Here is a 71,554-nt window from a genome sequence, read left to right as displayed (position 1 = left end):
TATAATGTGAACATTGTTACATTTCATGTTGTCCCACAGCTCCTTTAGGCTGTCATCCTGTTTTTTAATTGTTTTTCCTTTTTGGATCTCTTATTGAGTGATTTTTTTTTTCTACCCTGTCTTCTAATTCGCTGATCCAATCCTCAGCTTCCTCTAATCTGCTGTTTATTCCTTCCAATGTATTTTTTTTTTAATATATCTTTATTGATTTCAGAGAGAGGACAGGAGAGGGAGAGAGAGAGAGAAACATCAATGATGAGAGAGTCATTGATCGTGCCCACAACCCGGGCATGTGCCCTGACCAGGAATCGAACCCCGATCGCCTGGATCCTAGGTTGACACTCAACTGCTGAGTCATGCCCGGCAGGGCCCAATGTATTCTTTATTTCTGCTATGTCATTCCTAATTTCCTTCATAGTTTCCATATCTTTCTTCATGCTGTTGGACATCCTTAAAATAAGTGCTCTGAACTCCATATCTGATAGACTGCTCATCTGTTTCATTTAGCTTTTTCTGGAAACTTCTCTTGTTCTTTCATTTGGGGCTTGTTTTTTGTCTCCCCATTTTGGCTGCCTATTTGGGTTTGTTTCTATGTATTAGGTAGACCTACTACGACTCTGAATTTTTGAACGAGTTCTGGTGCAGGCCAATGTCAGACACTTGTTTGTGGCTGGCCTGCAGTACTCTGCTTGGAGCTACCAACAACCTACGGCTTGAGGTCCCCTCTGTTGAGGCTGAGTGCATTTGGACAGGACCAAGATGCACACCAAAGTCTGCTTCTCCAAAGCCCAGGTCCAGTAGCAGATCAGGCAAAGATCCAAAGAACTCCTGCAGGCTGATTAATCTGATTCTCTTAATGAGCCTCAGGTTATAGAAACTCCAAAGGGTGAGATGGCTGACTGTTATCAGTCTCTTAATGAGCGTGAGGCTGTAGAAACTCCTGGGTAAGGTGAGAGGTTTTCCAGCAGGTGGGGCAATTGCTTCCCCCTCAGGCAAAAGCTGCTAGGAAGGTAAGTGTCTGCTGGTGAAAGATATCCTCTGCAGTATGAGGGAATGACTTGGCAAAGGAATCCAGACGGGTGCCCTCTGAGCTCTATCTCCAGAGCCCACAACCCTAGATTCTCCTCACACAGCTCCAGTCCACACTGTCCTCCCTCTGCTAGAGCCCAAGGTGAGTGACTGCACACGAAATTTAGTGCGTTGGTTCTTTAAAAGGGTGCCTGCATTTCCAGCCATCTTTCTCTGGCAAACAGAAACCTGGCTGCTATTCACAGCCAGATGTTATGTGGGTACCTTTCTCAGTTCTGGTGCTCTTGGCCAGGAAGCCCAGCCTGGGGTTTAGGCCCCAGAGTCCTCAGTGGGAACCCCCACAGCTGAGCTATCCCTCAGGACCTTCAGCTGCTGCCTATGGGAGCCTAGCCAGCCCTCTCGTCCCTCCACACTTCCTACCAGTCTCTATGCGGTCTCTACTTTTCCTCCTTGGTTATGAGGGTGCTCTCCAGCTCTTCTTCAGTTACAGTTGATTATTCAGGATGGGTTTTCTATATTTTAGTTGTAATTCCAGTTTGGTCCCAGAAGAGCGTCAGTGTAGCTTCCACTCAGTCCGCCATCTTTAATCTCTCTACCATTTTTTGTGTTACAGAGAATCCCATTCCTCACAGTCACCCTCAACCCCTAAAAGACAGCTATTATATTAATGACTCTGCTGAAAGCAGAGGAGCAGGGATAAGGTGAGGACTGGTGGGGGAGAGGGGTACTTCTGAAGTGAATAGTAATATAAAGGAATGTGAAAAGATCATAAAGAAATGATCCAGGTTCAAGCTCAAAGTGTAACCCAGTCATTTAAACACTGTGTGCCTCACAACTACACTTTATAGTGCATCTACCTTAAAGGTTTAAGGTTATTGTGAGACTCAACAGAGGTAACGAATGTGAATCCCCAGATTATATGCTCCTGGAGCATCACGCTCTGATGGTTATAAATTTAGCACAGCTGCAATTTCCTTTGTGTGGGATTATTTGGCTGATGTCTGTCCCTACTTTTTTATTTTTGTTCACCCCTGAATTCCTAAAAGTGCATATCTAAAAGTGCCTGGCAAGTAGCAGGTTCTCAGAAATGTCTGTAAAACGAATGAATCAAAATACTTTGTAAACAGTAAAACTATGTACAAGTATTAACAGCAGACATTTGAGAAATCCATTAATTCAACAAATATTTACTGAATGTCATAACTATGGACCAGCCATTACACACTGAGCTTACATTCTAATCTGGGGAAACAGGCAATGAAAATAAACACAATAATTAAGTATATTCGAAGGTGTAAAGGAGATGGAAAAAAGAGCAAGGTACAAGAGAATGGTAACAACTAAACAGTCCTAAAGTGAGTACATGGGAGAAACAGTGCTGTCTACCATGCTTGGAGCCAAATAAGCAAGGTGCAGAGCAGCAAGAGTGGAGGTGCAAGAGGGGCACTTCCCACTCATAGACTGATCCAATCCTGAGGCCATTGTCTTCAATCAGCAATGGTCACAAATACTATAGAAATCTTTAAAATGCAAGGCCCCTGATGTAATCCCAGAAGCAAACCAAGATCTCAAGGTTTATAAGCCAGGAGTGTCCTTGACCAGACCTGGCTTCCTGGGACTCAGAATCGGACCAGTCTCCAGATGGTATTTTGAGGGAAAGCTATCAACTGGACAGCCCCAAACATTTTAACAGTATGAATTCTCATAAGCTACATAAATAACCCTCAAAGTGGTTTGTAAGAAACCAGAGCATCATTAGAAACCTATGGTTCAAGTAGTTTATGACTGTTTTCGTGTGCCTCCTTTATAAAAGCTCATCTACTACACACAGTCATAATACTTCTGATGTCCTTGGACACCTGTGATCAGAGACAAACCTTAATGTAAAAGTTCTTGTTACTTGAGCCTAAGGTACAAAGACACTTTATTAATAATACTAGTTAGCCTAGGGCAAAATTTTACAAATTCCCTTCAACACTGTATTTCCTAGTTTCCTCCTTCTAAAGGTGGGAGAACAAATTCATTAAAAAAGGAGAAATATAAATTATGACTCTAAATACAAAAAGGGACTGGTTACAGGAATGACCTGCTCTGAGAAGTTCTAAGCAACTGGAAAAAATCTGCAGATGTTAAATACCCAGTAACATTTAATATCAGAGATTATAAAAAGGAAAAGAATACCTAGAATCCTGCATAATTCTCCAATCTGAAATCTCTAATTTCAAAGAGTCTGGGACTGAAAGCAAAATCACCTCTTACGCCCTTTACCCAATTATCTGCAAAGGGAAACAATTATGTTTTAATATTACAATCAAGAACACGCAAAGGCATACCTTGTTGAGCTCTTCTATCCTCCTGATTAGGTATGGGTTGCTGGAGGAATTCTCAAAGTAGACATAATCTGTAATTAAAGAAAATAAAGAGCTTAATCTTTTCAACAGAAAGTTCCCATTTGTGGACTGCGACTTCGTCTATTAGGCAATTCACATTGAAAATGAAGCACGTAACTCATTCCCGGGCAAAAGCAAACTCGGTAATGCAACCGTAACACACTGTCTCATGCGCCTCCTATTTATTCGCAGACACTTATTTTCCTGGCATTTTCATTTCAATTCGTGTGTTACCGAGTTCTCCGAGAGTCCTGTTCCACACGTCATTTCTTCAATAACAAAGACATCCCCTGTGGTCACCGAGCAGCCGGCCGACCGCTTCCACGTCGCTTCCCTGCGACCCAGTTTGCCCGGCGCTCCCCGCGTAAACCGGTGACCTGGGGCCACGCGGAGCACCGGCCGCTGCCGGCGGGGCCGTCACCAGCTCACACCCTCCGCAGCGGGTGAGCGGCGCCCACGCTTCCCCCGCGCCACCTGCTCCACCTGCGGGAGGGGCGGGGCGGGACAGGGGTCCCCCTCTGAGGGGTGCACCCCACGCTTCCCCCGCGCCACCTGCTCCACCTGCGGGAGGGGCGGGGCGGGGGTCCCCCTCTGAGGGGTGCACCCCACGCTTCTCCCCGCGCCACCTGCAGGAGGGGAGGGGCGGGGCGGGGGTCCCCCTCTGAGAGGTGCACCCCACGCTTCCCCACACACACTCCACCTGCAGGGGCGGGGGGGTCCCCCTCTGAGAGTTGCACCCCACGCTTCCCCCCCACTCCACCTGCGGGAGGTGCGGGGCGGGGGTCCCCCTCTGAGAGGCGCCCCACGCTTCTCCCCGCGCCACCTGCGGGAGGGGCGGGGGTCCCCCTCCGAGAGCAGCCGCCCGCGGCGGTGGGGTCCCCTCATCTCTCGCGTGGGCAGCCGGCTCCGTTTAGGACCTTGCTTCATAAACTGCCGCAGGCTCTCCCCGAAAGGGCGCACCCCGCGCGGCCGCGCCTCCCACCCGCCGCCCGGAGCCCGCGTGTCGGGCGCTGCCGTCCGCCTCCGCCTCCTCCGCGGCCCCCCGCAGGCCCCCCGCAGGCCCCCGCTCGGGCCCCCCACGCCGCTGCCCGAGCGACTCCCCGGGACGGAGGGGGCGGGCGCGCGAGCCGGAGAAAGTTTGTTTGACCTTATTTCTCGCCCCGCGGGGCCGGGGAGGGGCGCGGGCGGCCGTCCGGGGCCCGGGTCCCCGCGCGGGCGGCGCCGCGTCCCGGGCAGGTCGGGGGCCGAGGGCGCGAGGCCGGGGAGGCGCTGGGCCGGGCCGGGCGGGCCTGCGGGGCCGGCGCTCGCCCCCTGCGGGAGGGAGGTGGGGTGAGGCCCGCGCCCGGGCCCCCCGCCCAGCGGCGACGCGAGGGCGCCCGCCCCCCAGGGGCTCCACGGCCCCGCCCCGGGGGTCCCGCGGGGCGTCTGGCCCCTCGCCCCCGGTGCAGGCCGCGGGGCCCGGGCGGGTGGGGCGGGCGCGGGAGGGGAGGCGGCGGAGGGCGCCCCGGCCCCGCGGCCCCCCCGCGCCCTCGGCCCCGCCGGGCCCCGCGGCCACGGCGAGCGCGCCCGACCCCTCCCGGGCCCGCTCCGCAGCCGGCCGGCCGAGCCCTCCTACCTCCGACCCGGTACATGTTGGCCGCCATGTCCGCCCGCCGCCCGGAGCCCGAGCCGAGCCCCGCCCGCCGCCGCCTCAGCTCGGCCCGGCCGCCGCCTGCGCCGCCGCCTCGCCGCGGGGGGAGGGGACGGAGGGAGGGGGAGGGGACGCCGGGGGGGCAGGTGCCCGCCCCCCGCCGGCCCGCGAGGCCCAGCGGCCCGGCCGCAGGTCGGAGCGCGGCCGCCAAGACCCGGGGAGGCGCCCGCGGGCCCGCGGAGGGGGCGAGGGGCGAGGGGGGCGCGAGGGGAGAGGGGCGAGGGGCGAGGGGGGCGAGGGGAGGGGGGCGGGGGGCGAGAGGGGCGAGGGCGCGGGGAGAGGGGCGAGAGGAGCGAGGGGGGCGAGAGGCGAGGGGAGAGGGTCGAGGGGCGAGGGGGGCGAGAGGAGGGGGGCGAGGGGGGCGGGGGGCGAGAGGAGGGGGGCGAGGGGGGCGGGGGGCGAGAGGGGCGAGGGGCGAGAGGGGCGAGGGGCGAGAGGCGGGGGCGAGAGGCGAGGGGGGCGGGGGCCGAGGGGGGCGAGGGCCGAGGGGGGCGAGGGCCGAGGGGGGCGAGGGCCGAGGGGGGCGAGGGCCGAGGGGGAGGGTCCCGGCGGGCGGCCTGCACTCGCCAGCGGGGACCGGGCGCCGCCCGGGGGCCGGGGCGGGGCCGGGGCAGCCCCCGCGGTGCGCCATCGCCCCCAGGGCCTGTCACCTGCGCCCCGAGAGGGGCCCGCCCGGGAGCCCGGCCGTGTGCCCTCTGGCACGGAGGCGCCGGTCCGGCGAACACGGGCCGCGCACGAGCGCTGCAGGGGCGCCTCCGGGGCCCCGAACTTGAAGCTCCCCCGACGGGCGCCCGGTGAGGACCCGGGCGGGAAACGCGCCTCCCCAGCCGCCCCGACTGCGCCCCCCAGGCCCGGCGCTGATGCAGGGCTCCGCTGGGAGGACGGGGGGGGGGGGGGGTTCTTTGTTGGCAGGGGACCCGGCCCCCCGCGTCGCCCCCCAGGAGGGGATGCTGCGATCAGCCCCGTTGGTTTCGGGACTGCGGACCTGGTCGTGCGCCTGAAGCTTTCAGATGCTTATTATTCCCCCGCTAATTCCCCTTGTTGCTCGGCCTCGCGCCCTCGCAGAAGTGAAACACCGAGCAGAGCTGAACCTCAGCTGCTCTCCCTCGAGCACAGGCCACCCAGGAAAGCAGTCCATGCCCAACGACCAGCACAAACCACCCAGGAAAGCCCGTCCATGCCCAGCGACCGAGCGCAAACCACCAGGAAAGCCCGTCCATGCCCAACGACCAGCACAAACCACCCAGGAAAGCCCGTCCATGCCCAACGACCGAGCACAAACCACCAGGAAAGCCCGTCCATGCCCAGCGACCGAGCACAAACCACCAGGAAAGCCCGTCCATGCCCAGCGACCAGCACAAACCACCCAGGAAAGCCCGTCCATGCCCAACGACCGAGCACAAACCACCAGGAAAGCCCGTCCATGCCCAGCGACCGAGCACAAACCACCAGGAAAGCCCGTCCATGCCCAGCGACCAGCACAAACCACCCAGGAAAGCCCGTCCATGCCCAGCGACCGAGCACAAACCACCAGGAAAGCCCGTCCATGCCCAACGACCAGCACAAACCACCAGAAAAGCCCTTCCATGCCCAACGACCGAGCACAAACCACCAGGAAAGCCCGTCCATGCCCAACGACCGAGCACAAACCACGAGGAAAGCCCGTCCATGCCCAACGACCAGCACAGACCACCAGGAAAGCCCGTCCATGCCCAACGACCAGCACAAACCGCCCAGGAAAGCCCGTCCATGCCCAACGACCGAGCACAAACCACCCAGGAAAGCAGTCCATGCCCAACGACCAGCACAAACCACCAGGAAAGCCCGTCCATGCCCGACGACTCCGGGCGCCGGGGATACACACGGAGCCGAGCCCCGCTGCTCTGGGCTGTCTGGAGGTGCCGGTGATTTACAGCCGCGCGCTGTTGACTCTGGCCTTGCGTTTTGTTTGCCTGTTGATGGCACTTGTGTTGGTGCACCGTGACAAATTATTGAGGTAAAAAAATTAATTCTCGCCCGGCCGGCGTGGCTCAGCGGTTGAGCGTCCACCTAGGATCCAGGCGATTGAGGTTCGATTCCTGGTCAGGGCACATGCCTAGGTTGTGGGCCTCATCAGTGACTGACTCATCATTGATGTTTCTCGCTCTCTCCCTCTCCTTTCCTCTCTCTGAAATCAATAAAGATACACTTAAAAAAAAAAAAATTTAATTCTCTAGATAGCTGAGGCAAAGTAAAAAAATAAAGTAAGCACCTTTGCCTGAAATAACCTTGTGTGACCCAAGATTTCTCATCTATTGAAATGAGCCACTAATTCCAGTTCACAGGTGGGGTGAGGAAGATCCCTGAAAATGCTCTATAGAGTACTATGCAAGTAACAGGTGTCTGTTGTTTTTGTTGTTTTTTTTTTTTAAGTATCTTTATTGATTTCAGAGAAAGGAAGGAAGAAGAAAAGAGAGAAGCATCAATGATGAGACTTCATTGGTCGGCTGCCTCCTGCACGTCCGGACTGGGCATCGATCCCGCAACCCGGGCCTGTGCCCTGACCAGGAATCAAACCGGGACCTCCTGGATCCTAGGTCCATGCTCAACTGCTGAACCACGCCCGGCCAGGCTTGTTGTTTTCTTAACTTCAGAAAGTTTCAGATTCCCAAGGGTTTTATACCATGTGTCAAATTGTGAGCCTGCACCAGCTCTTTGGCCCAGAGAAAAAAGCAAATGTTCTGTTAGGCACACTGCATAGCTGATGTTTATCATAATCCTTTTATGGGAGATCCCACCAAACACATACTGTGACTTACCAGACATCACTTCATTTCTGAGCTGACACATAAGTAGGCTGAATAATCCACCTGGAGTCATCCAGTAAACTGGCAGCAGGCAAGGATTTTGTCTATGAAACTAATGTATCTACTAATACCAAAGAGGTATGCACATAAGGCAGTTCAGCAAATGATTTTAGACTGAAAGAATCCCTCCAACCAGACAAAGAAGGGTGGAAAAGCTTGTACCTGCAAAGAAAACAAAGGCACCTCCACCTATGCTGCATGGTTCGGATCACAAACTTAACAACCAGTTAGGAAAATCTTCACTCTTAGTTTAGCTGTTTGGCTTTAAAATCTTGAACAAGTTACTTAACCCCTCTGAGCCTCAAGTTCTACAAAATATAATTAGTGATTGACACCTACAGTGAAGGCTTGTGCTAAAAATTAAATATCTAAAGTGTTCAGCACATGTTCAGAGCTTCATAATTATTAGGTCTCTTCTCTCTATTCCAGTCATCCTCATTACAAATAAGTGTTTCTCAGACCATGCCAGGAATCCCAGGATAAATCCAGCTCTCCCATGGGTAAAATTTCCCAACATAGCTGTTTTGATTAAAGGTCTAGATAAAGGATTGCCTAAAAGCCCAGGACATTCTCTGTGTCAATCTCCAGCATCCCACCATTTAGCTGAAGAGAGGTGGACACTGCAAGAGACAGCGAGTTGGTTTTTGTTTCAACTTTACGGTGAAGTTTTTATAAACGCAAAAAAAATAAGAAAAGGCTGGCCAGCAAGTCTAGGAGCTTTGTGATATACTAAACTCACTACAGGAGCATGGGGGTTTAGAATGTAATTACAGTGATCTTAAACTCGATGCCGGGCTTTAGATAAAGGGACTATATCTTGCTTGTGTGTTCTATGATTTCTCTTTTTTTTTCTTTCACTAACTTATTTTGTCATTTAGTAAAATTCCTTTGGAAAAAAGCCTGTTGCAGCTATTCTAAGGAGGACCTGATTTTTAAAGGAGGAGGATTTTGTCCCAGGAGGAAGGTATGTGACAGCAAGAATCAAAGCAAGGGAGCCCCTAATGGAAAGGAAACTGGAGTCTGGAGAAGCTTCTCCAATCATGGAGCTGCTTCTTCCATTGATCTCTGTGCTAAAAACAGGAAACCCAGGACCAATCCCAGAATTTCCTGCTTTTTAGAAATGTGTGTTTTAGGGTTCCATGGTTCCTTCATGCCCTCAAAGGGGAGCAAGCTCAGCTCTTTGGTTACATCCACAAGGATGTTCCTTCTTCAGTGACAACATTGTCTCTAGATAGTGGAGAAGGAACTGAAAGTCACAATGGTGACATGGATGAGCGCCTAGAAGGTTATCCTAACTGACCTTAGCTCTTCCCTTTTTTAGCTTATGGAGAGCTGTGGATTTAAGTGAGAGATGGCTGGGCAGTATAGGGTGTGGGACAGGAAAAATAATCCTAATGGGCAATGGGAAGCATTGAAGGGGTATATCAGGGAGCGTTTATAGAAATAACTCAGGCTGCAGCAAAGAGAGTGAGTGGAGATGAGGCAGGATAGGAAGAAGTAGGAAAATTCCTTGGCAAGTGGAAGGGGAAACAGACAGAGAGCTGGTTCAAACTGACCTCATCCAGCACTCTTGACTCATGGCCTCCTTCGCCCTTGCACGACCACTCCCTTAATCATTAAGCCCTCAGGACAATGAGGTTCTGATGAGCATCAAATAACCTTAGGAACAAAGCCTCGGGTCTGTTGACCACGGAGGCAGAGGGTTTTTTTGTTTCTTTTTTAAATATGTCTTTATTGATTTCAGAGAGAGGAAGGGAGAGGGAGAGAGATAGAAACATCAATGATGAGAGAGTCATTGATTGGCTTCCTCCTCCACACCCCCTAATGGGGATTGAGCCCACAACCCAGGCATGTGCCCTGACTGGGAATTGAACCTCAATCTCCTGGATCCTAGGTCAATGCTCAACGGCTGAGCCACGCTGACTGGCCAAGGCAGAGTTTTGATCAAATTAGAGATAATATGTGGGCCTCAGTTGTGTTTCAGCTCCACGCCCAGAAAAGCAGCAAAAGCAGACAAAGCAATGTTACTGCTAGCATTAGGGCCAGATGCAATAACCAATGACTGCCGACCAACCAGTATAGATGACCCTGACCCCGTACGCTCATTTTGATGAATCAGCATATTTAAGAATACACCTGGGAAAATGATGAGTATTCTATTGAGATCCTCCCCTGAGAACTCCCCTAAAATTTCTGACTTTAGAAAAGTTAAAAACCTTTAAAACAAAGGACCCAGTGGAGGCGCACTCTCTCTCTAGAGCGCACCCCACACCTTCTTTCTTCGGGCATGTATCTTTGCTTTCTTTCTCCTAAGCTATAAGGGTCCCCACAAACCTTGCAACCAGGGGAGCAGCAGGCAGCAACAGCTCATTCTGGGCTAACCCCCTGAACCTGTTTCCAAGGGCCCTTCTTCTGCTTCTGTAACTTGTTTCCTGAGTCTATGCAGCCCAGCTGGCTCACTTCTCCTGCCTCTGTGACTTTTCTTTCTAAAAGGCCAAGGCAGCTTTCTGAGCAGCACCTCTTGAATCTTCTCTTCCAGTGTATTTTCACTTTATTGCTAAATAAACTTCTTCCTGTGCTAGAGTTCTTGGCTCTGAATTCTTTCTTTGCTGAACTCAAGAACTGAGAACCGACATCCCTGATAACAGAGAGCAGAGAGTCCAGGCCAGATCAGTTGGGAGGTTGATGAGAAGGGATGATGGCTTGACCTAGGATAGAGTCAGTGGGATGTGAGAGAAGTAAATGAGTTTGAGAGAGATTTAAGAGGTAGGAGCTACAGGATCAGGTGACTTCTGGGAGGCATGGAATGAAAGGTTAATACCAAGTTATAAGCAACTGGGTGGCAAGAGGTGCAATTCAGTGAGTAGAGAATACAGGAAGGGAGGCAAGTTGGGGGAGAAGAAATAGTTGACAGGTTCAATGTTAAATTAGTTGTGTTCAAGATGTCTTTGAAAACATCCAGGTATATGTTTCCTCTTTAGGAAAGAGATGGGTGAACAGTCCTGAAGTTTAAGAGAGAGATCTGGGCTGGAAATATCCTCTTCTGTGTTACCATCAGCAAAGAGACCAGCCTATCTTGTCGAAGGAGTAAGCCAAACCCTGGCCCCAGGGAAAGAAGCAGGTTCCCTGAGTCCTTCAGCTTGGGTGAAAACAGGTTTAGCAGGTCCAGGTTCAAAAGATCAGAGTCCAGGCCCAAATGTGCAAACACGCAGGGCATGGACAGAGAGTCACACAAGTCACTGACCAAGACAGATGGTGAAGACAAGGGAGAATGCCCCAGGCTGACCATCCCACAAGGGCCAGCAGATTTCTCAGATAAAGAAGAGAATTCTGCTCCCAGCTCTAGAAAAGCAGTGAGGGTAGGGTGGAGGAGGGAAGACAAAAAGAACAGGAGGAGCCCAGCTGGCATGGCTCAGGGATTGAACATTGACCTATGATCCAGGAGATCGGGGTTCGATTCCTGGTGAAGGCACATGCCCGAGATGTAAGCTCAATCCCCGGCAGGGGGCATGCAAGAGGAGGCCGATAAATGACTCTCTCATCATTGATGTTTCTCTCTCTCAACTTTCCTTCCTCTCTCTGAAAAAAAATCAATAAAGACATAAAAAAACCCAAAAAACAACAGGAAGACAACAGAAGGGACACAGCCTAAAAAAGAAAAAAATATATATTTTCTACCTCTTTCTTTTGCCTCTAAGATTGTTAGTGGGTTGAATTGTGCCCCCCCCCCCAAAAGACATCCCACCTGGAGCCTGTGAATGTGACCTTATTTAGAAAAAAGGTATTTGCAGACAAAATTAAGGATCTAGATATAATCTCATCCTGGATTAGGGTAAGTCCTGAATCCAATGAGAAGTGTCCTTATAAGAGACAGAAGAAAAGATGCAGAGTGAAGAGGAGAAGGCCATGTGAAGGTGGAGGCAGAGATTGAAGTTATGAAGCAATAAGTCAAGGGCAGACAAAGGTCACAGCAAGCACCAGATATGGCAGAGAGGCATAGCATCCTCAGGGCTCCTCAGAAGGAACAACCCTGATTTCTGACACATTGATTTTTTACTTCTAGCCTTCAAAACTGTGACAGGCCCTAGCCAGTTTCGCTCAGTGATTGGAGTGTCAGCCCATGGACTAAAGGGTCCCAGGTTTTATTCCAGCCAAGGGCACCAACCTTGGTTGTAGGCTCAATCCTTGGCCCCTGGGGGGGGGGGGCATGGGAGGCAACCAATCAATGTGCCTCTCTCACACTGATGTTTCTCTCTCTCTCTCCTTTCCACTCTCTCTGAAAAAGCAATGGGAAAAATATTCTCAGGTGATGATTAAAACAACAACGACGAAAAAGTGTGACAGAATAAATTTCTGTTGTTTGAAGTGACCTAATTTGTGATAATTTGTTACAGCAGCCCTAAGAACCTAATACAGATGGTATCTTCCACTCAATTTTAAGTAGACAGATTCAGCCAGAAAACTGAGCACTCTAGTAGAGACTAAGGGACACTGAAACAGAATAAGAGAATAAGAGAGAGGCCCTGGCTGGGTAGCTCTCAGTTGATTAGAGCATCTGCCTAATACATAAGGTTGTAAGTTTTGATCCCCAGTCAGGGTACATACAGGAATCAACTGATGAATGCATAAATAAGTGGAACAACAAAAATTGATGTTTTTCCCCCTCTCTCTCTTTCTCCCTTTCTCTCAAATCAATAAATTTAGAAAAAGTTTTTTTAACAAGGAAAAAAAAGAGATACACACAGATAAAGATGGGGGCTCAGCACCACTCCATTCTCCATTTAAGTCTCACTCAAGCCCTGAGACAGATCTCATCTTAATTTGTCTCTCCTTCTGACATGGTTCACTTAGTGCTAACAGAAAAGAACACCCAGATATTATGCCTCTCAGCTGAGGGATGCTATGTCCCTCAGCCAAGGGCCAAAAGCAGCATGCTGAAGGATATCACACATCCCCATGAACAATAGATTATCAAATGTTGATGCACCAATTAACCCCTTAGTTTTTTTCCCCTCTGGAAGCACTATGGCTCCTCAGATCCCAATCCATGTTTCTATGGTGGGGGGGTGGAGAGGGAGCTACCAAGAATATAAGGCTTGTCTTCAAAAATGCCCTTTTCATTCAACAAATATATATTGAGCACTGTCGAGGGCATTGCGGATACACCAGTGAACAAGATAGCCAAAGTACCTGTCCTGGTGGAACTTGTATTCTGGTGGGGAAGATAGACTATGAGCAAGTAGATAAATTGATAGATAATCTAGGATAGAATGATAAATGTTCTAGAGAAAGTAAATCAGAATAAGGGAACAAAAAGTGACGATGATGGTCAGGGAAGACCTCTTGGTAAAACTAAGAACTTAAAAGAGACCTAAATGATGGGATGGAGTGAGTCACTGGAACATCTGGGGAGCAACATCACAGGAAAAGAAATAAGCTAGTGTAAATTCCACAAACCAAGACTCAGCTTGACCTGATGATGACCTAGGATGGCCAGTGTGGGTAGGAAATGAGGTCAGGGAGGTGAGGCGGATCCGGATCATGTAGGGTCTGCTATGCCATGGAAGAGTTTAGATTTTATTCTAAGTATAATGAGTAGCATTTGGAAGGGTTTAGACATGGGAGTGGTAGTAATCTATGTTTTTGTTGTTGTGTTTTAATTTTTACTTATTGATTTTAGAAAGAGGAAGGGAGGGAGGAACATCGATTTGTTGCTGCACTTATTTATGCACTCATTGATTCTTGTATGGGCCCTAAGCGGGGATCGAACCCACAACCTTGGTTTAGGGGGAAGATGCTCAGAAGCTTCCCCCTGAGCTGTCTGGCCAGGGCAAGGTCTATGTTTTTAAAAGATCACTTGGAACATGGAGAACACAATATAGAAAGGGACCAGTCCTGACTTTCAATTCAAAAACGCATGATTGTGTTCTCGGTGGCATCAAACACCCTTAGGACACTAGGAATTCAAAACTCACCAATCTGAAGTTTATGGTGATGGAAAACCCAACCTCCTGTGTTTCCTTTGCTATAATAGTGAAAGAGACCACTTCCAAATCCATCTGTGGTTCTGAGACCTGCATATAATGGCAATGAGAAAAATGGCAACATATAGGGTGGGGCAACAGTAGGTTTACAGTTGTGAGTACATGAAACGCAGAGTTCATTCTTGTATTATTTATTAATTATTGTATTATTTTCCATACTCACAACTGTAAACCTGTTTTTACCCCATCCTATATACTGGCCACCTTTTTAAGCCTTATAACAAATAGTATAGGTAACACCTAATTATGTAGACCATTTTCCCCCTCACCCCTAGTATTGTAATAGCTTTTCCTGGCCCATTCACCTTTCTTTCAGGTAAACTGCATCTTGGTAATGGGGCACATGGTAAGACCAGTGAATTCCATGGGTATGAGCACTTTATTGCATTTTTTCATCTTAAGAAATGTTTCTTGGTTGTAAGTGATGCTATGTGTAATATCATGGCCTGAAATAAAGCCTTCTGAAAGTTAAAAACAACAACAACAATAAAAATCACAGGCTGCTGTGCAGAGGATGGAAACGGGGAGACTAGTTAGGAGGCTAACGTAGCTCAAGGAAGAGAGAAGTGACAAAGGTGTGAAGTAGAATGGTAGCTGGCGTGGCCAGTGGAGACGTATGTTGAAGAGAGGGCCAATAGCTCTGGCTGAAGAATTGGATGTAGGCGATGAGAGGGCAAAGTCAGATGCTTCTAAATATCTCTTTGGAGACTGACCGTTGTCAGAGGGGAGGGGTATTCAGGGCTGGGTGAAAAAGGTAAAGAGATTAAGCAAAACAACAAAAAACTAATAGACACAGACAACAGTATGGATTCCCAGAGGGAAACGGGGGGCGTGGAGGGAGAAGAGGTAAAGGGGGGTAAATGGTGATGGAAGGAGACTTGACCTGGGGTGGTGAACACCATACAATATATGGATGATGAATTGTACAATTGTACATCTGAGACCTATATAATTTTATTAACCAATGTCACCAAAATAAGTTCAATAAAAAATTAAAATAAATAAATAAAATTAAAAATAAATAAACATCTGGCCCAGCCAGTGTGGCTTGGTTGGTTGAGAGCTGACCCATGAACCAAGAGTTCACTGGTTCGATTCCCAGTGGGACACATGCCCCAGTTGCGGGTTCAACAGCTGGTCCATGATGTTTCTCTCTATCCCTCTCCCTCCCTCCCTCTCTAAAATCAATAAAAACGTATAAATAAATAAATATCTGTTTGGAGGTGTTAAACAGGATCTGGGTTCTGGAGCTCAGTACAGAGGCCCAGGCTTAAAAAAAAAAAATTGCAAATTTTGGAGTCAGCATTGTGTAAGCAGTCCATGAAGCTGGGGACTTATCAGATCACCAGGGAGATAGTATAGATGGAGAGAGAGCCAAAGCCTAAACCCTGAGACAAGCCAGCGTTGAGAGAAAAGGTTGGCTCTGCACCCTGACTGCGCCAGAAGTGTTACAATACTGAGCCCCACCCTCAGAGATCCTGATTTAATTAGTGTGGAGTGGAAACTGATTCTCAGTTTTAAAAGAAAATCCTCAGGCGATTCTAATGTGCAGCCAAGATAAATAACTACTCATGTAGCCCGGCTGGGCATGGCTCAGCGGTTGAGCATCAACCTAGGATCCAGGCGATCAGGGTTCGATTCCCAGTCAGGGCACATGCCCGGGTTGTGCTCAATCCCTAGTGAGGGGCATGCAGGAGGTGGCTGATCAATGATTCTCTCTCATCATTGATGTTTCTCTCTCTCTCTCCTTTCCTCTCTCTGAAATCAATAAAGATATATTTAAAAAGAAAAGAACGACTCATGTAGTGACCAGAAAGAAGAGAGCCACAAAGGGGAAATGAGGGAGCAATGAGAGAGAGAGGAGAAAAGCCGGAGGAATACAGGTCTCCGAAGCAAGCAAAACTGAGTGGTCCAGCTGTGACATACCAGAGCAACAATTCGACCAGGAGATTTGTCAAGGTGCCAGGCATTGGAGACCAACTCCCCTGTCATCTTTCCTTTGGGGGTTCCTGACTGCCCAGGTCCTAGGCAGCTCGAAAGGAATTAATAGGGTTTTGGTGCTAGATATTCTATTGTGTAGACGACTCCAAGAGCAGGCAGGTGGGCTCATGACACCTCCGGAAGGAGGGCTAGAGACCAGAATTTGCTCCTTTCATCAGCTCCTTTTATCTCTATCTGTAGGTTTATAGCAGCTGTCCTTTCTAAAAGAGACTGAGAGGGAAGTTTATTTGCACTCTTGATTTCAAAAAGGACAGAAAATGTTGGAGGGCTCAAAGATAAACTTTGAACTCCTGGATAAATTTATTGTTGTTTCTGTTTCCTTTTATCTCTGCAAAGTTTTGGAAGAAAAAAGCATGAGTATTACAGAGCTGCCCCAAGGAGCTTCTTTTACAAAGCCAGGCCAGGCCCATATCATTAGTGGCAACCAACACAGTGTTTTCCATTTAATTGCACAGATCAGGGCGCTGAGGAACTTGCTCCAAGGAGAGAGCACCTGGAGGCAGTTTAACCTTTGCGAGGTTTTGGCAAAGGACACCCAGGACCTGTCCAGTCAAATCCCGTCACTGTTTCTTTTCTGTAAGAGGAGACAAAGTGTCCACCCCCTGGAAGCCCCAACTTTCCCCCCACCCCCCAGGCTGCTGGTGTAATGGGGTAAAATCTGAACGATGTTCTCATGCTAGGAGCTAGAATTCTGGAGGCAGAGTGAGAAGAGAAGGTTCCAGCATTTCTTGGAGTCACCTTATTTCTCTGCCCTTGAACTCAGCTGCCTCCTATCTGGTGTCCTTGTCCTCTGCTCCACATTCACACAGAGTCTAGGTCAGACCTCTCTAGGTGCCCTATAGTCTCTCCACCAGGTCAGAGCAACTTTGAAGCCAGGGCTTAAACATTCTACGGCCTTGCTGTTCCTGCCTCTTCCCACTCTTCCCCAGCTACACATCCACCCCCCCACCCCCCTCAAGGCCCCTCAGATTTGGCTGGAGAGGGGACTGTTTGCCTATCACAGTGACTCCATCCAGGAGTGGCTTTGAGCAAAGCCTTCAAGGCTCAAGACTGACTTCTCTGTTTTAGTCCAGCTTCTCCCAGCGCAGCTGCAGCAGAGGGCAGGCCCCGAGACTTGAGGGATGGAGTGACTCCCAGCCGGTGGCATGTTGCTGAGATCGGATGCATTATTTATGATGCTGGTGTCAGCATGGCCCCCAGGCACCAGGGGAAATGGGAAAGGCACTTGGGCCTGTGCTGATTAAACTAAATATTTAAACAGGAATCAGGAATTGAGGCAAAATCCGTTTTTCTTCAGTAAGGCAGAGAGCGCCACAAATGACTTCAAGGCTGGGAACTTGGTAAACACCATGCAGATCATAAGGAAAGGCTGGGAGCCTTGGTCTATGGCTCTCCTTCATCGTCAGGACCCACCCAGCTCCCTCTCAGGAGCAGATCGGAAAGGTTTGCAGGGGACTTGGGAGTCAGAATCAGGGAGGGGAGATGAGGAAGCAGAGGAAGCAGAGGTCTGAGCCACTGTGGGAATGAGATCAGGAGATACCAGAGCAAAGTCAGGTTGGGTTCATGCCTCTGGCTGTTTTTTCTTTTTCCAGTGACCTCCATTCCATTTCCTTGTCTTACAAGATCTGTTCTATTGCATTTGCCCACATAACCACCCTTATTTTTATTTTTTATTATTATTATTTTTTAAATATGTCTTTATTGACTTTAGAGAGAGGAAGGGAGAGGGAGAGAGACATAGAAACATCAGTGATGAGAGCGTCATTGATCGGCTGCATGCCCTCCACTGGGAATTGAGCCCACTACCCGGGCAATCGAACCTGGGCAATCGAACCCCGAATCGATCAGGAATCGAACCCCGATCTCCTGGGTCCTAGGTCAATGCTCAACCACTGAGCCACGCCTGGCCGGGCCTATTTGTTTTTTCAAAAAATATATGTTTTTATTGGTTTTATTGGTTTTAGAGAGAGAGGAAGGAAGGGGGAGAGAGAGAAAAACATCGATGAGAGGTAGAAACATCTATCAGCTGCCTGCCTTCTGCACGTCCCCTACTGGGGATCAAGCCCACAACTGAGCATGTGCCCTGACTGAGTCGAACTGGGGAACCCTCAGTGCATGGCTCGACGCTCAGCCAACTGAGCCACACCGGCCAGGGCTGTCTTGATTCTTCCTATTCCACCTGAGACAGGTCTCAATGAGGAATATAACCTCCACCCACTGCACACAAACACAGAGAAGACCCTACACAGAGAGGACACAACAGAGCCCGGCCCTCCATTTACAGAGTCCAGAAATCCCCAGATTTGAGGGAAAATGAGATCTCAAAAGGAAATTTCCTGGTGGAAACAGTTGTCATTTGGTCTGGGTTTTCCAGCTGCATTTTTTCCCTCCCTGTGGGGTCCCTCACTTGTATTTCCACAGCAGTCACCTTCCCGGGCCCCCCAAGATGTGCTTTTTCTCAGTCCCAGCATGAACAAGAGCCCTTTCCCTCCTTTCCTCTAAAGACAGCTGAGACAGGCTGACATTTTCAAAATAATACAAATGGATAAGTTCAGTTCTACATTTGTGGGATTCTTGTACTTAGTCAATGTGCTGTACTCTGGGTTACCTTGATGGATGAAATAGTGTTCTTGTTCTCTAGGGATTCACTATCCAATGGAAGAGGTAGGCATGAGGATATATGACTTATAATCTAATAAGATAAGGGCCATAATGGCCTTGAATTGGGAGCAATTAATATAACCTGTTCTAGGGGCAGGGTTAGTCAGAGAAGGATTTGAGAAAAGGTAATATTTGATCTGGACCTTCAATTAAAATAAGGACTTTTCCTGGTAAAGAGTCATAAAGGACATTCCAAACAAAGGGAACAACATATAGGTAGTATATGCATGACATATGAGAACCAACAGCAAAGTTGGTTCAAGGACAGACTGTAAAGGCCTTGAATGCCAAGCTAAGGAGTTTGACCTAAACCTATAGCGCCTATAGGCAACGGGAGCCAAGATGATTATACAGGGTGTTCCCAAAAAATGTATACACACTTTGAAAAATTAATTCCAAAGGGTTAAATCTGAAAAGAAAGTAACATCAGTTGAACTATCAGCTGTTCAAGTGTGAATACATTTTTTTGGGACACTCTTTTTGTATTTAAGAAATATAGTAGTGCCCTGGCTGGGTAGCTCAGTTGGTTAGAGTGTTGTCCAAATACGCCAAGGTTGTGGATTCGCTCTTCAGTCAGGGCACATACAAGAAGCAACCAATAAATGCATAAATAAGTGGAACAACAAAATGATGTTTCTCTCTCTGAAAATCAATCAATAAGTAAAAATTTTAAAAGTATAGTTGCCCTGGTTGGTGTGGCTCAGTTGGTTGAGTGTCATCCCATGTACCGAGAGGTCGAGGGCTTGATTCCTGGTCATAGCACATGCCTGGGGTTTGGACTCAATTCCCCCAGTAAGGGGCATACAGGAGGCAGCAGATTGATGTTTATCTCTCACTGATGTTTCTCTCCCTCTCCCTTTTTCTCTCTCTAAAATCAATACTAAAAAAAAGTAGTGGCTAAAGTGTAATACATTGGCATTTTAATTTACGTAACAGTTTCCTGTGAGTTAGGTTGGCATAAATATATCATGTTTCTAGACCTGCAGAGCTGACAATATTGCATAGTTATTTGTCTACACGTCCCACCCAGCTTTCTGTCTCCACATGTCCTCTCCTATCCAAATGTGAGCCCCTGAGTGCAGGAACTCCATCAGGTACCACCACAGATACCATGAACATGGATGCTTGGGGAAGATTTGCAACATGCGTAGGCATAAAAGCAGAAAAACTTAGGAACGTTACACTATTTAGAGGCTTTTAGTTCCTTGTTAGTTTGACTATGCAAAAAGATGATCTATGATCTGGTTGCCGAGTTGGACGGTAGGCGGCAGCCACCCCTAGATTTGATTATACACATTTTACTAAAAAACACAGAGCTCCCAGGGAGCGCAGGGTCTTGCTCCAGGTCACAAAGTCAAGTAGGGCAGAGGAAGACATCCTAATTCTGGGTCCAGGGCTGCCAGCGTCTGCACTGACATCTCACCCTACCAGGGACCGGCAACAAGCTCCTCTAATCCCCCTTCGGCCTTTGTTTGAGAGCAGCCGTTTCATTAGCATGTAACAAAGGACGCCCAAGGTGCCCTCCTGTTTTCCATTTACAATTTAAGTGTCCACAATCACCAGGGTTCTCCATTGTCATTGCTATTAGCTGAAGTTAATGGTTTTTTATTCAACTGTAAGGCCCTCCTTCCCCCACCCCACCAGGTTACCGACCAAATGAATTCCCTAATAGCTAATCACAGTTTCAGGATTGGCGCGATGTACCATTAAAATTGTGATTACCTTTCTTTCATTTCTGGGAATCTTTCTGGGGAGAAAAATTCAAGATTCCCAGCTTAAAAGAATTTCAACAACCAGAATTTCAAGCTGGAAGTTCTTACAACTGCCTCGAGGCATTGTGGAAGGCTACCCTCTCAGGTCAAAGGCCTGGTCTGGAATCTCAACTCCACCTCCCACTGACTTGAAGAGCTGGAACCCCTGGGCCTTGATTTTCACATCTGTAAGCTGTCTGCCCATGTATCCCACACTTCTGAGTATCATATTATGCAATATATTGAAAATGGTTTGTAAGCTTTAAACTCTCTTAAAAACCTGCCTTGCACCAGGCATAAAACTAGAGGCATCACACATTTTTTCTGGTGGGGTAGGCATTTTATTGTTAAAGAGAATATCGCAGGCCCAAAATGGTGTTACTTACGCCTATGATACCAAACCTAGACTTAATGCTTCACTTAAATGCAGTTTCAACCCTCATCAGAAATGTAATCTTTTTTTTTATGTACCCAGTATTTATTAACACACTTGTTTTTCTCAACATTATATTGTAGCTAAGAAATGTAATCTTAATCAACCAGTCTGGAATTTTCTAGTCAACACTGATGAGGTAAGCCGTCATGTGGGCCCTGCCACCGCCCCCCCATCCCACCCTCCTTTATGTGGAAGAGGCAATCTGCATAATAAAACCCGAGCTGTTGGCCCCCCCACCACCTGGACTGAGAAATAATCTTCTGTTAACCCAACCTTGCCCCACCCTTCTGCCTAGAAAAACCTTCCAATTTGTACAGCCCCTTGAAGTGCCCATTTAGTTGCCTGAAGGGATGCTGCCCAATTCATGAACCGATTAATAAAATCAACTGGATCTTCAAATTTACTTGGTTGAATTTTGTTTTTTAAAATAAAGTCAGCGGTATGGATACATTGAACAGACTAACAAATGTCAGAGGGGAGAGGGGTGGAGGGAACTGGATAAAGAAAGGTGAAGGGATTAGCTAAATAAGATATGCATAGCCCGTGAACACAGACTACAGTGTGGAGGGGGCCAAGGGGGAAGGGAGAGGGAGCTGGGTGGAGGTGGGCAAAGGGGAGGGGGGAGACTAGGGGACATCTGCAATAGTGTCATTAAAAAAATTAAATAAAAAACAATATTCTATTCTTCTCTCACATATAGGTAACCAGATTCCCCTTTGACACCTCTCCCTGTGCAAGAGTACCCCTCCCCTCATTTTGTATTAAATCCAACTCATTGATTCTCATTGATACTTTCCCCTCCACCCGGGTGTCCCAGGATCATGACCTTCATTGCCCTAGTGCATGTTCTCGCCCAGAGAATTTCTCTCCTGAATTACTGATAAAGCTTTGCATTTTATTAGGTTCTCTCTACACTCCAGAAGGACCTCTTTGTCCTGCAAATCCCTTGAAGCAGCTCCCCTAATATCCTGCACTACCTCCTCTACAGTTCAGCGGGGCTGGAACTGCCAGTCCCCTGCCTCCCTCCCGCACCAGAGACCCTCTGCTACACCACAATAAATGCTAAACACTCTGAAAGCTGCTGCTGTGCTCCTTCCATCTCCTCACCTTTGTATCTGATGAGCCTTTCCCCTTTGATTCCACCTGGCAATTCCTGCTCAGGGCTTAGAAGTACCTCTTCCCCAAGCACTAGGCCGATGGGTGCTCCTCCTCTGGGCTCCCTTAGCACTTGCAGTAGCTCCATTAGGGAACATTACATTTCTGTTCATTGCCCTGGAATATACATTCTGGCATCTAGGTTGGAAAATGCTTGTTTCAGGAAGGGTGAGAAATTGACATTAATAGGGTGTAAAGAGGAGGTGAGGTGTAATGCCTGGCACATAATGGGGGATGCAGCTGGACAAGCAAAAGCTAGAAAAATCTTAAGAGCCTTGATTGCTAAGAAGCTTTGGGTTTTACTTTGTAGGTGATCAGAAGCGTTTTATGCAGAGAGCAACACTGGACTTATGTATTTTAAAAATATGTTTTTATTGCTTTTAGAGAGAGAGAGGAAGGGAGAGGGAGAGAGAAACATCGATGGCATGCCCTCTACTGGGGATCAAGCTCAAAACTCAGCCATGTGCCCTGATCAGGAATCAAAACAGCGACCTTTTGGTGCACGGGATGATTCTCAACCAACTGAGCCACATCGGCCAGGGCCTGGACTTATGTTTTTTAATAAGATAATCTGATTCTAGAACAGAAAATTTATTGGAGGACAGAGAAAAAGTAAGAAAGTTAGGAGTCCATTGCAATTGTCCAGATAAGACATAAGAGTGCTTACCCAAAAGGGACAGATGGAGAGGAGGCAGGGAGGCGTCTAGCTTGGCAGTAGTTAGAAGGAAATGCCATTGAGCGCTTGTTTGGTAATGTGGTAAGAGCAAATTTGTGGGGAAAGATAGTTTTGTTTTGGTCATAATGAATTTGGAATATTTATAGTAATACCCAGTGCAGTTGGAAATACATACGGAGCTGAGTGCAGAGGGGAGGCTACAGCGTAGACTTATGAGCCTGTTCTATAGGGATGGCAGTTAAAACCATAGACGTGGATAGGATCACTGAAGGGACAATTAGAGAGTGAGATAAGAATCTAGAATTTTTTCCACGTTTTTTCTTGTTATAATGTCACAAATCCATAAATCAAGTGACATTCGTTCATCTACTTGAGAATGCACTTTGAGGACAGCATTTTTGGGGATTAAAAATCTTGATGGTCTCATTCCCAAGCTGTTTTCTGCTTCTATCATCACCTGGATGCCAGTGCTAGAGGCTTCAATTCTCAGTGGGACCTAAACAAACCATTATGTTTATCTATCAAAGAATGGGCTGTTCAAGGTCAGATTTAGTTGATTGTAAACTGCCAGCTGTTGCCAAGTAGGCAGGCAAGAAATAATACAGTTTGGTCCTTGCTGTTCAGTACCATGCTCTTCACATTGGGAGATCTGTAACAGGAAGTTCTCAGAAAGATTCTAACAACATAAACCCATGACCTACATTCTCTGAGAACTCAATGCCCTCCCCCTGCAGAGAGCAGAGTCTAGGAGCATGTTTATCGTTTGGGACCCTGTTCCCCTAACCATAGCTGACTGGAATAGAAGAGCCCTTAGAAAAAAATGTTTTTAAAAAATGTTTTAAAAAATAAATATTTTATGATTTTAAAAATAAATTTAGTGAACCTAAAAAAACCAAACAAATAGGGGAAGACCCTTGACTCAAGTGGGTCAGTTACTCAAGCATCTGGGGATGGGACAGGCACCCGGGAGTCTGCGCACCTGACGTGGGAGTACTGCATGTACCCATTTCTGAATGGTGGGGGTGGAAGGCTGCTATCTTCCCCAGGAGCACAAAGAAAGCTACGCTGCAGAGAAAGTAGATTAAAGGAGGGAACATCAGAGTAGCCCCAGGCGGGGGGCGGGGGTGGGAAGGTGGGGGCGGAGAACACTGAAAAACTGAGAAAATGGCCACCTTGGTACTGTACAGTCTTTCATTTCCAGATTTCAATCTCTCCAACACCTGTTTTTTTTGGACCCTATAGGTTCCGTACTTCTTTTTGCCTAAACTGATCAAAGCAAACTTCTATTACTTACAAGCAAGGAGCCCTAACTAATTGGGAGTAACCCTCTGGGTAAGGGCCCCAAGCGGAGGAGCGGTTAGGATAATATTACTGAGAGGACTCAGGAGACACCTAAATCCTAACGACAGGCTGAAGTATATCTTTAGGACTGAAACGGATTTAGCGAAAATTGTAACTTAATCAACTGTTACCATGACTGAAGGATACTGAAGGGCACCGGAGTCTAGTACAAAATGAGTGCTTTGCAGTGTTTCCTGAATGGCGAAAACTAAAATGCGAACATCAAATTGGGGGGGAGTTCATGACAAAGTGAAAAACTTTTTCTACATATTTCCTTTTTTCTTTTCTTTTTTTTAAATATATCTTTATTGACTTCAGACAGAGGAAGGGAGAGGGAGAGAGAGAGAAAGAAACATCCATGATGAGAGTCATTGATCGGCTGCCTCCCGCACGCCCCCGACTGGGGATCGAGCCCGAAACCCAGGCATGTGCCCTGACCGGGAATCAAATCGTGGTCTCCTGGATGCTAGGTCGATGCCCAACCACTGAGCCACGCTGGCCAGGCTTTCTATGTATTTTCACCTCTCATTTTAGTAAAGGTTTCTACAAAGCTAACACCCACTATTAATTATAACAAGCATTATTTTGTCCATCCACAGTCAGGCCTCTCCTCCCCCTTAACCCCACTCTACCCGAGTGTCTGGACGGGATATGCGATGCACGCTGGACCAATCGGAGCCCCCCGCCCCCCAGGCATTTTTAATTTCCAGCCAGAGAGAGGGAGGAAGGTGCAGCTCCTTTTTGGTGGTAGATGTGAGGCTGATTTGGCAAACAAATTCTCAGCTGAGCAGAAGCCAGTCTGCAGCAGGAAGGAAAGTTACAGATGATTCAGGGAGATGGTGGCATTTGAGTGACTCCGTCCCTGAAGCCAGCTGCACCTGCATGAAAGGCAGTTTGGTTACATGAGCCAGTAAAGCCACCGATTGGAACACCTGTGAAATGTGGGGCACAAGGGATTACTACACACTCCTAATCACCCAATTGATAGAGAGGCAAGATTGCCTTAGAGATGGTCTTCAACCTGCCCCTGAGCACAGACTTGATTTGCTCTAGGCTCCCTTCATTTGTATGAGAGCCTGGGGGAGATCTTTGGAGGGTTAGTGCTCTAAGGCTTATCTTTTATCCACATGCCCATGCTGGAAGCTACAGAACCACTCTGTGGGTCCTTTCAGAGTGATATAGGTCACCAACATGTACCCAAGGGGTACAAATGTGTTGCTTACTGCAACATTCATTTTCCTCTTCCTTCTCAGGGAGAGAACTTTGATTTTATTCGAGGGATCAATTCATCTACCTAAAAGCCATTTTCCATTCTCTCTTGAAGCCAGGTGTACCATGGAACCAAGCTCTGGCCAATGAAATGCAAGTGGAGTGTTGTATGGTACTTCCAGGAGTCTCCTTAAAAAGAAGGAAAAGGTCTCATTCCCTCCTTTACACTTTTATTCTGCCTGGAAAGTGGAACCAGGAGACAATAAATGAACGATAGCTCCTCTGTAATCCTCTGTAATCTAGCTCCTTCTATCTTGCGTCTCTGTCCTCATTAGCTCCTTTCTCACGGTCCAGGTTGGCTGTTAGAAATCCACGCATCACTTCTCATCAGGTTCAGCTGCATGTAATAGACTAAGTCTAAAAACCAGTAGCAAAGCAAGACCGAAGTTTATTTCCCTCAAATTTTTTTCTCCTTAAGAGAGAAGTAAAGTTCTGTCTTGTTTTATGCTACTGTTATTTTTGGGCTGTTGACCTTAAACAGACTGCCATATATTTCCCCAGGAAAATGTGTTTATTCTGAAACAACAGAGAATTACAATACTTGACATACAGGTCTAATGGCAAACCACACACAAGTCCAGAGAAACTGCTCTTTGGTGCGCTTGGGAGGAGTGAAACTGCTCTTTGCAAGGTACCTCTCTTCCTGCTGGGGTCAGTAGTGTGTGAGTCGCAGGTGCCTGAAAATTCTCTTCTAGAGGCCCTTCCCCTCCCCCCCCCAGCATTTAAATTGAGGGTTCTGTTCATTAGCTGTCACAGGGTTTTGTCTGTTAGGTGTAACTGAACCTGGTCATCCATCGGGTAACCTAGGGGAGGCACTGGAGTCTGCTGCAGTCGGTGATGGGGCCGGTTTCGGGCCCACTGCGGGTAAAGGGTACTGCCCCCGGGAACCTGCTCCCACCTTCAGCATCCTCCCAAACTTGTTTGCACCTTCCGCCCAGCAAACTGGGTAGAGCGACTTCATCTGAGCTACTTCTGAGGGGAGGAAGGCTGAGAGGTCTGCTGCTCTTAACCTTTGCCTCTTTATCGAGGGTAAGGCTTCAGGTTCCAGCATGTCCCTGCTTCTTTGTTTCCTTGCCTCAGGACTTCTCTCTAGAGCCTAGAGTCTAGACCACCACTGCCCAATAATGTGAGCCACACGTGCAATTTAACATTTTCTAGTAGCCACATTAAAAAAAGTAAAAAGAGTGCTCACTTAGGCAGCACATATACTAAAATTGGAAGGATACAGAGAAGATTAGCATGGCCCCTGTGCAAAGATGACATGCAAATCTGTGACGCATTCCAAATTTTAAAATAAAAATAAATAAAAAGATAGGTGAAATTAATTTTAATAATACAGTTTACTTAACCCAAATATATACAAAATATTGTCATTTTCAACATAATCAATACAAACTGAATCATTATAAATTAGATTGGATCAGACATAATCAATATAAAAATTATAAATGAGGTATTTTACATTCTTTTTTTGTTCCAAGTCTTTGACATCCAGTATATATTTTACACTCACAGTGTATCTCAGTAGGGCTGGCCACATTTGAAGTGTTCAATAGTTCCATGTGGCCAGAGGCATATTGGACCGAGCAAGTCTAGACTCTGCTGCTTTTCTCCTCCCAAGTCAGCCAGTCCATCTTCCTGTCTCTCACTGTAATCTCATTGTAAGGTTTTTGCCTCTCAGCCTGACTCTTGGATTGATGCATTTTTTTGGAGTGCTCTTCAATCTTTCAGATCTTTCTCTCCTGGTCAGCAGAGTCATGGACCAGCCCATCTCCATTCTCCGCCCAGCCTTGAGGAATCTAGTTGTCTGAAAGGAAAGTTCAGATGGGTGAAGCTCGTCTGGTGCTTCTCAAACACACGAATAATCCTTCACATAGGCAGTTTCATACCACTGCTTCCCAAATGCAAAGAGTTAAGGTCTTGCGAAGGAAACAGAAAGAGTGGGAGGGAGAATCACTTAATGAGTAAGGTTATTCTTGATTGCCAATCACTTGGGAAACTGGCAAATCTTCAGGTTGGAAATGAAAACTGGGGTGCAGGGCAAAGGCAGGTACAGAAGGGCTTTCTCTGTTTTGGTTCTCAGTTTCCCAAACGGTAGGAGCTTGTCATATGCCATTGGCATCTAAAGAAATGTGAGGATCTGGAGCGTGAGGGATCAAGACTAGGGGCTGGTAAAGTTGTGCCAATTCCTGTGGGTAGAGAACAGTGATCTTCAAACAGTGCCCTGTGAAATTCCTAGCTTGTGGAGATCCTCTGGGGGCTGCCTGGAATACGATGCTGGGGGAGCAAAAGAGAGGCTAGTGGTAAAGCCAGGATTCAAGTGACCAGATATACTTCCTGAAGCTAAGCTCCTTTTACAAGAGAAATAGGTAATTCCCTTGGCTCCTGCAAAGACATGTGCTGCCTAGAGAGTCATGAGACCAAGGAGAGAGCTCATGGTATCTGATGGAAGGATGAATCTTTAAGGTGTAGTGATAATATCTGGGCGTAACGAACGCTCACTGAGAATGTGGCCCCAACAAGCAGAGGAAGTCTTAGGACTCCACAAAAGATTTTTGACATTTTTATTTATCAAGAAACAGCTCTTTGCCCTAGCTGGTTTTGCTCAGTGGTTAGAGCATCGGCCCAAGGACTGAAGGGTCTCGGGTTCTATTTTGGTCAAGGGCATGTACTTCAGTTGCAGGCTCAATCCCTGAGCTGGTGGCCGGGCGGAGGGTGGGGTGGGAGGCAACTAATCGATGTGTCTCTTTCACATCGATGTTTCTCTCTTTCCCCCTTCCACTCTCTCTGAAAAGCAATGGGGAAAAAAATATCCTCAGGTGAGGATTAAAAAACCAAACAGCTCTTTGGACATTCATCTGGCCATCCAAGGCCACAGACTTTCCATCCTAGAACCATGGCCCAATTTGTCCATAACCTCATGGAGAAGGCACCCGCGCTGGTATATGCTGCTGTGACTTACTCAAAGCCTAGGTTAGCCACATTTGGCACTATATCCCGGTTGAGCTGGTTCCTCCAGCCCCTGCTGAGATCCCTACAGCTATTCAGAGCTTGAAAAAAAAAAGTCAGTAGTGCTCAAACTGGTAGCTTCCAACAGCTCACAGTTAAGGAAGCTCTGCAGAATGGTTTGGTGGCCACTGAGGTGTGGATGTGGTTTTATGTTCACAAGATCATAGGCAAGTGTGGCATCATTGGCCATAATGTTTGAAGACCAATCTTTTTTTTTAAAATGTTTTTATTGATTTTAGAGAGAGAGGAAGGGAGAGGGAGAGAGAGAGAGAGAGAGAAACATCGATCAGCTGTCTCCTGCATGCCCTCTACTGGGGATCAAGTCTGAAACCCCGGGCATGTGCCCTGACTAGGAATCGAAACAGCAACTTTTTGGTGCATTGGACGATACCCAACCAACTGAGCCACACTGGCCAGGGTATATTTATGTTTTTTGTTTGTTTTTACCCTCACCTGAGGATATTTTTTTCATTGATTTTTCAGAGGGTGGAAGGGAGAAAGACAAACATTGATGTGCGAGAGACTCATCGATTGTTTGCCTCCTGCATGTGCCCCGACCAGGGCCGGGGATTGAGCCTGCAACCGAGATACATGCCCTTGGCCAGAATCAAACCTGGGACCCTTCAGTCCGTGGACCGACCCTAACCACTGAGCCAAACCGGCTAGGGCTATTTATGGTTTTTAAATAATTTATATCTGCTGCTGCCACACTGAAATCCAAGTATGGCCCCAAATTCCTCTCCTTTCAGTTTAACAAACACAGACTGACTTTCCATATAAAAAGCTTTTAAAATAAACACAAACATACACATGAAACTGTAAAACTATAGATTTTTTTACAAACAGCATAGAAATGGTGAGCTAATGAAGCAGCTTTCTTGTCCTAAAATAACCATGACTTGCCCAATTGTCATTATTGCAGAGATGGGATTCTTCCTGCTCTCATTTCCATCTCTCAACCTGAGATAGAGGAGGGTCACCAGCATTGCTAGGTCTGATGGGATCCTTCCAGGGCCTTCCTGCGCATGAGGCCCCATTTGCTCCTCAAATTAGCCTGGAATGTGTAGCCACCCTTGTGGTTCTCTGGCCATCTCAGGTTGTCCTCAATTTCCACCTCACTGACTCCAGCACTCACTGTCTGGGCTTCAAGCCAGGTGGGTCTAATTTTCCAAACGTCCCTCCTGGTGTCCCTTTTTCTCTGCCCTGGAAGTCCTACCCTTTTCTCTGTCTTATCTATCCAAAGGAGATTTTTGAAGGTCTTGAAAAGCTTGGCTATACTCTTCCATGGAGCTGGACCTCTTGCTAGCTTTTGGTGTAGTGTCACCACTGAATGCCAGGTGGCCTCTGGAGGCCACTATCTTCTTAGCTTGGAGTCCATCACTTTTCTTGGGTGCAGTCACTGCTCTTTCCTTCACATGCCTCCTAGTGGATCTCTCAGGAAGTTGTTTGGTTTTTTTTAGCCCCTGAAATGGTCACTTCTAAGGGTATTTGTTAAACCAAGAAGACTGACCAACTCAAGCTCAATGATGGCAAGATCCTTTCTCAGTCAAATTCTGAATGGGGACCAGTTATTCCAAGTAGTTCTCATTTTATCCCTTAAAATCCCTCTGACCCCAATTGGTTTTTGCACTATAAGTCACTAAAGTTTAACATCCAAAAAATACTTTGAACAAGGTGCTTGCTAAGGCAGAGATGAAATGGGGTAACAAATGCCAGCCTCTCCTACGGGTCTATTTGGTTATTTATAAAGTTAGAAGGGCAGAGTGAACATTCTTCTAGGAGGTCCCATGGTGACAAAATCAAATGAATTGGCACTATTATTTGTATATCTCACATCTTCACAGTATGAGAAAATTGATGGTTTTAAAATCGGAGTTTCCTTAATGGTCCTATAAGTAAAGGGAAGTCTCAGCAATGTTTAATTTATATAGACTACAAACATCACTCTTGAGGTGGTTACTATTGTGAAATCACAATAACTATAAACTGAAAGTCTTTACTAATGCTGATTCAATGGAAATTATATTCACCATGTCTCCCTTTCTGTAAGTATCTGTTGCTATTGAGATAGACCACTGGTATAGTCATTGAGTGTCTGCAAGCCCTTGACACTGTCTAAGTTAAATACATGCTGTATCTAGAGAAGAGAATGATTTGGCATCTTCAAAGGAAACTTGGTAAGCCTATTTTCTTTCTTTGGAGATTTACACTGACATTTGCTTTAAATTGTTCTTGCAGTTTCATCCATCACTATAGAAGCTAGTGAAAGGATCAGAAGCTTCTCAGAGTTATTTTCTACAAAGATTTTTATTTGTGATTACTTTCCTCTGGAAAGGAAAATAAAATCCTACTTGGAAGACCTAAAGTACTAGCAAATGTGAAGCAAAGGGCAAGGTTCCATGAAGGCATTGGAAGGTCCTACCTGTGGACAGGATCTTATGTTTCTGGGTCACACAGCCACATGGAGTTACAATGGACACTCATTTCAGCATTTTTGTTGAGCCATTGGCTCTGTTCTTTGACCCAGGCCTGAGAAGACTTTTCACCAAACTAACGGCATCTGCTTCAAACCTTTAAAAACTGCAAATCTTCCAAATTGCTGTACCTCTCAGCTTTCTACTGAAAGAGTATTTTTTATTTTATTTTTTTCTAATCTGTAAGAACATGCGTCTCAGGAAAAACTGAGACAAATGCCTGGGGTTTTTGCCATAGAAGGGTAATGGGATCACACACACCACAATTAGATTATTTTATCTCCAGTTAAGGATGGAGGAAAAATGGTCTGTTTTAAATCCTGTACACCTTGGAGAAAAATGCAATTGCTGTTGAAGAGTGTATCAATTATTAAGTGTGGAGCCAGTGCTATTTTGGTTGTATCTACAATGAGAAGACCATTTCCAGGAATACCTAATGCTTCATTTCAGTCAACCCCAGCCCCAGTCTTTCCTCAGGCAGAAATAACAGCTCTGGGCCTGGAGGAAGGGGGTGAGGGGGTGGGACTGTGGGTCAGGGAGATTGATTGTTATTGGGACAGAAGGGTGAGAACAGCAGGTGTTTTTGAAAGCTGACTCCTAAAGTAGTTAATTTTGGTTCACTGTATTGATAAAGGCAGCTGTCCTCTTTGCAGAATGGACAGAACAGAGTTGAAACTTTCATCATTTAGAAAATGTCTTTGACTTTTCTTGTGAGTAGAGCTCTCTCTCAGGCTGTTTGAACATGCCCTGGACGTGACGAGGAGCAGAGTGGGGAATCCCTCTCTCTCTGCTCGGCTCTCCCACGGCCTTCCTGTTTGGGCTCAAGGCTTGCTCTGCTGGGAAGTTTCTCTCCTTGAGCTTGAGTACCCACTTAGGCAGTTGGGTCTCTGAGATGTCAATCTACCACCGGGACAACAGCCTTCTACATTTCTTTCCATATTTCCTGTAGTTCCTAAGATGCACAGAACCTCCTGGATCCACATCCAATCCTTTCTGGACAGTTTTATTCACTGTTATGGAAACAATTGTGAAGTGTTAGATTTAACGGTGGACAGTTCTTTCCTCGTAGCTCCTGGTCTGTTCCCACGGTATCTCCTTCTTTCAGGGACAAGTAGGAGAGGATGATGGGACTCAGACACCACTGGAGCCGGTTCTAAAAACTCTTCTAACTAAAGCACCTGCTAGATAAGGAATAGAGGGGCACTCACTGATCCAGGGACGGGGTCCGCTACGTGAGCAGGGCTTCTGCAGTGCCTTTAAGTGCCAGGAGGCTGGCATATACTGCAGGTACAGAGGGAAAGCAGTGCCAAGGTCTCCTCTGCCACTATGCGAATCATTTAACAAAACCGAAGTGGTTTTTCAGAGAGAGCCTGGATTTCCCGGGCTGGTCAATTCCGGCCTCACTATACATATACAGTGATACTGTTGGTTCAGCACAGAGAACTTTGTTTCTTTTAAATCCTCACCTGAGGATATTTTTTTCTGTTGCTCTTTCAGAGAGAGCAGAAGGGGGAGAGAGAAACATCGATGTGAGAGAGAGACACATCCATTGGTTGCCTCCCACATGCACCCCGACCAGGGCTGGGGATTGAGCCTGCAGCCGAGGTACGTGGCCTTGGCCGGAATCGAACCTGGGACCCTTTCATCCTCAGGCCGACGCTCTAACCGCTAAGCGAAACTGGCTAGGGCCAGAGAACTTTATTTTAATCAACAGCAATAGTCACTCATTCTTTAAGAAACAGTTATTGAGCTCCCCCAAGGAGCCTGGCACTGTTCCAGGAGCTGGGGACCCCACTGTGACCTAGACCCAGGGCCCCTGCTCTCAGATGGAGTGAGCAGAGTCTGGTGGGGAGAGAGGTGGTAAACAAGAAACAGGTGGATGAGTGAGATGATTTTTTTTATAGTGACAAGGGAATAAAAAAATATAGGTTATTATGCTAGAAGGAATGATCGGGGAAGGCCTCTCTGAGGAAGTGACATTTGAATTGAGACTTGACAGACAAGGAATCAGCCACAAAATGCTCTGGGTCAGAGTGTTCCAGGCCGAGGGAGCAGCAGGTGCACAGCCCCAGATGTAACTGAGCCGAGAAGGAGGCAGGACATAGCAGGGATGGGCCAGAGGAAAGAGAGAAAGAGGATCTGGTAGGAGGATATGTGCTGCAAATTTCTTTTTTCTTTCTTTTTTTAACTATTTTTTTCTAAACTGAAAACATAATTCTTACATTTGGTAAAAAAAAAAAAAAAAAGTTTACAATAACCAGTAACAAATAGGCCTCGTATCTACTCCAACCTTCCCAGTCCAATGAGGAAACAACCACCCATAACTGTATTTTATGTATCCTTTCAGAAATCTTACATTTCTATATTTATGTTTATATTTATATATCTTTACTATGAAGGAATAATTTAGCCCACAGCTCAGGACCTAGGCTCTTTTTGTTAAGTAGATTGGCTTAGAAATGGTTCTATATGAGCCTATGTGAACAATAGCATTAAGCCCGTGATACGCTATTATTTAAATAACCAGTCTCCTAATTATGGACATTTAGGTTGTTTGTAGACTTTTGCTATTGAAAACAATGCAATGATCCTTAAATGTACATCTTTGTGGAATATATATCTGTAGGGTAAATCCCTGGTGTTAAAATTGCTGGATCACTATTTAATATGTGCATACTATTAAATTTTAATAACCATGGTCAAATGTGTGCTGACGGCCCTGATTGGGCGGCTTGGTTGGTTGGAGCATTGTCCTGTACACCAAACGGTGGCGGGTTCGATCCCCAGTCGGGGTGCATACCGGAGGCAGTTGATAGATGTCTCTCTCTCACATCAATGTTTTCTTTCTCTCTTCTTTTTTCTCTCTCTAAAGGTCAATAAATGTAGTTGGGTGAGGATTTTTTAAAAAATGTGCTGCTCTGTTTACACTCTGGAGGAACTCTGGAGGGACTCCTCATTACAGATATGGTAAAAGAGTGCATTTTGGTCTCATCTGGAGGAGTCTGTCAGCATTCAGAAACAGGCTTAAATGAAGCTCAAGGTTTGACATTTTAATTTTTGCCCTTTTATTATGGACAGTTTAAAGTAAATAAAAAGGGGAGGGATGACTGAGAATAATAAACCCTCATCACCCAGCTTCAACAATGTTCAACTCATGGCCAATTTTGTTTCTTCTATGTCTTCATTTGAAGCAAGTATCAGATATTATATCATCTCCTCAAATACTTCAGGATAGGACAGTGGCTCTTTGAAGTGTAGTTACAGTATTTTGTAGGGTGACCCACATTTGAGATTCGCCAGATTGCTTCCTCTGGTCTCTGGTATGACCTGACTCGTTCCTCCCCCGCCAGGGGTAGAGAGGAGAGTTGGCAGTGAGCCAGCATGGGAGGCAAGGGAGCCTGTGTGGACTTGGGGTGTGTTACTGGGTCCAACACTTACCAGGTGGCTGCGGGTCCTCGAGCAGGTCTAATCTCCTGAAGCCTCATTTCCTCATCTGGAAAATGGGGGTTATAACAAGATTGCTCTTGTGGAAAGCTGAGCTCATGCTACACATAGAAGGGGCTGTTAGTCACTGTAAGGAGCAAGGGACACGCAGTGGTGGAGGAAAGAAGGGCTTCTCAATCCAACAGAGCAGCAACACAGGAGTGAGGTTTGGGTAAAGATGACAAAGAGGGGCCACTCTGTAATGGCACCAAAAATGTTTTTGCTCTTAATGAATGATGAAGGGCAGCAGAAGATGCCACCCCAAAACATGCCAATTTGGCAGGAGGAATTATTTGAGCTACAATCACTTACAAAAATTCCATCAGGTACAAGAAAGGTGTTCTGGTCCTTCCTTTTTTCTTCCTGAAAGCAGGAGGTAAAACCCTCATATGGAAGATGCCCTCCCTATACCAGGAGGAAGTGGCATTCTCATCATCAAGGCCGGGAAGTTGAAGCAGAGAGCAAACCATACAAACACACCTTGTTAAAATATTTATCTTCCTTTAGCCTCCCCATCTATCATACTTTTCTACAATTGCCTCTCTTTCACCAGCTTAGTATAAAAACATTTAGGTTTTGTCAGTTCTTTGGGTCTTCATTTCCTTAGGAGGGCTCCCATGTCACATAAAACTTATATTAAATAAATATTTTTGCTTTTCTTCTGCCACTATGTTTTATTTCAACCTAATTGTTAGGCCCAGTCGAAAACCCTAAGAGGGTAGAAGTAAGATTTTGCCTCCCCTATAAGGAGTACACAGTGCCCTCTCAAAGCTGGAAATGTAAAGAAGACAGTGCTCCTTTTGCTTGAGTAGGAGCATAAAGTGTCCTGGAGTGGGATGGGGTGCCATGACCCTTTGGTGGTTTCTCACTTTTAAGAATGGGGTACAGCTTGGCCTAGGATCCAGGAGATCGAGGTTTGATTCCCAGTCAGGGCACATGCCCAGGTTGCAGGCTCGATCCCCAGTTGGGGCGTGCAGGAAGCAGCTGATCAATGACTCTCTCATCATTGATGTCTCTATCTCTCTTTCCCTCTCCTTTCCTCTCTCAGAAATCAATAAAGATATATTTATATATATAAAAAAAGAATGGGGTCCATGTGATGGGGTGGTTCTGAGGGCAGTTTATTGAAAGTTACAAGTTTACCTTCTACAGGGGTAATTGTGGGTGATGTCAACAGTTTCATTTACATGAAAATAGAGATGTGTGAAGGCTACGTTTCCATTTAAAAAGCCAACTTTTTAAAGCATCCACTGGTTCTGCAGATGCTGAAAAATACACTGGTGTAAACGCGAAGACTTGGAAATATGAATTAACAGCAGAGTGAGGGTTTTCTAAAGCAGAGTTGGTAAGTAAGCTGCAAAGACCAGCAGTGCCCACAGGGTATTTAAATCTATAAAGCTTCCGGGCAGGGTGTTCAGAGTTTCTGACCACATCTAGTTGTGCAAAGCAAAGTGATGGAGGAATCTGTTTAATTCAGAGATCAGCAGTATAAGGGTCACCGCTTTACACTGAATTTTTGACGTTTCAGGTTACTTCTCTGCAGTTGGTCACATTTCTAGATGAATCAATTCACTTGTTCAATCTGTATTTATTTAGAACACAGTAATGGGAATGAGCATGGCAGCAATGCAGGCCCTGGAGATGGAGTCACTAGAGCTTGGAACTAGAAAACCTGGTTCCAGCCTGTCTTTACCATGCTGCTGCTGACTGGGGAACCTCAGGCAAGTTACAGCCCTATCTCTGAAGCCTCCTCCCTCTTCCCTAATGGGTTGATAAATTGAGATGACAAAATCTCTTGGCTCTTTCAAATTCTAAAATTCTGCCTGATGCCTTTAAATTTTAATGCATTCTAAAGATTTATATATGAATAAATATCATCCAGAACCCAGAAAAGAATTTAGATGTCATAATTGTTAACACAGTCTTCTTTTCAAAGTACAAAAGGGCAGACTTGCTTTTAAGAATGCTTTGTAAACCAGACAAGCCAATTGTTTCTGCATCTTACTGTTTTCTTTGTTTAAGAAAATGATTTGGGTATTACTGCTATAGCAAGAGTTGATGAATCAAATAGGAGTATTACTCTTGAAACAAATGAAATGATTTAAACCCATCTCTAAGAAATTTTATGAAAATATACCTAGGAGGCACAAATTGTATTGCCATCATATTAATTTGTTTTCTGAACTCAAATTTAATTTAAAAGGTGATATTTCTTTAACTGGTTCAATCAACAGACTTCAAAGGGATTTTAGAGAACACAGGAAATAAATACAGTAATATTGGAGCAAATAATCAACAAAATAGTTGGTCTGTGTTCTGTGGCTTGTGATGCTTCTAGAAAGTATTTTTAACAACTCTCTGAGGAATTAGCTCTTGTGGAGCCAGGCTCTTCTCTCAATTCACATCTGCAAACTTTTCTCCATTCTCATATCCTATAACAAATTAATTTCCAAGCTCTGTGGAGCCCTTGGCCTGTTTCCTTTCTCATCTGCAAAGACTTGGGGGTGAAGTTCTCATTCCTGGGTTGCAGAAATGGACTTCTTAGAATAACCCAAAAGGCAAAGGAGGCTTTCTGAAAGAAAGCTTTCATCAAGCCATTTCTATTATTAAAACCTTCTGGGATCCCATTGCTTACAGGATGAAATCTAAATTCTGCAGTTGAGATCCCCATCCTTTCAGCCAAGTAAATGCGCTCACTCACTTTCCTTAGACGTTAATCCTTCACATCTGAGAGTTTTCACCTTGGAATGCTCTTTCTGTCGGCCAGTTCACGACCATCACCTCCTTCGATTCTATCCTGAAGCTCACTTCCTTCAGGATTTGGTAGCTACTTAGCAAATAAACAACTCCTGCTTTTGAGCTTTTAATCACATTAAATACTTTCAAGATAAATTTTTCAAGTCTAGGAGTAAACAACTTATAGATTTTCATTTTTTAAGAAACCACCCGCCAACAAACTCAAAAAGAAAAAAAAAGAAAGAAAAAGAAACCACCCAATCAAACAAAATATAAATAGAATCATAGATACATAGAACAGGCTGACAGCTTTCAGAGGGGAGACGTGTTGGAGGACTGGGTGAAAAAGGTGAGGAATTAAGAGGAAAACCCCCCAAAAAAGCCCACAGACGCAAACAGTAGGGTGGCTGCCAGAGGGAAAGGGGCACAGAGGGCCGTGGGAGCGGGCGACGGGGAGGGATGCACGGTGGTGGACAGAGACTTGACTTGATGGCGAGTGCAGGATGCAGCAGGCAGATGTGTTTGTTGAGTTGTGCACTTGAAACCTGTATGGTTTTATTAACCAATGTCATCCCAATACAGCCAATTTTTAAAAGAAAAAGGAAAGGAAAGAAACCCCCCAGTGATTTTTTTTTACTTCGTGAGCGAGCCCTCCGATTTTCAGGCGTCTGCGTTTTCGCCGGGGATCCACACTCGACCTGCAGCAACACGGCCCTTTTTGGCGACCTCTAGTGGGCAGGAGGCAACCCTGCAACACCAGGAAGAGCGAGGGCGGAGGAGCAGCCCCCCCAGGGCCCGGCCGGCTGCCGGGGGCCCGGCCCCCCGCCCCGCCCCGCCCGCGGCTCTCCCCGCGGCGGGCGTCGCACGGGACCCCGCACGGGACCCCGCGGGCCCGGGACCCGCCGTTTCGCCTCCGGCCGCCCGGCCGCGGTGTCGGAGGTCGTGGCGCCGCCGGGGGCAGTTTAGCGCAGCCCCTGCCCCGCGGGGCCCGCTCGCCGCCCGGGCAGCGGCCAGCAGGGCCCGGGCCGTTCGCTGCGGAGCCTCGGGGCGCTTCCCGCGCCGCAGGCCGGCGCCGCGGGGGGCGCGGGGCGGTCGGGACTCTGGAAGGGGTGCGGCGAGCGCGCGAGCGGGCCGTCCCGCAGGAGGCGCGGGGCCCCACCCGGCCGGGGGCTCCTCCGCGGGGCCCCGAGCCGGGCCCGGGCGCGGTCTCCGCGCCGGGAGAGGAGGGGCGCGGCCGGCACGGAAGCAGCCGCGGGGCGTCCCCCCTGCGGGGTCCGCGCGGCCCCGGAGTTTCTGGGAAAGGCTCCCGACCGCCGCCGCGTCTGCCCCTCACGTCCCGCACCCCGGTCCCCACCCCCAGCACGCTGCCGCCCCTTTGGGGCTACTGAGGCGCCCCAGTGGCCTGGCGCCCGCACTCCCCCGGGCGCCGCGCTCCCCGCCTCCCGCCCCCTCCCGGCCGCCGCGGGAGCGGAGCGCGAGGGCGCGTCCCGGGGGGCGCCCGGGGCCGGGGCGGGGCGCCGGGGAATCCCCGCCCGAGGCCCGGAGGTGCGGGCGCGGCGGGCGGCGCGCTCGGCGGGCGGGGGGGCGCGCGGGAGGCCCCGCCCCGAGCCCGCTCCTCGCCGCCTCCCGGCCGCTCGCTGCGCTCCTCGCCTCTGGACGGCGGCGGCGGCTGCACACCCGGCCGGCGGGAGCGGGGCCCGGAGCCACGCCGCCGCCCGTCCCGCCCGCGCCGCCGCGAGGAGGACGCCGGCCCGCGGCAGCCCCGGCTCGGCCCGAGGGCCCGGGCCCGGCGGGTGCGGCCGCGGAGGGAGGGTCCGGGAGCGACGCCGGGCGGCGGCCGGCTGAGGGGAGCCCGCCCGCGGCCCCGACGGCGCGCCCGGGCGGCAGCATGACCTTGGCGCGCGGCGCGGCCCGGGTGGTGCTGAACGTGGGCGGCGCCCGGTACTCGCTGTCGCGGGAGCTGCTGAAGGACTTCCCGCTGCGCCGCGTGAGCCGGCTGCACGCCTGCCGCTCGGAGCGCGACGTGCTCGAGGTGTGCGACGACTACGACCGCGAGCGCAACGAGTACTTCTTCGACCGGCACTCGGAGGCCTTCGGCTTCATCCTGCTGTACGCGCGCGGCCACGGCAAGCTGCGCTTCGCGCCGCGGATGTGCGAGCTCTCCTTCTACCACGAGATGCTCTACTGGGGCCTGGAGGGCGCGCACCTCGAGTTCTGCTGCCAGCGCCGCCTGGACGACCGCCTGGCCGACTCGCACCCCCGCGCGCCCGGCGAGCCCGAGCCCCAGCCCGAGCCCGAGCCCGAGCCCGAGCCCGGCCCGCGCGGCGAGCGGCGCGCGGCCGCCCCCCCGGGGCGCTGGCTGGAGCGCATGCGGCGCACCTTCGAGGAGCCCGCGTCGTCGCCCGCCGCGCAGGTGCTGGCCGGCGTGTCCGTGGCCTTCGTGATCGTGTCCATGGTGGTGCTGTGCGCCAGCACGCTGCCCGACTGGCGCGCCGCCGCGGCCGACAACCGCAGCCTGGAGGCCCGGAGCAGGTACCCCGCCGGCCCCGGGAGGGAGCCCTCCGGGTAGGACGCGCTGCCGCCTCGCCCGTCCGTCCCGTCCCGTCCCGTCTGTCCGTCCCGTCCGCGGTCGCGTCTCTGTCCTGTCCGCGTCCGGGGTGGCCCTCGGCGCCCAGCCTGCTTCCCGGGCCGCGCGCCGGGCGCCCCTCGCTCGGGCGAACTGCGGGCAGGGGCAGGGCGGGGGCGGGGGCAGACAAGCCTCCCCTCTTTGCGGCCTACTTTTGAGCAGTTAGCAGCCGGTTAATTAGGCTTCCGTAAACTTTCACTGGTGGTATTCAACAATCTAAAATTCAGCTAACAGCAGTTGAATTTATTTGCCAATTTTTGCTGGTGCTTGAAAAGATGAATTCTCGTTATCGTGAATGTGGCCTGCGCTACGCTGCCCACACATTCTATATGCTCTGCATAATATGTACTGGAATGGAATTTTTACATTATGAAGGCGATTAACTTAACGATAGACCCTAAATAACGGGTGTCTGCGCTCTTTTCTCTCCTTCTTTCTTACAAAGTATGAAGTGAACAAAGCACCTGCCGGCCTTTTGGTACCAAAGATTCACACTGTGACATTCAGGGGGATCTTTAGCATGGGGAGGGGAAAAAAAACACATTACCTTGGGAGAGGAGGAAACTCTAAACTGCCCTAAATCCAGAAACAGTATTTGAGTAATTTCTTTTTCACTTTACTAGGCTGAAAGGGAAAGATTTAAGTCTTTCCTTAGATCATTCTTATCTAAGTAGAGTCGGACTTTCACAGGAGACTGCCTGTTTGGGCACAAATACAAAATTACATATTTTGTTTTACCTTTGACACTTGTTATTTACCTTTAATACTTGTTTTAAGAATCCCCTTCATTCATTATTAAAATTAGGTTGCACCAGTTAATCTTTTCCTGGTAGGCATGTGCATGTTTCTAATGGTGTTATTTATCTGCTTTGATGTTACAGTGGGTGTCTTCCACACAATATTCTTCCTTTGGAGAGTAAAGATTTTTAAAATAAATCTAAGAAGTAAATAAAATTGTCTAGTACCATGGAGTCCATTACTGATATGCCATCTTGGCATGAAATCCAAGATACTTGCTTTGGAAGGAAATTCATTAGAAAGCTAATTTTGTTTAATGTATTAGGTTCTGAGTTTCAATTTACCAATAAGAATTACTTATTTGGTACTATAACAGTACAATGAAATTAATTTAGATACCTAAATACGTAAGTGCCCTTGATTCTTTTAGAGGGCCATAGAAAAATGATTGGCCTTGAAATGATTCACTAGTAATTGTGGAATTCTAAGGTTGGTGAAGGTTTAATTAGCAAAGGAAGCAGGAGAATTGAGTTATTAGTGCAAATATTTAGGGAAGTTGGCTGAATCATTATATAAGCAAAATAGTCACATAGGCTGAATAATAATTTTGGGGGGATGGGGGAGTTTGGGGCAAAGGGGAAGGCAGTCTGGAGGTCCTTAATGTAAAGCATTTGGAAAGAAATAGGAGACAAGAATAATAATGAGAGAGGAAGAGGGGGAGAGACCAACCGAAAAGGGGAGAGACATGGAAAAGAGGAAGACTGCAGAAGAAGTGAAGGAGAAGAGAGTAATGCTTAATTTGTGTATGTGTATTTTATGTATGTATATAATTATTCAAGTCAGAACTGTTTCCTAGATACGCAGATATTTCAGGCAAAAGCATCCTTTCCTTGGCTTAATGGCCCAGTTTTAAGCTCCACTCTGATGGTAGGTATGTGAAAATTAATATCTGTAATCCCAAACAGATAAACTGAAGGATGACTGAGTGACTGAGGAGGCTGCACATTACAGAGGGAGCCTCCCATAGCCTCCTCCAACAGAGAGGGTCCTAAACTGGCACTCTGAGAATAACCTCTCAACCCTTACTTGATTATGGTTGCTGAAATTAGTCTTTCTAAAACATCGTTCTGATCATTGATTATATGTGGCATCTACCAAATAAAATGAAATCTTCTGTCTTAGCCTTCAAGGCTCTTTATGCCACAGTTTGCCTTTTTTTACTTAGCCTGTTGTAATTTGGAAGCATCTTTTGAATATCTGCTGTGTTCAAGGCACTGTTGGTGTTTCAAATACTGTAACTTTTTTTTTTTTTTAAAGAAAAGGTGTCAGGTTGGTGATGTAGGAATCAGAGAACTAGTCAACAGTTGAGCTGAGTTGTTCTGAGAAGGCCTTCATGGTGTGAGGATGGAAACAAGTCATCTTTGGAAGGTTGTAGAGGTTGTATACTGCCCAACACTGGCAGGGGCTATTATTTATATAAACTACAGTGTTCGCAACCTGTACAACCATGTGTGTCCCACCTGGGAACAAAATAAGAATTTTACAGGTAAAAGAAACGGCATGAGCATGGGCTTGAAATTTGTGTATTATGTTTAGCTGCTGGGAATCCAGTGAGGGAATGAGAGGCGAATAGAGAGCAGATGTTATAAGGCCTGGAATGAGAGGGAGAATAGTTTTATTTTGCAAGCAATGGTTAGCCATTGATGGGCTTGGGGTAACTTGGTTATGAATATAAAGTAATGTTGTGAGTTTTGCACTGTGGATTGGAGATAGGGAAGATTGGAGGTGGGAAGATGAGTTTGGAGATCTGCCCAGAGGGAGGGAGTGAGAGCTTGAATTGCTTTGAGGTGGTGAGAATGCAGAAGAAATGAAAACTCGGGGAGATATTAGAAAGAATAAAAATTAATTGAAGGCATTGGAAGGATACAGGCTCAGGGACTGATTAAATAGACTTACAGGAGCTAGGAGCACTTCCGCCACCTGCAGGCTCCATTTGTCCAGACCAGCCTGCTCCCTTGTTCCCAAACCATCTCTTCCTGTGCATTCCCTTGCCTATTGAAACTGATTCATACATCAAGCCCAACTCAGATTCTATTTCTCTTTTGAAGCCTTTTCTGATTACCCTAGTAAATGTGATTTTCCTCTTGAATTTCTTGAGGGATTGCTTACTTGTGCTACTTATTTGGCATCTATAATATCCTCCCTGCCATGGTCATTATTTTTTCATATAAACATGTCCTAGCTCCTAAACTAGATGAGTTGAAGGGCCCTAGAAGGCAGCTAAATTCTCTTATACTATTTATTATGATAGCATCTTCTAGGAAAAAATGATTATTCCGGCACAATAAATATCTACTGTTTATATTACATTTCAGAATATAACCTTCCAGGAATATATCTTCTCTTGCAGAGATTGAAGATCTGTGTGGGGTAGGGCTGTGGTCTTCAGGTGGCTGAACTCTTAGTTGAGGAGGATGGGATCCTGTGCTAGAATGAGAAAAAGTCTGTTAAAATAATCAAAGAACAATTATTTATGAAGTACTTATTGTGCAAAAGGAATAAATATAAGAATATGATTTCTCTTTAGTGACCTCTGAAATTTTGTAATGGCACACAATCTGGAATTTGGAAGAAATCTTGAGAGGTTTTTCAAATCAATAATTAAACATTTTTTTGTGTATGGATGAATATGATCTTTTAAATTGATTTGTTTTAGCCTGAGCCAGTTTGGTTCAGTGGTGAGAGCGTTGGCCCACAGACTGAAGGGTCCTGGGTTCGATTCCAGCCAAGGGCACATACCTCGGTTGCAGGCTTGCTCCTGGGCCCCGGTTGGGGTACTGGCAGGAGGCAACCAATTGATGTGTCTCTCTCACATCGATGTTTCTCTCTCCCCCCTCTTCCACATTCTCTGAAAAAGCAATGGAAAAATATCCTTGGGTGAGGATTAAAAAAATAAAAAATAAATAAAAACACTTCTTAAAAAAAAAAAATTTCAGATAGTAAAAGAAAATGAGTCTAGAATGATAGGGTGTGAGGAGGTGACATGAGTTGAGAGTAGGATGCTGAGAAAGACCGGCCTTGGAAGAAGAAGGGAAGGATGTTCTAGACAGAGGGAACAGCAAATGCACAGGCTCTGAGATGGCAGTAAGCTCGGCTTCTCTACAGAACAGAAAAGCAGGGCCCATGTGGGCTAGCATTTAGTTCAAGGTCAGGAGAGGGGTAGGTGAGATTTGAAGGAGACAGGGACCTATCAGGCAGGGCCTGCAAGCCCTGGGAAGGAGTTTGGATTCCCCCCCCCCCCAAGTGTGACAGCTAAGCCTTTGGAAGGTTTTAAAGCAGAAGGAAGATAGGATCTGATGTGTTTTAAAAACACCAGTGACCCCTGGGTAGATAATGCACTGAGGGGGCAAGACCTGGCAGGTGAGAGAATGCAGGACTTGATACGGGGGAGTAGCAGTGAAGATGGTGAGAAGTGATTTGATTTAGGTAAAAATGTGGATGTTACTAATGATGACTCATCTGCAAGTGCTGGGACAGTGTGTGAGGTATCATTTACTGACTGAAGTGGTGTTAGGACCCGCAGACATTGAGGTCCCTCTTGCTTGACTGCCTTGGCCCACATGTAGTGAGCTGGGAATCCAGTTCTTTTCTGTGTAGGGTCTGCTTCCCATTTGGGGTATTGTGAGGAGAAGGCACTAGAAGAGGGGTCTCCTGAGCATGGGTGGGAGAGAGGTCATGGACCATTTTTCTTCCTGTACAACCAAAAGCATCTCATTAAAAGGACTGCCCCTTCTGTTAAAGATCTTTGGTGAAGACATTCACGACTTCCCCTAATGAACAATTCTGGTAACTAATCTTAGAACGAAGATGCTCTTAATGTTATATCTGATTGATAAGGCAAACTAAAGATTTTTTAGGCAGTTTGCTTTCTAGTAACATTTGAGGATCATTTCAACACTGCCAAGGAGATTAGTGTTCTTTTGGTATTTGAACATATATAGTCATCTTTTAAAGTTACTAAGCATTGCTGCCTGCATCATAAAAAGATACTCTCTGCTAGTCGGAACTTTGAGAAAGAGGGTGAGATGTCAAGTAGTTGTCCTTTTTATTTTTTGGTCTTTTTTGCCCCTGAAATTCTGTCCCCTTAGTCAGTCTTAGCAGTGGTGTTTTCTTTTGAGTATTAAATCTCTGTAGCATGCAGGGTCTTGCTGTAATTTTAACCTGTTTTTTTAGAAATTATTTCCAACAGTTGGAACTTTGATCTTTAATTTGTATTGCTTTGTGTTGTGGTGAGAATGTGAAGAGATATAAAGATGTTAAAATTTCTTGTAGTGTTATTTTAAGCCCAAGTTTAAAAAATGAAATTATCACAATGAAAAGCCAGGTGATGGAAATTTAAAAACCGATTATATTATTTCTGTTGCCTTGTAGGCCAGAATTACATAAATCCAATAGGTTTTTAAGTACTTTAAAAATAAAAAGCAATACTTGAAACTGAAGATGGCAGTCTTAGTGATTTTACTTTGCCGATAAGGTGGATGTTTTCAGAAGCCAGTAATTAATAGATCTCTGATAGTATTGAACATAGCCCAGACCTCAGTTAAATTCTGTTCTTTCACAGTGGACTGTTTCTTTTACTAAGTGTATAGGGTTTTTCTATCTGCTGCTAATTTTAGAATTCAGTGGAAATTTTCTTTTGTCAATACCTTTTCTTTGATCAAGGTGCTTTTCTCCTCCCTTTTAGTAAGCAAGTCATTGTCAACATTTTTCTCTTAATTTTTTAAAAATGAAAACGTTGTCCAGCTAGGTGTGGCTCAGCGGTTGAGCATCGACTAGGATCCAGGAGACCGCAGTTTGATTCCTGGTCAGGGCACATGCCCAGTCAGGGTGTGCAGGAGGCAGCTAGTCAATGACTCTCTCATCATTGATGTTTTTATCCCTCTCTCCCTCTCCCTTCCTCTTTCTGAAATCAATAAAGATATATTAAAAAAAAAAAAGGAAACTTTGCTCATTGGAAAAAAGTCTGGTTCTCAGGATTATGAAGTGAAGAGTAAAAGTGCCCCTTTCTTCTCAATCCCATTATCCAGTTTCTGAATATTCTTCCAGAAATTTTCTGTGCACATAAAAACACACACTTTTTCACACGTATATGCATATATAATTATATATACACATTATATAGATTTTAAAAAATTTATAACTGAGATGGTTCTATAATCTTGCTTAGCAATTTTCTTTTTTTCACTTAACATCTTGGAACTCTTTCTATATCAATTTGCATAAATCTTCCTCATTCTTTTAAAATCTGTATAGTATTCCATTGTGTGGATAGGTTACAACTCATTTAACAAATGTCTGTCCAGTCAATAATAGTAATGGCTTAATAGATACTATTTAACGAATACTTAACATATGCTAGTCAGTTGTTAACTTTCTACATGTATTTTGTCACCTAAGTCTCATAATAATCCTATAGAGTAGTACTGTTGTTATCCCCATTTTATGACTGAATTTAGATAGGTTAAGTAATATGTCCAAATTCACATAGTAAGTGGCAACCTGGTATTTGACACCCACGTTCCTGCGCTACTCTGCTGTGGAATGGTTAGTCTGACTCTGGTTTTTCAAAAATGCAAACAGTGGTGCACAACACAATTTTTTGAATAGATCTCTGCAAATTGATGTGTGTGTAAATGTTGGATAAATTCTAAAGGGGAAAAATGGCTGGGTCAAAAGGATGAATGAAATCCAGCACTCTTTATAATAATAGTAGCCATATAATAATGCAATGAATACTGAATAGAATACTAATATTACTCATATTTTTAAATATGTTTTTATTGATTTTTAGAGAGAGAAGAAGGGAGAGGAGATAGAAATAGAAACATCGATGAGAGAGAAACATTGATTGGCTGTCTCCTGCACGCCCCCTGCTGGGGATGGAGCCCGAAACCTAGGCATGTGCCCTGGCTGGGAATCCAACTGTGACCTCTTGGTTCCTGGGTTGATGCTCAACCACTTGGCCACACAGGCCAGGTTATTGCTAATATTTTTATAGCAAACATTTGGAAATAACCTCCTTTTAAAAATGTAACAGCTTTTTTGGGATATAGTTCACATATCATCGAACTCACCTTTTAAAGTGTACAATTCAGTGGCTCTTAGTATATTCATGGAGTTGTACAACCATTACCATCCATACTGTTTTAAGCATTATGGCTTGGTGGTGTATTTGAAGGAGTATAAAATGTGTATAAGGCTGGAGCCCGTGAATGGCTAAGAAAGGGATGCAGGCGTTTTGGCTGGGCAGATGTATCAGACAAAGCAACAAGCAAAACATTTGTGTTTGAATTCATTCATTTATTCATGAACCAGTTGGTTTTGTTGGAGTGTTTGGAATTGTTATGTGTATTTAATGATTTTCTTAGCTTGAGAGTAGCAAGGACTCCTCAACTTTTTCTTTACTGGCAAAGGGAAGTATGTAATCAAGGCAACCGTCTGACTTTATGAGGCAAAAGAAATGTCAAAAGGAAAAGGCTCTGGTGGAAAGAATCCAGAAATCGAAGTTAGGAGACTTCCCTGGACAGTTAATTCACTGCTCTGCTCTGGGCCTGTACCGTCACCTGTTAAGTGGGGATAGCACACAGAGGGTCAAATGAGAGAATGGGAAGCTAAACGTCCTTAGCTCTTTGTCTTTCCCTGTCATAGACCCCTTCTCACTCTATCTTTTCTTGAGGTTGCATGCGAGTATGTCTAGCTCCCTTTTAGTGTAGAAGTTTTTTGCGAACAGAAATTCTGTGCTTCACAACATGTAGTGCGATACCTTGCACATGGGCAGGCACTCAGTTTATATTTTTAAATAAATTATACATGTGAAAGACCCATGCAAATACAGCAGCATTTTCATTTTCTATAGGAGACAACTCATAAATTGTCTTCAACTATGAGCAGGATATATTTTAAGAAATCAATTGCAAATTGGTTTTATGTCTCCTCAGTCATTTATTCATTAATTTCAACAAACATTTATTGAGTAACTAAGTATCTGAGACTGTTTTAGGTGCTGGGGATCTGGCAGTGAACAAAATAGAACCCCTGCCCTCAAGAATCATCTCTTTTAATAAATATATCACAGGTGAAAATAAGTACCATGAAGAAATAAAGCAGAATAAGAGGTTTACAGAGTATGAGCCATGGTTAGGCAAGGCCTGTCCGATAAGATGATGGATGTTTGAATGAGGACCAGGAGGGATGCTGGAGGTACCCAGGAAGATATGTGGGCAAGAGAGTTACAAGCACAGAGCACAGTAAGTGCAATCCCCTGAGATTGGTGTGCCGTTGATCTATTGGAAGAATAGTAAAGAATTAGAGTGGTAGGGAATTGGGGGCCAAGGTGCAGGAAAGTAGATCTTATACAGCCTTAGAGGTGCACCAACTAAAAGGATTTATTTTTGATAGTCGTCTTTTTTAAAAGAGAAACGGTAAGGACTTCTGATTTGCATGTGAATGTGGGTTTTAAACAGAAGACATAATTTTACCTAATTTTAAAACATCACTGTGGCCCTAGCCAGTTTGGCTCAGTGGTTAGAGCATTGGCCCTCAGACCAAAGGGTCCTGGGTTCGATTCCAGCCAAGGGCTTGTACCTCAGTTGCAGGGTTAGAGCAGGAGGCAACCACTTGATGTGTCTCCTCATGTCAATATTTCTTTCTGTCTGTCTCTCCCTTCCACTCTCTCTGAAAAAGCAATGGGGGAAAAAAATCCTCGGGTGAGGGGTAAAAAAAAAGATCACTGTGGCCCAGTGTGGAAGCAAGGGTGGAACCAGTGAGGCCGTTAGGACCACTGGTTCACTTTGACACTCTCAGGGCTGCCTCGAGTCCTGGGGGCAGGCAGCTAATGGCCACGTTGGTCCAGGTTGTGGTGGCAGCTTTTTTTTCTTTCCTTTTCTGGGTAAAGATACTGTTGTAATCGGCCAAGTTTGCCTCTGACGTCACTCTTTTTTTTCCTTTTTTTTCTGACATCATTCTATGACAAGGGTCCCTACTTGTCCCTCACACCTTGTTGCAGGACTGGTGGGTAGTCTGGAGACTATGGCCTGCAGGTGATCAGGTGCACTGCCTGTTTTGGTACAGCCCCTGAGCTAAGAATGTAAAAACCACTTTCAAATGGTGAAAAGAAAAAACCAAAACAAAAGAAGAATCCTGTTTTATGACTTGTGAAAATTATCTGACATTCAAATTTTAGTGTCCATAAATAGTTTTATTGGAGCATAGCCACGATAATTTATTTACATACTGTCTATGGCAGCTTTCCTGCTACTTCAACAGAGTTGAATAGTTGCAACAGAGACTGAATGGCCTGCATAGCTTAAAACATCTGGTTCTTTATAGGATAAATTTGTCACTCCCCTGGTCTAGAATGGCCTGTCACAAGACCTAGGCCTTCCCAGCTGTGCTGCCTCAGGCACATTCCTTTCTAAGCCTGAGTTTCCTCACTTGTAAAAGAAGGATGTCCATAGTACCTATGTTTTGGGAATTGAGGATCTAGGATTTGGTTACTGATTCTTTTTTTTAAAATGTTTTCAGAGAGAGGAAGGGAGGGGGAGAGAGAGATAGAAACATCTACTGGTTGCTTCCTGCATGTCCCCTACTGGGAATCAAGACAGTAACCCTGTCATGTGCCCTGACAGGGAATCAAACTGGCGACCTCCTGGTGCATGGGATGCCGATCAGCCAGCTGAGCCACCCCGGCTGGGCTGATTACTGATTCTTGTCTTCTAATCAGCGTGATGCCAAACTCTGCCCTTGGGTCTCAGTGAGGCCCATCCTGACTCACAGATTGTTGTATTTTCCCAAAGAACTTACCTTAACCAGAGCATGCTGTTCAACCATGGGAGTTCTGGTGAGTGGGGGCTTCTATTAGTATTACTGGTTGGTGTGGGAATTCAAGTACTTGTAAGTTAGTGAGTGTATTGATTTCAGATTACAGATGTAGACTCACCAGTTTACTCTGAATTGGTAAATGTGGGAGGTGGTGGGAAGGGCTGGATGATCAAAACTGGGATCCACGAGATAGGTCTATTAAATCGGGGACTGTGCCTTTGCAACATGTTAAACGTTTATGATTTTATAGGAAATAAAATGGGAAGTACATTTCAGAAAAGGAAGTGAGTCGTATTTATTAATACACGGAATAACTCCGTTTCCCTGAGGCTTGACCAAGACAGCCCGTGCCCTCCTTCTCCAGCAGCCTCCTGTACGCGGGGGAACAGGCAGAGTCATGAAGGAGAAGGCGAGATGGCGAGGCTGTAGGAGGGAGCGCCGGTGTGGGGCAGAGCTGGGGCAGCCCTGGGCGTCAGGCAAGGGTTTACACTGCAGCCTCACTGAAGTCTGCGCTGCATTCCCGAGTGCCAGGCACAAGAACACAGTGGAAGTGGCACCAAGCTGTGTTAGGAGTTGTCTTCTCCACCACCACATGCAGTTAAAAAAAAAAAATCGCCTAAGAATGCCCTTGACAAAGCAATCAAAACTATTAATTGTATTACATCCTGACCTTTAAATATATATTTTAAAATCTTCTGTGTGATGAAATGGGAAGTTGCAGAAAGCACTTCTGCAGACTGATATTTCATGGCTGTCTCGAGGGAAAGTGCCGGTACAGTCGGATGAGCTGCAAGCTGAACTAGCAGCTTGTTCAGGAAACACAATTTTTATTCTGAAGAATGACTGACAAACTGTGGTTATTTAGACCTGAGTATATAGCAGACATTTTCTCATAAGTGAAATAGGTGAGTCTGTCACTTCAAGGGAAACAACGGACAGTATTTGTTGCCAATGATAAAATTAGAGATTTCAAGTAAAAAACAGACATTCAGGAAACTTGAATCTGCCATTGCATGCTTGCCAGCTTCCCAATACTTAACAACTTTTCTGATGTGATTGGAGATGGTATTAATCAATGTGATTTGTAAAATATCATAGAATGAAATGTGTTAACATTGGGAGGTTTGCATCCATCATTCAGTAACCCATACATCCTAAATGACTAATACCTGATGTTACAAAACTATGTGAGGGCAAAAGATCCACTCTGAGTGTCAGAGGGACCCATGGATTTGAATGAAACCGAATACCAAAAGTTCAGTGACGTGATTTCAGTTTCCGCATTGCTGCTGACCTTTAAGAAACTACCACTTTATGAGTTTTGGTGTAGTATCAAAAAGTATATCCACATTTATCAGTAAAGGCTATTAAAGTGCTCCTCCCTTTTTCAACTGCCTGTTTTTGTGAGGCTAAATTCTGTTTCTATTCTTTAAAACATCATAGCAGAACATTTAATGTGGAAACAGGATAATTCAGCTGTCCTATATGAAACCAGACAGTAATGAGGTTTGCAGGAAGGTTAAAAAGAAGACTGTCACTTTGCTCACTTTTTTTTTTTGGTTTTGGAAAATATGCTTATTTTTCATAAAAATATGTCATGTGTATGTAATAGATCTGTTGTTTTAATGTGAATAAATATTTAAAAAAATTCCTAGTTTTACTATCTAGCATGGCAAATATTGCTAGAGATATATTGCTACATAAAACAAAAGCTCTTTGGGGACCTCAGTAATTTTTAAGTGTAAAGGCATCATCTTGAGAGCAAAAATTTTGAGAACCATGATTTTAGAGACACAAGTTTCCAAACCCTCAACATCAGTACGTACACTTTCATTAAACAGTTGGCTTGAGAACACGTCTGTGGTGAAAGCAATGTTCTTTGACAATTCCTTCTTCCATTTAAAAAAGCACTCCTCTTACCATCTTGAGTCTTCTTAAACAAGGTGCATTGTCTCAGGGTATAAACACCTATGGATTCTAGCCACTCAAAATATTTTTTCTTTGGCCTGGCCGGGCGTGGCTCAGTGGTTGAGTGTCGACCTAGGATCCAGGTGATTGGGGTTCGATTCCTGGTCAGGGCACATGCCAGGGTTGTGGGCTCGATCCCCAGTCGGGGGCGTGCAGGAGGCAGCCGATCAATGACTCTCTCATCATGGATGTTTCTCTCTCTCTCTGTCTCCTTTCCTCTCTCTGACATCAGTAAAGATCAGAGAGAGGAAAGGAGAGAGAGAGAGAGAGATAGAAACATCCATGATGAGAGAGTCATTGATCGAGCCCACAACCCAGGCACGTGCCCTGACCGGGAATCGAACCCTGATCGCCTGGATCCGAGGTCGACGCCCAACGGCTGAGCCATGCCCGGCCGGGCTAAAAAAAAATTTTTTTCCTTTGAATAATCCTGCCTTTGCCATTCCCTGAGAGTCATTTGACAGCAGAACAAAGAGGACATTGGTAAAAAACACCCAGAGAATCAGTGGCATCCGTGAGAAAGTTTCCAGAAGTACCTTATTCATCCAGGCTGCCGACTCGCGACAGTGCTCAGTCCGCTTGTCTTTCTTTCTAAAAGGATAAGTCAGTGCTACCTTCTTTTACTTTTCTTTTTTTGTATCAGTCATCTTTTCTTTTTTCAGTTCTTCCTCTCTTCCGCCACCCCCCTCTCCCATTCTTTCCCTCTCTGTGGTACAGTTCAAAAGTGAGGAGGTTGTCATAGGGAAATGTACTATTTACACATCATTTGTATTGAAAAAAAAATCAGTCTGTCCCTTAAGGAAAATACATCTGATTTGAATGATTGGTTTGACAGTAAGGACTGACTTTCAATTACATGGTAAGCATTTTCCACAAACTGAATAAGTTCCAAGGTTTTGATGAAAATGTATTGAAAGCACATGATAAGATACACATTTAATTAAAAATGTGTTGACAAAGATGTACTGAAGTATTTTAATATCCAAACCCTCTCGAATACTCTCAGATTTAGAACTGGTGCCTGAAAGTAGAAAGAAGAGTAACTAGTATATTTAGCAGTCACTGGATAAGTCTTGGTCTGAGTGTTGTTTTTTTATGCACTACCTCCTAGGAAGTGAGAAAATGAATGACTCTAATTATGGGCAATAAATCTGATTGCAAGTTAGGTGATTGTCAATTTGTGCTTTTAACAAATTTGAAGAGCATAATTGATTTCACAGCAAACAAATCATTAAAAATAATTTTCCCCCCAATTTTTAATTTTATAAATATCAAACCTATAGGAAAGTTGCAAGAAAAATACAATGAATAGCCTTATATCTTAGACCCAGATTCACCAGTTGTGAAGATTTTGCCTCATTTGTTCTATCATCTCTCTGTCATAATATATTCATAATAATTATTCATCTGTTCTATTTGTCTATCTACAATTATTACACTGCTGAAAAATTTAGGAGTTGGTTACAAACATCTTGACACTTCATCCCTAAATACTTAAACACTTCTAAAAATCAGGATATTTTCCCATCGAACAATACAGTGATCACATTCAGGGGTCACCTGAGCCCAAAGTTTTGGGACCACTGTGTTAAGTGGGCTAGAGGCAGAAAGAACTGCCCGGATGGCTTTGGGGACCGCATTGCTATAGTGTTATGAAGTGTCAGGAGATGGTCAGGGCGGGGGTGGGGGGCATCAGATGGGGCAGCAACTCTCTGAGTGACACAGTAAGTAACTTTACCTTTCTTTTCTTTTCTTTTTAAATATATCTTTATTAATTTCAGAGAGAGGAAAGGAGAGAGAGAGAGAGATAGAAACATCAATGATGAGAGAGTCATTGATCGGCTGCCAACAACTGGGGATTGAGCCCAGAACCCGGGCATGTGCCCTGACTGGGAATCGAACCCCAATCGCCTGGATCCTAGGTCGATGCTCAACCGCTGAGCCAGGGCCAGCTGGGAAACTTTACCTTTCCTTACAGGAAGGGAACAGGAAGCCAAGGGAGCATTTAAACCCGGAATAACAATACCAAAATGCCTGGGAGACCACACAAAGTTTTTGGCTTTGATAAAATGCCTCTTTGTAGAACACTTAGTGACAGGATGTTATCCACCCATTTATTTACTTACTAATAATGTGGATTAATTTATGATCACTAAGAATATGGTTGTATGAAATGATGTAAGACGTTTTGAAGAAAAACAGAAACATTTTCGTTCGTGTCACTTAAAGGAGACTCTTTAAAGCAGTGTGACTAATCTGCGTGTCATCCTGTGAGCACCTTTGCATATGTGTGTATTTCCGTTTGTGCAGGAGATGGAGGGAGGTGAAATAAATATTACAGAGCTCCCCACCATATACCAAGCAACACATGCATTGCCTTATTTAGACAAAGCACTCTGAGGTTATTTGGATGTCAGGTCACAGGCAAGGCAATGGAGAAGTCAAGTGACTTACTGTGGGCCACAGAGCAGGAGCGAGCTGGGAATCGGCCTGGGTTGGTTCCAGAGCACGTGCGCTTGGCTGAAACTCCATAGCTTTCTGTGCGGCAGTAACTTTGCCTTTGGGCGTGTAGATGGTGTGTGGGGGACTTTGACTCGCATCCCAAGAACTAAATTAAGGACCACGTTGGATTTAATTGATAGTTATTTTTACACATGTCATTGAAGAACAAGTAAATGAAAGAGCAGAATTTTTCAGTCTCTTTGAAGATAAAAATAAAGGCTTTTAAGATAAATTGTCCCTATTTCTCAATTAATCTGTATAATTTATTTAAATGTTGGTGTTTTAAGGCATTCCAGAAAATGCCTGGAGAATTTTCTTAACTGTGAGTCTATTAAAAATAAAGCAAAACTTAAAACATTAAAAATGCAGAATTCCTTATGCCAATCAAAATGTGTTTTCCTTGACTACAGCTACCAAAAACTTAAGAAGCAGAACAAATCAGTCTGTGAAGTAAAAGAAACACATGTCCCACAAAGGTAGGAGAGGAAATGATGCATAAGACCATCACAAAGTCTTTCAGGCATGGAAGAAATATAGATTATAGTACCACGAACACCTGTGCACCTACTACCCAACTTTAGAAAGGAGAGAGAAAAAAATACAGTTGAGTCCACTGGGTGCTGCTTTCCCGTTAAAATCTTTTCCTTTTCCACAGAAATAGCCACTTTCCTGACTTCAATGTATGTCCACACATTTAAAAATACTTTTTATGCATGCTTGCATATACGTGTATGTATCTACATCAACTGTAGGGTTGTTTTGTATAGTTAAAGCCATGTTTTGTTAAACGGTATCATCAATGAAATCTACAGCTTGCCTTTTTAGCTCAACTTTATGTTTTTGAGACTTGTGCCTGTTGGTATCTGTAGCTATAACCCTTTTATTTGAACTACAATGTAATAAGCATTGATATATTTGTTCTTCTGTCAGTGGGAATTTTGCTATTGCTGTAGTACTGCAACGAATAGTTTTGTTCATGTCTCAGTGCACATATAGGGAAATTTCTTTAATGTATCTCCTAGGACTGGAGGTACTCTATTGAAAGGAATGTGCATCTCTCTCAGATGTTGTTAACAGCCCTGCAGAGTAGTTGTCCTGATTTCTTCTTTTACCGGTAGTGAATGAGTCCTGTTGCTACATCCTTGCCATTCCTTCCTTCCTTCCTTCCTTCCATCCATCCATCCATCCATCCATCCATCCATCCATCCATCCATCTGTTCTTAAAATATGTTTTTACCGATTTTAGAGAGAGGAAGGGAGAGGGAGAAAGAGAGAGAAACATTGATTGAGAGAGAAACATTGATCCGTTGCCTCTCACATGCACCCCCACCGGGGATGGAGCCTGCAAGGTGGGCAGTGCCCTGACCAGGAATCCAACTGGCAACCTTTCAGTGCATGGACTATGCTCCATCAGCCAGGGCTGGAAGATGGCCTCTTGATATTCCTCTGTTCTTAATTCTCTTACTAATGAATTGCTAATTAAATAAACAGGGAGTAGAATCCATCTGATAGTTATACATGGAGTGGGAACAGATTAATTCTCATGAAGAGATTGATTTTCTTGCAGCATTATTTACATGAATTTGTGTCTATGTGGGGCAATGGCGAAGGTGCGGGGGTGGGGATTACTGCACCTGCAGGATGAACGGGGGCTCACCTGGACTGGAGATTGCAGGTGGATTGGGCAGGCAGGTGCTGATGGGTCTGGGTTTCTGTTGCTCTCATCTCTGGGAAGGTTTTTAGAAGTGACAGAGCCACAGATTTTGGGACGCTCCACTCATATGTTCGTGTCCACCTATAACATGGTCGTCTTCTAAAAACACGTTCCTTAGCGTCTGGTGAAGAGAAGCTACCCTGATGGCTCTGACTTCGAGAGCCTCAGGTGAGTCACACACAGAACCACCGATGGTTTCTTTACAGTCGGCCTGGAGCCACAGTCCTCGATTAGAGGAGGGTAATGGACACGAACACTGAAGTATGGTGCTGATGAAATTCTTTATGTAATTTCGCTCTGAAAAGATGCCGTTACACAAAGAGAATGGTTCAGAGTGGCCATCTCTTGTAACAAGATTTTTTGTGGGTGGTTTTCCTTTCCTCACTTGCCTTTTGGTTTAGGGACAGCCTCAGGGGCTCTGCCTGGTTCCCTAGGACCCTCACGTCTCTCCAGGGGGTTCAGGTGGTGAGAAATGTCTGCTCACATCCTTGTACCTGTGATTCTCTGTACTTCTCACAGGTCAATGGCAGGGTCTTGTTGAGGGCTTCTGTCATCTCTGCCTCACCATTTCATTGCATTGCATTGCATTGCATTGCATTTCATATTTCATTTCATTTCATTATTTCATTTCGTTCCACCAGTTTGGACCTTCCATTTTTGTTGCCTGTGTCATGCCTCCTGACTGTGCACACCTTCCAGTCACCCCATAAACTCCTGCCTGATGGCTGTTACCACAGTACATTTGGCCTCTTCCCACTCGCTGGCCTGGCCGTATGCCTGGCACGCAGTAACCTCTTAAGAAATGCTTATTGAGTGAATGAATCCACCTGTCACCAAATTTAATGGGTTCCCTTTGCCTTTAAAGCTGTAACTTGACTTTCGGAACCCATCAGCTTTGCCGTAAGGCTTCAGTGTACACACCCAGCCATCATTCCTGTAATCACCCCCTCTTCCCACGGCACGCCTCTGCAGCCAGGCGAGGCGCCGTGTTCTCTGAGCACCACGATGCTTTTCTGCCTGTGTCCCTTTTCCCACCTGGCCGCTCCTCTCCTTTTCCCAGCATCACTGCTTGGTGTGTGGCCTTTATTTTTGAGTTTGAATATTTTAGTTGTCCCCTAACCAGACCTGTCTGCAGTCTCTCCCCCAGCAGAAATGTTCCCGCTGCTTACCCGACCCCCGGGCAAGGCCACTCACTTTACCTGGAGCTTGTTTACAAAATAGGGATATAAATAGTGATGACCAACTTGTGGGCCCTAAAGAAAAATAATATATACTTAAAAGTTATTTTAAAAATCACATAGTTAATACTTGAATACATTCCAATTGTGAAAAAATCAACTATTCATAGATGCTTATAGTTAAAAAAAAAAAAAAGTTTCCTACCGTTACAATCCTCTACCTGCTAAGCTCCCTCTGTCTCCTTGAACATCCACTGTTAACAATAGCCTGGCTTCTCTTCCAGGTACATGTGCCTATAAATATGACACGGTATATTTAAAGCATCAGCCTCAGAGCAGTTATTTCGATACATGGTACCCATCATTATTGCCATCAAATTGACTTCAGGCTCCAGTTTACCTTTCCATCTTTGTTATCTTTTATCACCTGCTACCTCCCTTAGGCTTTTTACAGAAAATCTTTAAAATGTAATTGCAGATTTACCCAGCACTTTCCTGACTTTGCTTGTGCTGGCCTTCCCAAAATGCAGGGTGAAGCAAAGTAGGATTACAGTTGTGAGTCCATGAAACACAGAGTTTATTCTTGTATTGTTATTTATTAATGTATTATTTTCCATATGAACAACTGTAAGCCTACTTTTGTCCCACCTGTGATTAAATTGCCACTTTATCATCCCCCAGGTGAAGGAAGGCTAACCTTCTTTTGAACTTCATGTACATTGATGACAGCTATCACTACCTACGTTTTATAGTTGAGATTATATGGATAAGGTTGTTGTAGAGGAGGGGATATCTTACCTTTCATTAAGTTGTAAACTTTTAAAAGCCAAATTGTAACTTTTGTTGTTATTTTAAAGCTTTTATTTTGAAATAACTTTATACTCACAAGAAATCGAAAAAATGGTAGAGAGAGTTCAGTGTATCCTCCATGCACCTTCCCCCAGTAATAGCATCTTACGTAACTGTAGTTCTATCTTTAATTCATCTTCCCAGGCCTCTTGGTGGCTCTGTGGAGCCTGGCATACAGTGAGGCACTGGTAAGCTTTATTGCTTGATGAATGAATGAGTGTGCTCCACCAGCTTGAACACATCCAGATTAATGGGTTGTCATCCCATCCTTACTCCAGGACTGGCTAGAACTGGCCTGTCTCTCATGAGGCCCAGACTGAAGGCGGGGATCTTTCATGCCCCCCTTTGTGAAGAGTTGACCTACCAGGCAGGAAAGATAAGAAAGGGTTCTGGAATATATGCCCACATCTGAGATTTATTTCAAAATGATACCTGAGGAGGGAAGTGGATGTGGGTGTGGAATTGGCTGTAGGCTGATGGTTGATGGGGCCGCCTACTTGTTGGTTTATAATGTCATTCTGTCTTCTTTTGTATGCGGAATAGTCTCAATTCACCATCTTAAAAGTTAAAAAAAAATACTGCCACATTAATAAAGCATCATAACCATTTCTTTCTCAGGTTTTAGAATTCATCTCTCCTAAGTCACACTAGCAAGGCAGAGTTCCCAGCAAAATAGATGCTGTGGGCACACCTCATTTTAGTGTGCTTCGCAGGTGCTGCATTTAAAAAAAAAAGTTTTAATTGAATTTTTTAGAGAGAGAGGAAAAGAGAGGGAGAGAGAAACATCAATTAGTTGCCTCCCACACCCTGACCTAGGGATCGAACCCCCAACCTGGGGTATGTGCCCTGGCCGGGAATCAAACCGGCAACCTTTTGGTGCACAGGAGGACACTCAACCCACGAACCCACACCGGCCAGGGTGGTGGTGCATTTTTTTGCAAACTGGAGGCAAGACCCTTCACCAGCAAAAAAATTACCATTGGCTTTGTTGCAAAACTTGCTTTGTTTTGGTGGTATGGGACCACGCCTGCAGTAGCTCTAAGGTACTCCTGTTCCTCAGGTTCGACCAAAGTGCACGTAATTCATGTTTTAGGGTTTAATATGGAATTGATTATGCCAGAAAGAGTCAGAGAGGGTAAGGATTATTTGTAGTGATTGCCTGTGAGTTTCACAGACACACACTCTGATCTTTGGTGGAGATTGATATGCAATAGGTAGCCCCCTGCCTTAGCAGAGCAAGTGTTGTGGTCCTTGGATAGATAGCCAAGAACGTGGTGGTCTCTTTGTAGAGGGTCTTTGGTCCCTGTTTATTAAGAAAGTATATGGATCTGGTACCTGTGTTGCTGAAACAGAGGTCAGAGGAACAGCAAAGGATAAACTGCTGTGCAGTTAGGAGGCAAAGCCCCAGCTTACTCAGGTGAGGGAGGGAGCCTCATGTTCCTGTCTGCAAAGGAAAAAGTGAAAAAAGCGAGGGCAGCCGAGTGGAGGTGGTTATAGGGAGGAGAGATCCTGTAGAATAGCAGCCCATTAAAAACTCGAAGGAGGGGATCCCAGTCCTCTGCAGCCAATCCCCAATAGTGGAAGAGTGTATTCCTCTGTATACCTATCCACGTATCCTAAAGAATTGGCCATCCAGTACCAAATACATCAAGCAAGGAGCATAAAATAAGTATACATTGATTACAACTACAAGGAAAGACATGAATCCCAGCCAGGGTTCAATGTATTACATAATCAATGAGTATATATTATTAACCTGTATATTTATTAGCTGTGTGGCATGAGCAGGTGACTTCTCTTTGCTTCAGTTTTCTCATGTGAAAGTGGGAGAAGTAACAAAACCTAATGCTTTCAGTTGTTATGAGAGTTGAATTAATACATGTAAATTTATAGGAAGATGCTTGGTACTTGAGTAAATGCTTATTGTGTGTTTTTCTCATTATTGATCTAGATTGGAAGATGAAAAGATATGAGTGGTATGACTTTTTTTTCTGTAAGGTATTTAAAGTGCATGAGGAAAAAAATCAACTTTTAAAACAAAATTTGCTTTCCCCCCCTATTTAACTTACAGTTGTGGAGAAAACACATGTAAGGACATGAAAGAGACTGTAGGTAATGTGGTGGTCATTGATGTGCAGTTCGTTGGATATTTTTATTGCACACTGTATGTGCCTGTTAGAAATGTGATTGGAAGTGCCTCCTCGCACATTTAAGTCTGAAAGCTTGGGGTCGGAAGGGTGTACCCTTTCCCACTGTGGCATTCCTTGGGTTGTTCTGGTGATTCAAGCTGCTGACAGCTCCATCATGGCGATTGCTCTTCTAGTTGGGCATGCTTTTTACTTTTTTTCAAAACAATTTTTTATGTAACATGGTGAAGCATTTAACAATACAAAAGGGAATAAAGTAAAAAGTGAGGGGTTTTTTTTGGTCTAATTACATTTTAAAAAATCTTTATTGTTGAGAGTATTACAGATGGCCCCTTTTTCCCCCCATTGCCCCTCTCCACTGGCTCCCACCTTGCCCCAGTCCTTTACCACCCTGCTGTCTCTGTCCATCTTCCATCCGCAATGCATATATGCATATAAGTTCTTTGGTTAATCTCTTCCTGCCTCCGCCCCCCCGCCCTCCTTCCCTCTGCTTTTGGTGTCATAGTCAAGAAATCATTGAGGGGGAGTGGAGAAGAAATCATTGCCAAACCAATGTCATGAAGCTTTCCCCTATGTTTTCTTCTAGGAGTTTTATAGTTTTTAGGTCTTCCATTTAGGTCTTCAATCCATTTTGAGTTAATTTTTGAATTCCAACTGAATTCAAACCATTTTTGATGGCAGGTTTCAATTATCCCTTAAAGGTCCTAGAAGAACAAAGAGGCTGCTTGTGGCTGTGGAGTGCTTATCCCAGGCCTTTGGGTTCTATCAAAGACACTTACGTTGTGCTGGACAAACACCTATTAAGCACTTGCTAAGTATCTGATGGGTTTGGAAAGTAAGGGCAGGAGATACAAAGATGAATAAGGCAGGGAACTCTCTGGGGTGATGTGAATGCTTTACATCTTGATAGGAATTTGGATTATAGAGGTTTTGCATTTGTCAAACTCTGTGAATGTACACTAAGGTGTGTGCATTTCATTGCATGTAAGGTTTACGTCAAAAGAAAAAGAAAAAACAAATATTGAATTCTAGTTAATGATATGTACTCTGAAGTTTTTAGAGGGAAGTAAACTGATATTTGCAATTTACTTTAAAATGTATTAAAAAATAGATTAATAGATGGAGAGAGATGAATAGGTGATAAGCAAGTATATTTAGAATATTAATGAATTTGCTCCATGTTTGAAAAATTTTGTAATAAAATATTGATGGAGAAAGATGAAAAGATAGCACCTAGAGGGAGACTGATCCTTACCTCACACAGCACAGTTAATGGCCTCTATATCCTGTCCCAGCCTTTTTTGCGGAGGGGAGGTTGTGGGGGTAGATCTGGTTAGCACTAAAGCATTTACTCCCGTTTGGAACCTGTTTTTAAACTCCTGAGTCATTCCCAGATGTACCTTCAGTCATGAGGGATCAGAGTAATTCGAATGACTGATGATTGCCATTGTTGAGGTCCTCCAGTACCTACAGAAAGGAATACATTACATCATAACTTAGTGTGCAGTTACGTCTAACTGAAACAAAGTTTCATGAAACTGTACTTTGATACACTCTGATTTTTTTTAATTTCTGAAAAAAATGTCAGTTTTGATTCATTGATGGGTTAAGAACCGACAGTTTGAAAAATGCTGCTGTTTGTCATATATCATTTAGTATTAACAGGGAACACTGTCATAAAATTATTAGCATTTTCAAAATCATTAGCATGTTCCTTAGAACTTCAAAGCTCAATAGGTCCAAGTTTCATTACATGTGCCACTGTAATTTCTTAGTTGTGTGACCTTGGAAAAGATGTTTAACTTCTCAGCCTCAGTTTTGTCGTCTGTAAAATGGAAATAGTAGGGGAAAGACACACTTCATAGAATTCTTGAAAAAGATTAAACAAGATGATACCTGTAAAGTACTCAGCACAGTGGCCCACAAGGCCTCAGTAAGTGGTAAATATTTTTATTGGCCATGAATTCATGAACTTCCTTATGCTTGGGCCTCAAAGGAATCAGAATGGGCCTCAAGAAATATGTTGTTCCCTATTACCTTCTTTAGTTCCTTTTTCCTATTTGTTTTTTATGGAAGTAACCTCTGGGAGGACCCAGTTGTTGGCCCTAGTGCTCAGTAAAACAGCACTCATTTTTCCAGCAGTTGCTGGTGGTGGCATTGGCAAGAGTGTCGTTTGGAAGCATGGGGAATGTTGGCAGGCTTAGTGGTGTTTGCTGTTGGAGACCGCCTCGGCATAATCCCAGGTGAGAGAGGGGCGGGGGTTTCTCACTGTTTCATCCCTTTAGCTTGGAATTCTGGCTAAGCTGCATCTGGCTTGGGGTGGGTGGGCAGGAGGAGCCTGGAGAGCCTCATTGTGGAAGAGCTTACCTCTTTGAAATTCTCTTTACCGAAGGATTATTCTGCACCAGTTGAATTTCTTCCTTTTTCTTCTGAACAACCTTGGCTGCTGGTGGAAATAATTAAACAGAAAATGTTCTGGTATTTCTGGCACAATTTAAATTTTTACTCTTCTTAATTTAATAGAATCTTAGGATTTTAGGATTTTATTGCTGGGAGAGCCCTTAGGAGATCAGCGCGACTCTGCCACTTGCTAGGGGAGGGTCCTCCAGAGCAGGAGCAGGTCCAGCACTTTTGCTCATGTTACCTGCAGGACTGGAGACGTTTTAACCATAGCCACTCCAAGAAACCATTACTGTTACTACTCTGTGCGGGTCTGACTGACTGTACCAGTTTATTAGCTAGGATAGCAGCCCGTTTAGAGTTCTCAGTGGCTTAACACAACAAAGATTTATGTGTTGGTCGCATATCATGTCCAATCCCAGTCAGTTTCTTCCCTGCACAGACACTCAGGGACTTGGGCTAATAGGGGCCCCACCATCTCGTAGCCATTTAGGACACACGCCTTCCTGGTTGCCATGGCAGGGGGGGGAATCAGCACTCACTCTCCTGTGCTTCTGCCCAGAGGTGATAGAGTCATTTTGCTCACAGCTCATCTGTCAGAACTGGTCACACTACCCTGACTAACTGCAAAGGGGCTGGAAATATAGGGAACATATGGAATATTTGGTGAGCATTACCAGGGAGAAGTGATATATAGTAAATATATTTGTTAAACTTGTATATTGAAAAAATGTAGCTGCTGCTTCTCTAGATCTACCAAGTTTCATTGCTCCCCCAGTTTTCTAAGCCTCCAGGTTCATAAAGGCTATGCTGGCAGCAGCTGTTACTGATAGCCTGGTGGGGACAGGGAAGCTGCTGCCAGCCACAGGGTAATGGGGCCCATGAGCAGAGCAGCGGATAATGCAGAAGAGAAATAGTGAGGGCAGCTCTGACTTCCTCTGCTGACTGTGTGGTAGGCTGAAAAATACCCCCCCCTTCCCCCCAAAGATACCAGGTCCTGATCCCTGGAACCAGTGGATGTTATCATACATGGCAAAAGGGCTTATACAGATGGGATTAAATTAAGGATCTCGAGATAGTGGGGTTATCCTGGATTATCCCAGCGGGCTCTAAATGCTCACCAGCATCTCCAGAAGAAAGATGCAGAGGGAGATTTGACTCTGTGACAGAAGGGGAGAAGGCAGTGGAACCACCACAGAGGCAGAGACTGAAATGATGTGGCTGTAAGCCAAGGAGTGCTGGCAGCCCCAGAAGCTGGAAGAGGCAAGGAGTGGATTCTCCCCTAAAGCCTCCCAAGGGAGTGTGGCCCTCCCAGCACTTCGTTTGGGCCCAGTGATACTGATTTTGCATGTTGGCCTCCAGAACTAGGGGATGATAATTTTCTAGTGTTTTAAGCCACCAAGTTTGTGGTAATTTTTTAAATCATCACCTGAGGATGGATATATATATATATATATATATATATATATATATATATATATATATACACACACACACACATTTGATTTTAGAGAGAGGAAGGGGGGAGAGAGAGAGAGAGAGAGAAACCGATTGGTTGTCTCCCATACACGGCCTGACCAGGGATGGAACCCGCAACCTAGGTATGCACCCTGACTGGAAATGGAACCTGCAACCTTTTGATGTACAGAACTATGCTCAGCCAACCGAGCCACCAGGCCAGGGCTGTGGTAACTTTTTATAGCAGCCACAGGAAACTAATGTACTTGGGTTCCTACTTGCTTGGTGGTCAGTGGCTATTATTGCTCTTGTACCCAGTGCCCCGAGGATTTGGTGACTAGAGTGAAGACTGGGATACTGGGTGCCTGGGGAATGGGGTGGGAGTGAGAATTTTCCTTATATGCTCTGTTTTTACCTTTTTTTTTAAAGATATATCTTTATTGATTTCAGAGAGAGGAAAGGAGAGGGAGAGAGAAACAGAAACATCAATAATGAGAGTGTCATTGGGGATCAAGCCCGCGGCCCAGGCATGTGCCCTGACCGGGAATCGCACCTCGATCTCCTGGATCCTAGGTCAATGCTCAACCACTGAGCCACGCCCGGCCGGGCTGTTTTTACCTTTTAAATGTGAATTATGTGAATGTACTGTCTATTCAAGTAATAAGTAAAATTAATCTTTACAGCCCTGCGAATCCTACAGTAGGGAAACGTGGTTGATTTTGTGTGTCCATTTCCCTGAGTAGCATCCAGTACAACTTGTATTCTTTGACATGCATTTGAGGAATTCTTTTCAAATTGTTGCCCCACAGGCCTTGACACCTCACCTACTCCAATTTCTTCTCTTTCTCTTGTACTTCTGATGTTTGGGTCTAGGTCAACGATGGGAAAGAATTATGTGGAGAAAAATGAATGATGGTGTAATAATTATAACTTTTAATTTGAATCTAAAAATGTAATTTAATTAAAAATTACCTCAGAATCACCTCTCATTCTGGATCAAGGCTTCCTGACCGGTGTGGTGAAATTTCATTTTCTCAGCCTTGGGGACAGTGGGGAGGGGCTAGAGTGGCCAGAGAGGCCGCAGGCTAGTGGCTTCCTTCAAGACTAGAAACCCTTGATGCCAGGATGTTATGTAAACGTTATCTTCAGTTTCAGTGTGTGCGGTGATGTGGAAGGGTTGGGAAATACTGCTCTGGTAGGATGTGGCCTTATATTTTTAAAATGTATGTTGCACATAAATAGCTATGGAAAACAAACAAACTAATTGGGTCTTTGGGAAAACCCCAGTGAGTGTTTGGCTCCAGTGCAGGAGTCCTCAGCCTTTTTTCCTCCGTGACACCCGTGGGGATGGTGGCACTCTGCTGGTGACGGCACTGGCACTGCTTCCTGCAAAGCCCAGAAAGCTGGCTCAGCTTCAGTGTCTCCCACACAAAGCCAGAAAAGAAGCCAGAGTAACATTTTAGGAAATGATCATGAGTTCACTCTAATTTTTTTTAAAATTGATTTTAGAGAGAGAGGAAGGGAGAGGGAGAGAGAAACATCAATTGGTTGCCTTGTGCACATGCCCCTAATGGGGCTTGAACCTGCATCCTGGGTAGGTGCCCTGACCAGAAATCAAACCCGCAACCCTTCAGTGCACAGGACGATGCTCCAACCAGCTGAGCCACACCAGGCAGGGGGAGTTTACTCTAATTTACCAAGAAATACATCATTGAGAGCTTGGCTCTGTCTACTGTATAGGAACAGTGTCCTCTGACCTGTCTCATAACTGATACCACAGTTGAGAATCACTGTCCTCACAGAGTAAGTGACATTTCATAGTGTGACAAGCTGAGTGTAAGTTCATTGCAATTCACCTAATAAGATCTAGATGTTAAGTATCAGTGACAAGCAAAAAAAATTAATGGTATTACATGCAGTCTATAAATAAGAACTTTATCAAGTTTAGTTTTCATTTGAACTGTAATATTTGTTGTTCTGTTGTGTCCTGGTGGGTCCGATGATGTTGGCAATGCTGTCTGTTCTTTATGTTTTCTGGAATAAGTAACTGAATTAATATGTCAGTGTAGTACTATCTGAAGAACTCTAAGAGCTTTATTAAAATGCTTAAAAATAAAATGATCAATTCTGCTTTTGTTCTCTTGACAGGATAATTGAAGCTATCTGCATAGGTTGGTTCACTGCAGAGTGCATCGTGAGGTTCATCGTCTCCAAAAACAAGTGTGAGTTTGTCAAGAGACCCCTGAACATTATTGACTTACTGGCAATCACGCCATATTACATCTCTGTGTTAATGACAGTATTCACAGGCGAGAACTCTCAGCTCCAGAGGGCTGGAGTCACCTTGAGGGTGCTTAGAATGATGAGGATTTTTTGGGTGATTAAGCTTGCCCGTCACTTCATTGGTCTTCAGACACTTGGTTTGACTCTCAGACGATGTTACCGAGAGATGGTTATGTTACTTGTCTTCATTTGTGTTGCCATGGCAATCTTCAGTGCACTCTCTCAGCTTCTTGAACATGGCTTGGACCTGGAAGCATCCAACAAGGACTTCGCCAGCATCCCTGCTGCCTGCTGGTGGGTGATTATCTCTATGACTACAGTTGGCTACGGAGATATGTACCCTATCACAGTGCCCGGGAGAATCCTCGGAGGAGTTTGCGTTGTCAGTGGCATTGTTTTGCTGGCGTTACCTATCACTTTCATCTACCATAGCTTTGTGCAGTGTTACCATGAGCTCAAGTTTCGATCAGCTAGATATAGCAGGAGCCTCTCCGCGGAGTTCCTAAATTAATGCATTGCAAAGCAAGTCTTGCGCACACCTTGTTTGGCGGAAAGAACTGATGCTACTTCATATTCATGTGCTGCTTGCTCGGTGAGCACCCCAGTGTATTACTGTCATCATCGTCGTAGGATAAAAATTATCCTTCCCAGCCGAAGGGATACAACAATGTATTTATTGTGGAGTAAACAGGATTGAGACTGCAAAGGAAAAGTAATGATTTCTGGAGTTAATTTTAGTATCTTATTTTATTTAGACTTATCTTCTCCTTGCCTTGAACAATTACACTTTTTTTTAAATCTTAAAGTATATTATTTGAGCATTTTAAAATGGAAAGCTGCTATTTTCCAAATGTTTTTCTATCTTATAAATGCAGAAGAAGCTTGGAAGTTATGGTGTTTTTTGTTGGAGAGTAACATTTTCTTCTCTAAATGTTTTATAATCTCCCATATCAATGTCAGAAGTATCCTGGAAACATATGCCACATGCAAGAACTGTTTAACAAATACTTTAAAAATTTGGCTGAATGTTAACTTTATAACGGAGCTACATACAAGCAGGAATAGCATTTGGAAAACTTTTCCAGCGTAGTTCTCAATTCTTGGATTTATTTTTGTTCCTCTTACTCACTTTATCATGCAGCTTCATGGAAGCTTGAGTATGTCCTCACTTTTTCATTTTGGATTTCTTTCATATCTTTGCTGAAATGAGTAAAAAGAGTATTTGAGAATGAAGAGAGCTTGTATTCTTTAGCATTTTATCGGAGTTCATTTCATTTGAATTCATGGCTGTTACTAGGTGATAATCTTCCTAACATTCAGATGTCCAAGCAAGAAGATTGCCACATAAGAATAGAAGTAGTTTGACATTACAGCCCATATTTTTCTTCTGCTTTTTCTCTCTCACCTAAACAACATGGGTTTAAGTCTTACTAAGTGAAAGGATAATACCAAAGTCATATTTAGATGTTGTCACTGGATTACCATAAAAAAAGAAAGGAAATGAAATATTTTTTTACTCTTGGCTGCTGTGTCCTAAACCATTCTAAGCCAGCTAAAAGCAACGAATACACAATTATTCAGTCTGTTCGCCACTATCGTGCATTATGGCTACACCAGCACTTCTTGCAACAATACTGAATCATATGCCACATGAACCTGGCTAGGTTATTAGGGCTAGATGTAAAACTGATGACTGTTTAGTGCTAAATTTAGCAAGGTGGATTAAGATTTTTGCTATGTTAATCAGCTGCCATAAAGACATCAGTGTATATACACAAAAAATTAAAGTCATTGATTAATGAATACCTTAGTGTTGTACACTGTAATTGGGGGGGGGCAGAGAGGGGATGGGACCTTGGTATATTTATCAAAGAAAGGGTTACCAGAGGTGTTCATTAAAGGAATACTAGCCATCATCTGGTTTAAACCTCAAGTAATACAGGTAGAAAACCAGGGCAAGAGAGGATGTGATTGTGAAGGAGTGAGGGCTGACACCTGCATCTCTAGAAATCGAGCCCAGCAGCTTATTCTTAACAAACTCTGGGTTTTGAGCACCCACACCTCTTTGCCAGCCATTGCTAAGGTAATAATATCAGAACCGTTCCTTTTCTCCTGTTTCCTGAGTTGATGTGATATTTTGGCCATTAAGAATCTCACTCCCCCTTCTTTACTGCTGGTGGTATGCTCACTGCATACTCAAAATAAATTCTGTTATTTATTGTGTATTTATTGTATATTAATATATTTGAAATAAGTGGCATGGATTTATTTTTTTCTTACCTATTTGGATTAAGGCTTTGTGAGTCATGCAAATAATATGCAGATGACAGCATCCCCGTATTGCTAATTAAAATACAACAGCCATCCATTCTGCTGGCACAGGGAACTCTTCGTGGGAATGACTGTGTCTTACCTTCTCCAAGTAAATTACAAGTATCCTGAGGACTGAGATCTTCTTTCTCTTGCACACATTCATATTCCCGCAGCGTCTGTGACAGATTTGGGCAGAAACCATCTACTGATTTGGGGAGGGAAACTTCTCTGTGAAGAGGCAAGGAGAAGCAAACAGCTCCTATATGTGCACATGTATAGCCACACGTGGGAATATACACGCAGACGTTGAGGCTGCCCTTAGATAACAAGAAATCTCTTGTTGGTGTTGCCAGACTTCTCATAAAGGAGCATGTTGGATAAATTCTAAAGACAGTAAGCTACCTGCTTACTAAGAGTGATGATGAGACGTGATAGAGTAGTTCAGTTATGAGTAATAGATATAATGGATATTGTAATTTTTTAGGACAGAGGCATTTTACTGTAACTTCCCCTGAATGTTATTGCCTTTGCAAAAATCATTTAATAGGACTTTTTTCCTAGCTGTGCTTTTAGACATTTTTCATAACTCAGTCTTCCCGGCACAAATGCTTTCATTTAGGATCTTTATTAGTAGCAGGAAGTCAGATAGTATCCTAATTAGAATGACCAACGAGGAAAGAGAGAGCTTGAATGTTGGTTCTGATTTTACCCACATCTGAGACTGTGACTTACTCTTTTGTAGAACTTGTTTTTTTATTCTCTAAAATGGGATTTTTCAGGATTAAAGATAAAATTAGAGACTGCATTTGAAAGTGTTCAAGGCCTTATTTATCTTTTTCTTTTATGACTTGTTAGTGTGGGCTGCTAGTTGAAACAGTTGCATTTGCTTTGCTCTTGGGTTTCACAGTTACTTGTAGTCACACTTTTTTAAGTTCTTACTTTCTTTAAAATGTAGAAATATATTCTTTCACAGTGGCTGTTGATAAATCAAAGTAATATTTTCTGTTTTTAAGCCTTGTCCCGATGTCTTGTCTAGGTCTCCTGTGAGCTGGGAAGCAAGGGGGGTTGGGGAGAATGGATTAAATTGGATGTTGGTGATGGAAGGATTTTCTTTGTTGGCGTGATATTTTCTAGAAGCAGCTTATTTCCTCTTTGCTATAGAAATGGAAAATAAAAAGCTGAAAACTCCTAGCTCTGTTTATTATTAAGCTTATATAACTCCAAACTTAATGCATAGCTTCACAAAATATTTCTAGAGCCCCCTAACTCTTCATAAAGGGACAGTCACGTGTGGTATATAACATATAACGCAATCAGATATGCTGTAAACATTGCACAGGGTCATAGGAAGTTAGAACTAAAGGGTCCTGGAAACTCTGGTTCTCTTCCTATGCCCTTTGTCCCATCCAGATGTTAGCAGCCGGGCACTGTGCTGCCAGTGGGTTGTGACTTAGCCAGCATCATCCATAGGGAGACCAACTAGTCCGTATTTGCCTGGGATTTCCTTGGTTTTAGCACTGAAAGCCCCCAACCCTGGGAAATACCTTAGTCTAAGGCGAACTGGGATAGTTGGCATCCTAGTGTCAGGTCGGGACTCAGAGACCTCACTCCCAGACTTTTGTATTCTCTGGACATCTTTTTTATTTTGTAGCATCGTAAGGCATGAATGATTTCTTTTTAAAATATTTTCTCTGGGGCTCCTTTTTATAGGTCAGATTAGAAGCAAATGTTGCTTTTAGACACCCTAGATATTGGGAAGGAGGGCTTGGGATCAGTGTATAGGGAACTCAGGTTTTCAATAGAGCTTTTAAATTACAAAACTTCAGTTATGCACCCATATATACAAATAAGTGCAGTTCATGGTTATCACTGCAGTACTTAGAAGGTACAGGTTGAGAAATGTCATAGCCGAATAGGAAGTAACATGGGTTGAAGCTTGAATGGAATGTTCTGGAAAAGTTCCATTTTGGTCAGGGAAGGTTGCACACACTTCTCTGTTTGTTCAGCGTGTTTCATATGGTGTTTTGCTTCCTGCTTTCCAGTCCCATCTGCACTCAGAGGACGGCATATCAGTTCTGCCTCAGAAAGTAAATTAATGATTTACTGCTCTACGCTGTGGAGCCTTCCAAAGACTTGTGAAATGTCATCCACAAGCATGATTATATCGCCCCATTTTGTGATTAACATTTTTTGTTTTTGCAATTCCCCACTTATGCCTAAATGTTTAGATTTTGCCGATTCTATCAGACATTCCCAATAAGCACTTCAGCCTTTGACTGTTATTAGTGTAAGTGCATTGTCCGATTATTTAGGGAATTGAACTTGACAATCCGCATTTATGCTGTAATTTAAACAAATTAATTTTAAGTAACTTTGGTGAGAATCGTTTGATTTATATTAAAAAATATCAACACTACACCGAGTAGAGTGAAAGCATAAATGACATTTAGTGGATGAAAGCCAGGGGAATAAATATTATTTGGGCTTCACCGACTAGGACTAAGTAATGTCATGTCACTTATATCTGATGTGTTGCTCTTGCTTTATTTATGCAACATGGTATTAAAGCTGAAACTAAAATTTCCCATAATTTTATATTGGGTAGGTTTTTTCTCCCATAGATTTCATTTGTTTTGAAATAATTCTGTGACTCTGCACATGACACAGTAGAGGCCATCTGTGGGGTGTATTGTTATGAAGTGTTTTTGTTTTTTTTAAAGAAAGGAAGCACAAGTAATGACAGGTGTTTTTTCTGTATTACAAAGGAGTCATTTAGCTTACACATCGGTTTTTACTGTTTGCTAACAAGCTCGATCTTGCAGCTTTGGTGGAAAACCATGCTTTCCTTCTCTACAATGCAGAGGGCAGGAGAGTCTCACTTCCTTTGTGGAGAGCGTATTTGAGTCCCTTGAACTCTGATACTAGAGAAATGTTTGTGTATGTGTGTCTGTAGCTATGAATATATTTATTTTGTCTTTTTTTTGTTTTGTTTTGCCATAGCTGCTCTTTCTTATGAAACATTGGAGGTAAAATGCAAAATTATAATCGATGTAAGGCTTACCTTTCAGGTCCATGTGAAAGCTGTTTATTTTTGTTCATAGGACAGAAAGGGAAAGTTAGATTTTTAACTTTGAGATAAATTATCTAACTTTGTATCTGTATCTGTCTTCAGAAAATTTTACCTATTGGAAGTGGTTTTTAAAAAACAATAAATAATACAATTCACGTTAAGTATTATAGTTGTAAAATTAGAATAATGGGTTATGGTTCCCCCCTTTTTTATAAAAAAAAATATGTCTATTGAGTTCAGAGAGAGGAAGGGAGAAGGAGAGAGAGACAGAAACATCAATGATGAGAGAGAATCATTGACCGGCTGCCTCCTGCACGCCCCGACTGGGGATCGAGCCAGCAACCCAGGCCTGTGCCCTGACCAGGAATCGAAATGCGATCTCCTGGATCGTAGGTCGACACTCAACCGCTGAGCCACACTGGCCGAACCATGGTCCC

The 71,554-nt window shown here is 44.9% G+C and overlaps 2 protein-coding genes and 1 pseudogene across 10 annotated transcripts in view; 2 read left to right on the top strand and 1 right to left on the bottom strand.

Annotated features, from left to right (window-relative positions):
• MTA3 (metastasis associated 1 family member 3) overlaps window positions 1-5,174 on the bottom strand; it is a 134,966-nt gene extending 129,792 nt beyond the window's left edge. For 4 of the 7 annotated variants that reach the window (XR_014000099.1, XR_014000100.1, XM_081155867.1 and 1 more), the window contains exons 1-2: window positions 5,035-5,143; window positions 3,363-3,430 (exon numbers count right to left, since the gene is read on the bottom strand). Coding sequence is in view for 3 of the 7 variants with exons in the window: in XM_081155867.1 (XP_081011993.1) it covers window positions 3,363-3,430; window positions 5,035-5,062 (96 nt within the window). In the remaining 4 variants the exon portion in view is untranslated. Of the gene's footprint in view, window positions 1-3,362; window positions 3,431-3,653; window positions 3,756-5,034 lie in introns of those variants that run through there. The other 3 variants (XR_014000101.1, XM_081155870.1, XM_081155868.1) reach the window with 3 other exon arrangements.
• A 23,011-nt stretch (window positions 5,175-28,185) lies between these two features.
• On the top strand, window positions 28,186-28,497 carry LOC308566325 (ATP synthase subunit g, mitochondrial pseudogene; annotated as a pseudogene). Its single transcript has one exon. The product of its transcript is annotated as an ATP synthase subunit g, mitochondrial pseudogene (transcript).
• A 10,382-nt stretch (window positions 28,498-38,879) lies between these two features.
• On the top strand, window positions 38,880-67,219 carry KCNG3 (potassium voltage-gated channel modifier subfamily G member 3; the record flags this gene model as incomplete). Of its 2 annotated transcripts, none has more annotated exons than XM_081156605.1 (2): window positions 38,880-39,523; window positions 65,600-67,219. In XM_081156605.1, 2 exons carry the CDS (start codon window positions 38,880-38,882, stop codon window positions 66,243-66,245), a joined length of 1,290 nt encoding a protein of 429 aa, XP_081012731.1. In that variant the 3' UTR covers window positions 66,246-67,219. The 2 variants fall into 2 exon arrangements, with proteins under 2 accessions (XP_081012731.1, XP_081012730.1); XM_081156604.1 differs by having other exon boundaries at window positions 38,880-39,556; window positions 65,600-67,213.
• Between the last annotated feature and the right edge of the window lie 4,335 nt (window positions 67,220-71,554).

This window comes from Miniopterus schreibersii (assembly GCF_964146895.1).
Source record: "Miniopterus schreibersii genome assembly, chromosome: 13".
Classification (NCBI taxonomy): domain Eukaryota; kingdom Metazoa; phylum Chordata; class Mammalia; order Chiroptera; family Miniopteridae; genus Miniopterus; species Miniopterus schreibersii.
Note: the sequence above shows the minus strand (reverse complement) of the source record. Positions and strands in the feature narration are given on the sequence as shown.